General features: G+C 36.1%; 1 long non-coding RNA gene across 5 annotated transcripts; it reads right to left on the bottom strand.

Annotated features, from left to right (window-relative positions):
• Window positions 1–32,182: 32,182 nt before the first annotated feature.
• On the bottom strand, window positions 32,183–71,581 carry LOC123868030. 5 transcript variants are annotated; one of them, XR_006796562.1, is made up of 5 exons: window positions 69,468–69,478; window positions 61,392–61,394; window positions 58,355–58,564; window positions 51,199–51,215; window positions 32,183–32,194 (listed from the first exon to the last, which is right to left on the bottom strand). It is a non-coding gene; the product is annotated as an uncharacterized LOC123868030 (long non-coding RNA). The 5 variants fall into 5 exon arrangements; XR_006796563.1 differs by lacking the exons at window positions 32,183–32,194; window positions 51,199–51,215 and adding exons at window positions 44,344–44,353; window positions 57,502–57,507 and having other exon boundaries at window positions 58,372–58,564; XR_006796564.1 differs by lacking the exons at window positions 32,183–32,194; window positions 51,199–51,215 and adding exons at window positions 49,463–49,474; window positions 50,095–50,099 and having other exon boundaries at window positions 58,372–58,564.
• Window positions 71,582–72,089: the final 508 nt, after the last annotated feature.

Below are 72,089 nucleotides of genomic sequence, written 5' to 3'. Positions count from 1 at the left end.
CACACACACACACACACACACACACACACACACACACACACACACACACACACACACACACATACAAACTTTCGCCTTTATAATATGAGTGCCATAGCAGGCATCCATAGCACGCATCCTTCCATAATATAAAAACTTATATCTTAGTTATCTTATCTTAAATATCTTAGTTGAATCCGTTTCCACCAGTACAAAGCTATGTGCACCAATGAATATGATTGGTGGATATCAAACGCATCCATAGCAACGTAGCATAGCACATCTCTGGTGGAAAAGCAGCCTTACACCTAGCAGCAGCGTCCTCCCGCCCTCACTCAGTGCGGGATGGTGCGGGTGACGTGCGGGTGTACGTGGCGTCCCCCCGCCTCATACCCCGATTGCCATCTTGACCTGTCGCGTACTAGCTATAAGTAAACTCAGCGTACCATTACATAGGTATACATGGTCTTCGCAAACGGAGCAATATAAAGCCAAGACTGCTGGAGTTAACACAAAGGGATAGGCTATATATGAGGTGATGTGTTCGTTAACCCTTAGGATTATAATTTGACGCACGGCCTTAGTTAATTTTAGACACTCTCCCAAGACCCCTTTGATGCGGATGTGTAATACAATTTGCTGCTACGGTAAATTGCTTATCGAGGAAGATTAATTCCTATGGAAACCTGCATTGATTTATTAATCTGGAATATTTGGGAATATACATCCATTATTCCGGCATCAGTTTTCACTTCCACTTTTAATATGGGTACTTCAAGTCAAGAGTCAATAGGCAACTTCTAGGCAAGCGCGCTCCATCTTAGGCTGCATCATCACTTGCTGGCAGGTCTGATTGCAGCCAAGCGCTAGTCTGTAAATTAAAAAAAAGAGATAGCTCATTGAGTTGCGACGCTTTAACTCAAGTACAACCAGTATGACAATTGAAAAGCAACTTCTTTCTTTCTTTCATTCTAGAACTACTAATTTAGGTTTCAAATCCTTGCAAAACTCGTCGAGAAAGTCAGTTACAAAACTCGGTTCATTTCTTGTTTCCTGAAATCGCATCAAAGCATATATGTTAACTTTATATTTTTTTATTAGCTCATCATTGATCAACCCATATCCGACGCACTACTGAACACGGGTCTCTAAGAATGAGAAGAGCTTTATATACTCAAGCTTCCCGAAATAACAATTCAATACCTATTCAGTGTTGCTATGTAACAGTTTTATTTTTCCCTGTTACTTCAATACTCGTTGTTCGCTCACATAATGAGCCTTGGCACACTATGGAGGGCGTTTCCTGAGATTTTACTTGAGAACATAAAGTGAACTGCAATTTCCCCTAAGGGAATACGTGTACGTGCCCCCAATATTCCTGAAGTTGTGTCCACACTAGCGTCTTAGGTAAACCAATCGATATCTTTACACTAATATTATAAAGGCGAAAGTTTGTGTGTATGTATGTGTGTGTGTATGTTTGTTACTCTTTCACGCAAAAACTACTGAACGGATTTAGCTGAAATTTGGAATGGGCATAGATTATACTCTGAATTAACACATAAGCTGCTTTTTATCACGGAAAATCAAATAGTTCCCACGGGATTTTGAAAAACCTAAATCCACGCGGGTGAAGTCGCTGGCATCGGCTAGTAACTCATAAAAACTAAACCAACTGGCTGAGGAATCGTACATCTCGTCTCTCTTTCTCTATCAAAATTCTTCGGAAATAGATTGCAGGTATTTTAGCAAACATTTCATAAAACAAATTCTCTTACCGGTAAGCGCAGCGTTGCAAGACCCTCTTGCTGACTAGATCCAAATGTTGACGAAGAAAAGAATCGAACATACGAATAAATAACTATGTGTGACAGTGTGAGTTCATTTGAGTCCATTTCTTAGTCTTAAGTAGGCTGGCAGATAAAAGCAGTTCGAGACAAAATGCATCGTTATCTTCTATGACATACGTAAAGGGCTTACTTCATATTAGCCAAACGACCTACGTCAATGCCTTGGAAACATGTAAGTATAGGGCTACTTAGCAGAGTTTACAAATCAGCCGACATTCGTCGAATGGATGCATGGGCCCAGTATCAGAGTGAACTCTTTTTGTTTGATCTTGAATCGACGATACGTCAAAATTATGCTAAGGGTTATTTGGAATCAAAGGAAAATAGGCGATTCATAGGCCACCTACCTAGCGTCAAATGTAGGAACATTTGACGACTATCAGTGACGTCGACATTACTGATTTTGTTACGAGTTCCCATGACGTTGACGTTAGTGTGACCCGCACATAAGGAACAACGTTGCGAATCTGTTTTGAAGGCAGTTCGACGTTTCCGTTGAAAATTCACTTTCTAAGTTTAAAGTGAAATTTGAAAACGAGTTGGAGAAATTCAATTGCTCGCTTACTGCCATCACGGTTTGTGTGGTAATGCCATATTTATTATCCAATCTAAGTTTGCCAGTTTGTTTCGTACGTGCACTACGAATTCGTAAGGCCTTCATTGTTTTGATTCCTTCGTACCACTTGGTTTTCGATTTCACAAGAAAGCTCGAAGTCAAAGCGGGCGATGGAGAGAGCCATGCTTGGAGTTTCTCTTAATGATGAAATCAGAAATGAGGAGATCCGTAGGAGAAGTAAAGTAACCGACATGGATGTCTATAGATGGACAGAGGATGTAAAACGAGCAATCGATGATCGTTGCGGTGCAACTTCCGGTCCGGCTTTATCTAATTAGTTAAACAGGTGTAAATTAAAAATTTATAACACTCCCGACAAGTGAAGGTTACAGTAACTAGAAAAGAGCTGATAACTTTCAAACGCCACCAGCCAAAAAACTAAATTAAAATCGGTTCATTAGTTTAGGAGCTACGATGCCATAGACAGATACACACGTCAAACTTATATCACCCCTCTTTTTGGGTCGAGGGTTAATAAATTGATAGACGATCATCAACAGTCAACTAGTTGTCACAAGGTAAACAGTTGATATAACCAGTGGCACGATTGCGGTAGAATGACAGCTACAATGTCACGATCGCAGTCACCCCTGATTGGTTGACGCTTTCTCACTATTGGCTACAATGCACTGTGGCAACAAGAATAATACAAATTCAGCCAATCACAACAATTGCGATTGTAATAATGATTGATGCAGGTTTTTCGGAATCGACCTACAATTCGCTAATTCAACGCTCCTCACTAATTAGGTACAACATATTTTATAAGCCGCATCGGGTAGGCTGCCCTCGCTTGTTTTGTGTGTTTCGGGGTTTAAGCACAATCATCTCTATGTACTTGAAAATATTTTAACAAACAAAAATGAAGTTATTAAATTGATAAAATATTTTGTTTTGAACAAAAATTCAATTATTTCATAAATGTTCGTAAAAGTATTTAATTTATTCAAAATTGGAATTTGACGTAAAAAAAATCATGTTGCCATCAATATAGTGATATTTTGGCTCTGTGTGATGAAACGATGTATTTCACAATGTTAACGCAGACGTCCCATAAAACTTAATCTGACCAAAGTTGGTGGAAATAGAACGTTGGATATTTACTACTTTAACGCATACATCATAATATTACAAATAACTTCAAACGGCTGAGTCAATTTTCTTCGATTATAGCTAAGAACACTCTCGATCAAGCCACCTTACAAACAAAAAAAAACTAAATTGAAATCGGTTCATTCGTTTAGGAGCTACGATGCCACAGTCAGATACACAGTTACACACGTCAAACTTATTGCACCCCTCTTTTTGGGTCGGGGGTTAAAAAAAGGTTCTACAAACATTGTGAAAAATCTGACTGACTCTCGCTTTTCACTTTTGACGAAGGGAAAGACCATGACCCATGATTCAATGTAGATTTGACTAGCGTTTCTCAACGTCTTATGTTACCTTAGGCCTAGGTTAACACGCCGGCGACGTAGCCCAAATCAATGCAGGGCAATGCAGGTTTTATAATGCCTGAACGTACTGAGAGCTGCATACGCTGCGGTGCAGACACGTCCCTGTGCTGCTCTGTGTCACATTGTAGTACCGGCACAGATTTCTGCGCGACGCACGTCAACTCAGAATCATCTGTTCTTTGTTCTAACTACTTAGACAGAGTCTATGTATACGCCACCTGCGTATGAGCATACGCTTAGGTTGAAATCCATAGAGCGCACTTTGACTTTGCTTAGACTTAAGTTTCAGTTAAAACAAGACAGATTTATGCCAGCGGTATAACGCTGTCTCGTTTTAACAGTCTCTTGAATCTGAGCAAAATCAAAGTGCTCTCTATTAGATCTCAGTATGACTTAGCTCTTTGCACAGTCGGCCGTTATCGCATAAAATCGGTCCTAGACAAAATCGATCGGTTTCGGTTGTTTGCGTTAACTCTAAACGTTAAATATTGACCCTCCGATAAACAAGCAATATCCGAGCATAATCGAAAAATTCCGAAACTGATGTAGCCCTTTTGCAATTTATCATTTTTTTTGCGACGCTAGGTGTAAAAAATCCGAGATAAATGGACGAGTCACCTTAATTCATTTGTCAACAAAATTCATAGTTGTTTATCAATAACCGTTCCGATTCAAATACTTTGTATAGTTTAAAACACTTTGTAATAAAGCTGAACATTTTAAAGATACTTACTTTTTGTTTTATGAAATACAAGTGTAAATAAAAAATTTATAACACCCCCGACGATCCAAAGTATTTGAGTTTTCCAAAACATCATTTTCAAATAAATAATTATGTATTTAGGCAACGTCCATCTTGACAGCTTGACATTTGTCTATTGACATAATATTATGAACCTAACGGTTATCTAACCTTCTTTTCTACAAGAAAACTAGAAAAGAGCTGATAACTCTTAAACGGCTGAACCAATTTTTTTAGATTATAGCTAAGAACACTCTCGATCAAGCCACCTTTCAAACAAAAAAAACTAAATTAAAATCGGTTCATTCGTTTAAGCGCTACGATGCCACAGACAGATACACAGATACACAGACACACAGATACACAGATACACACGTCAAACTTATAACACCCCTCTTTTTGGGTCGGGGGTTAAAAATAAGAATGCGCTAACACTACTTACGGCGTAGATACGTTCAGATTTTCAGAGGTTTATGTTTACTAGGACCAGCTCAAATATGCAACAGTTGTGTCTTGCAACTACTCTCATACCCACAAACTACGCCTACAAATTGAAGTATTCTGGTTTAAACTATAACTCGAAATTGAAATAACGCCCGACACAAAAACCTCTATAAGAAAACTAGAAAAGAGCTGATAACTTTCAAACGGCTGAATCGATTTTCTTCGATTATAGCTAAGAACACTCTCGCTTAAGCCACCTTTCAAACAAAAAAAAACTAAATTAAAATCGGTTCATTCGTTTAGGAGCTACAATGCCACAGACAGATACACGTATACACAGATACGCAAGTCAAACTTATAACACCCCTCTTTTTGGGTCGGGGGTTAAAAATAAGTCAGTTGATCAACTCTTAGACATTAATGAATGATTTTAGGTAATAGATAAAATAAAGTTATTTACTAGCGTTATTGGCGGGCTTAACGTAATTTTAGTAGAGAATTGCTATCAAGTAATTAGTAAAGTAGTAGTAATGCAGTAATTTACTTAAAAATAACTAGGTGAGTTCAACGTGTGTATGTGCAATTAAATATGGAGATCAAGCAGCCTAATATCAAACTTGGTACCAATGACATTAGATATCATTCCTTGGTACCTATTTCTTTTGTTTCGTACGTACTCTTTTGTGAAATGCCATACCAATAAACGCTACATTTATAAAGTGTCCCAAAATATTGAGCATCTGATATAATATACCAAGTGTAGTCTTTCAGCAATTTATCATTGCTCTTTGTTGCGAGGGTGGGTGAAAAAAAAAGATAAATGGCCGTATGACCTCTAACCCATTTGTCAGGCAATACCCCGTTATCTTTATCAGTTTCCTTTTTGAATTTCATATTTTCCTGTACAGTAAAAAAATGATTTATTTACTGTATGATGTGTTAATTACTTTTAAATTGAACGAACTCGCATTCCAAGGTTGGGTTCTGAGTTAAGTTATTAGTATCTCGCGTATTTTCACATCATATACACAATATATTGTGAAGGTAAAAGAACTTATTGTGCATTTAAAGAATCTCGTCAGCTGTATATGAGAAAGCGATCAGCCTTTATAATAGTAGGTAAATATAACGTGGACCTAAAAAACAGCGTTTTTTTTAATGTACATTTATAGAACCTTGTCAGCAGTGTGAAACTGTCCAGAAATTTCTATTATTATCTTGTTGAAAATAGCAAGCGTGTTATTTGGTTGGTGGCACAGGCTGTCCTACAAAAAATAAAAAAAAATCAAATTAATTTAATTTCAAATTTGCTTTCGAGGTTCGCACTTTTCGTACCTAAAGTTAGTTTTATATAGGTACCTAGAAATCCTGCTAAAATGCTAAGGAAAACTAATTTCGTTCCATAAATTACATGTCTTTTCCACGACCGTGCTACGGTCGTTTAAAAATTCATCTCGTAAGAGGCAAGTCACCACCACTTCATTTACATACTGTCAAAATGCAAAACCTTTAATCATGCTGTTATTAGTAATTCGTACAAGAATTAACCATACCCCACACCATTATATTACCATAATAATATTACTTTATAAGTTATGGTTTTAACTTTTTAAGTTTTTTTAGAAAAAGATCTAGTTCAGATAGAGAATTCATTATTACTAAATTGGCTTAGGTCTGGTCTGGTTCGACCACAGTTAAGCAAAGTTCTACAATGTTTTTTTAAAAACTTTACCTATGTTTTTAGGGTTCTTTACCTCAAAAGAAAAAAGGAACCATTACAGGATCTCTTCGTTGTCTGTATGTGTGTCTGTATTTGTCTGTCTATCTGTCTGTCTATCCGTCTGTCAAGAAAGTCTATACGGCACTCACCGTTGACCTACAATGAGGATGAAATTCCCCAGGTAGCTAGGTCTTATAGCACAAGTAAAAGAAAAAATCTGAAAACCACAAAAAAAACTTAAAATGTGTTCACGAAAAAAATAATTTACTAAATGACATAAAAATAGCACTGTTGTCATTAACTTGCTGTGTTGCACATAAAAATGTTCAAATGACTTGTACAATGGTACGGAACCCTTCGTGTGCAAGTCCGACTCGCACTTGACCGGTTTTTAGAAATAAAAATATAGTAAATATCAAATGACAGCATAATGTCAGGCATTAAAATATTTAATTTTTTTTTGCAAAAATGATCCTACAATTAGTGGCAATGCAAAGAATTTTGTTTTCACGGATCAATTAAGAGGATACTTGTCAACAAGCCCCCGTCGATTTCCTACGTATGATATTATTGTTCTTATCTCTATTTGCCCTGGTTCGTGCATTCTCGGTTCCTAGATCGGTACATTTGTGATATCCAATTCAAATTGCTGTGATTGGCTGAATTTACCATGTTCTTGCTGCGACAGTGAGTTTGAGCCACTAGCGGAACAATGTTAGCCGGTCAGAAATGATTGCAATTAGTCAACCTGTTTGACGTCCGTGTTCTGTTTTCGATTACAAAAAAGCAAAAATTGTTGTTGCAATCATCAATTTTAGCAAATAGTGAAAGAGAGTCGGCCAATCAGAGGTCACAACTACCGCCACACTTTCTGTCAAACTTTGGCAGTAGGCCTGCCGAGTAATGAAAACAAATTTTTCATTCTGTCTAGGTGTAGGGTAGGTGTAGGGTTGCCACCTGCCTCTTTTAGATTTACAGGCTACCACCATCAAAAATACGGGGTTTAGATTTGTTTACGGGAGACATTGTTTCTTATATATTGTTGTATTATTGTATTGTTTATTATTGTATTTGAAGAAATAGGCGGTGGTTCTCTCTGAAAGCTTATTTAGATATTTCAGTTTATTTGTATGTTTTGTATTTTTTCTCTGTATGTTGCCGGGTCTTGATCGGTGAACTGTGTTTGCAATGTGGTTTTAAATAAAAGATTATTTATTTATTTCAATAGCTTTTAAAAACTCTTCATTTTGTAAAACAAAATGCATGTTAACTTAAAATTACATTTAACTTGTAATTCCACCTTCAAAGTATCAATACCATGGCCGTAGCCAGGAATTGATTTCGGGAGAGGTTTTATCAGGGCCGGAACTGAATCCTGTCATGAGGAAAAATACGTTCGCTCAACTTTATGGGCTAATTACCTGGTTAGTTGAATTTCGCCTTTCAATTTGATAGTGGAATAAAATACAACAATGAAAAAGCGCAGCGCAGTGAGCGTAAGTGTTTTTGGTTCAATACAGAAAAAAATAAGTGAAAGGGAAACGAGTTTAGCCATAGCAAGATACTTCTTTACCAAAATTTTGATACTTACTATTCAGAGGTAACTTGCCCCCCAGAAACGAACATAAGCTTTTTATCCCGGAAAATCCCCCACGGAATTTTTAAAAACCTAAATTCATGCAGACGAAATTGCGGGGCATACACCAAGTAATACAAATTCAAAACGCGAGTGAAGCGAGCGCGAAATGTTTGATATATTTCCAAAAAAAATTGGTAAGCAAATGCAAGAAATAGTGTAAGTATTATTTTAGGTTTAGGTTTTTGACGGTCTCCCAGACGCAGTGGCCATTTCTAAATTTCTGGTCTGGTGGGAGGCTTGGGTCATGGCTAGTTATATGGTTAGTATGGCCCTACCGGCCAAGAAATTAGACTGCACTATTACCACTAGGAGGGATTAAAGTCAAGGGCTAACTTGTATAAAAAAAGGCTTAGATCCTAAAACCAACCTCCGCCTCTTTGGCTACGGCCATGATCAAAATCGAGTGGGTTTCGGCTACGCAGGTATTATTCTACGCATTGTCGCACAAGGAAAATATGTATTCTTTCTACTGGACATAACGTCAGCGTTTGGTTTCGCAAGCCAGCCCGGCTGAATTTGTAAAAAACCGGCCAAGTGCGAGTCAGACTCACGCACCGAGGGTTCCGTATTCGGGTATTTTTTTTCGACATTTTACACAAGAAATCAAAACTGTTATGCATTAAAAAAAATATGCATAAAAATAAATAAAAATCTGTCTTAGAATGTACTGGTAAAGTCCTTTCATATAATAACCCACTTGATTTAATATTTAGTTACTTTGAAAATTGAAAATACTAATATTTGTTCATGAACACATGACAGACGAAGAGACGGACAGACGGACAGATGGACAGACAGACAGACGGACAGACGGAAAGACAGACAGACGGACAGACAGACAGACAGCGAATTGATCCTATTTCCTTTTTGCTTTTGAGGTACGGAACCCTAAAAATATTTAGTTTTATTTGCCTCATATTTTATTTTCATAATTACGGGTTTCTGTATCCTGAAATACCAACCAGTAACCAGTAAAATACGGGGCTTCTGGCAACCCTACTCGGAAATCACTGTCACATTCAAGTTAATGTCAAATATTTTGTTTTCGATTACAGAAAGCTGCATCAATCATTATTAAAATATTTTATTTGTTGTGATTGGCTGAATTTTTGAGTTTCAGCCAATAAACAGACTGTTTGCCAATTAAACGTCATAAAATATAAATGCCAGAAAGTTTAACCAAATAAAACAAACTTAATGAGAACTTAGTGAGAATGCAAACGGCACACAATTTATAATACATATTATGTTAGTCGTATATAATAGATATTATATAGTCGTTCACTTTAGTAATAGTCAGATTGTCATCAGTAAAATTGATATTGGTTGATGTATCGTAAATTAGGTATTGTTTCGGTGACAAATATTTTAATAATCTATTTATCTTTGAACAGAATGGAATAGAATGAAATGGAATGGAATACAATGATTAATTTTTATTCCTGTAAACTTTTAGGTAAACTTCAAAGTGTTTTTGAATGGTCAGAAAAATTTACCACTGGTTCGGAATGCCGTTCCTACGTTTCTAGGGTTTCGTACCTCAAAACGAAAAACAGAACTCTTATAGGATCACTTTGTTGTCTATCTCTCTGTCTGTCAAGTGTGTCAAGAAAACCTCTAGGGTACTTCCCGTTGACTCAAAACCATGAAATTTGGCAGGTAACCTAACTGCGTAATTTTGGCTAGTTTTTTTAATCGATAAAGAAAGTTTGCGACATTGTTCAATAAAAAATTTGGATTCCAACTCCTCAATCCTGATGTTGCAGGGGACCTGACTACTAAAGCTAATGGGATTTAAAAAGTGTTGATTATTAATTGATATTGAAGGTATCTATACCAAGTAAATACTTTGTCGTTGACTTCAACCCTGATGCTGTAAGAAATTGCATTCCTAAATCCTGGTGATCCCTCGGGATTTGAAAAGGATCATCCGTTTAAATGTTCTTACGTGATACAGAAACAAGTTGCATCCCGGGGACGGGCTATTACGGAGAGGCAACTTTTGTTCTGGGAAATGAAAGGATCGGGATTTTCAAAAACCTAAATCCACGCGAGCAAAGCTGTGGGCATTAGCTAGTTGTAAATATATTTAAAAGCTACTATAAGATAATAAATAAGGTACTTATTTCCTTATATTTTTATTGTATGGCAGCGCGCGGTTTTAAATTATAAATTGCACGTCCTGTCCTTTTCTGTAATACATTTTTTTCTCAATATCTATCGCTTTATCTCATAGCAAGAGTCCGTAAGACATAATACAGTGAATATAGGCAAAATATACAATTTTTGCAGTTTCCACGTCAGTACCTGTCGAATTTTTCTAACAGTGTAAGCAGCAGAGTTGAGTTTACCATCAAGTGTTGATATGTGGGTGTTCCATAGAAGCTTTGCATCTAACGTTATACCGAGAAACATGGGGTTCTCCTTTATTTTCAACATATGATTATTAATCAATGAATTTATGTCATTTAAGGTCCTGGTATTGGGCAGTGTGAATTGAACACGCTTAGATTTCTTTGCATTTGGAATTGATTTGGAAGTAAATTGTTAGCAATAAATCAGAGAGTGACCTGTGATATGGCATTACATATAGATACATTGTCAAAAATTATAATATTAAAGCTGTGCGTATTGCGTGAGGAATTGCGTATTGCGTGAGGAATAGGTGCAACTTGCAGGGTTTGATGCATGCGCTATTGCCAGCAAACATGAGACATATTTTTATCTACAGGCAACGTCTGAGTAGGTAACGCATACGTCTAACGCAAGTTGAAATGTATTTAGTTAGACCTATCGACAAGTTTAGAGTCGGGTGTAGTTTAAATGTGGCCCGTGTGTTTAGACCAGTTTAGATTGTCAGTTCCGCCCCCCGTCACCGTCGGGGGTTGGTCGTCCCCCGCACCTCACCACCCCTCTTGCAGAAATCGAGACAGCACGAAATTTTCAAGATTTCTGGGTGTAATTTCTGGTTTTCGTAGTTCCAACATAATTATAACAATATAAAATATATAACGATAATTTTTTTACTGCATGATATTCATTAAATTTTCTAGGTCTGTGGTTTTTCCAAATTTCATTAAATTGCTTCGTTGTCTAGAAAAACGAGCACAAAGTTGGGCCTTTTTTTAAAGAAAAATACAAATCTTTGAACCCCTGTAATTTTAAAACTACATATTTTTAGAAAAATCTAAAACACCACAGACACAGATATTAGTTTCTAGACTATGTCTGCAAAATTTCATGGACTTTGGTTGCTTAATATTCAAATGAAATGGGAACTACGATTGTATGGAGTAAGTGACGGAGAGAGCTCTGTTAAGATCCATTTCCACTTTAAATATCATAATCACTTATTGCCAGAGATAATTTCATTAATAATAGCGGTTAGTCAGTCAGTTAAAATTAAATGATTTGTAATGGAATCGAGTTGATTTTGCTATAAAACTTCAACTTTAGCGAAATTGTTAGTAAAAACGCTGATTGTACTAATCAATTTGCAATCCAATAGAATGCTATCGGGTTGTAAACTAACAAACTGTATCAAACGAGTATTTATTACGATTTCAATAGAAACTTTGATTCATTTAAATAAAAGCCAGTTCGATTGAAATCGCGTTTCCATTGAATATGAAACTGTAAAATCATGAATAAAAGGTAAAATGAAAAGTTAAAATTTTATGGTTCAAAACATTTTGGAGCTCAGATTATGCCAAAAATAGAATCCTGGATAAAATTTTGCAAGACTTGATGACTTAAGTGATATTAGGTGGCTACTCCCTTCCTTTTGGATAACAGTTACTTTTTGTTCTTGGGGAAATCCTCATGGATACCACCGCGCCCCTGGAGGTACGGAGATTATGTGAGATCGACTAAACCCCACAGTGTTCCTATGGAACTCATGGTGGCTAGGCTACGTGACCAAACATATTAGCGCAATGTTCTTATGAGACCAAATATGTCCCTACACACCGGGAATATAAAGGTGCTTCTCCCAAGTCGCAACTAGATGATTATTTTTCTATCGGACGACTCCCTGTCTCCCACATCGCACTTCCTGGTAAGTGGTATTCACTCCAGAACACGTCTGCCCCATCAGCTATCGGTTTTGCGACAGATATAAGCGTCCACTGACAATTCAACTTCCTAATTCGTTGAGCTATGTCGGTTACTTTGGTTCTCATACTGATTTCCTCGACGAATACGAATACGAATTTCCATACGAATTTTGTGCCAAAGAGAGACACCCAACATACGAGTAGCCCGCTCCATAGCACGCTAAATAATTTTGAATACAGTGTTATACCTATTACATTACAAATGTTTGGACCCAACGTCCAGCATTGCTGAAAGGTTTCACACGTGAGGCCTCACCTCCACAAAGAGCTAAACTCATAACTTACCTACTTTGGCTTAAATTCGAAGCTACGATAGGTAATATACTCGTATATCTTATATTAGCAAGTTCACAAGTTAATTTTAGGCAAGTTCCCAAGTCGATTACACGCGCGTAACCTTCTCCTTTTTATGACCAATAAAGAGCATGTTAATATTCAATACGGGGATTTTATAAGGAAAGTTTTCTCGTTAGTTGTCCCGAGTTGAGGACTCACGCTACATGTGTGAGTTAAGGTAGGTTCTCATGGCGTGAGATAGCACGAAGCACAACGATTCCTTATTTTTACGCCCTATGCAAAATTTTCTCCCCCAAAGCGAGCCTACTGCATAACAGATAAAACGGGATAAAACTATTGAACCAGTAACAAATTAACTAATTTGAAAAATTCGTGACGCTAGAACTCATTTTTAAGATACTGTACCTCAAAAGGAAAACCGGAACACTTATAGGATCACTTTGTTTGTTTGTCTGTCTGTCCGTCCGTCCGTCGTGTCTGTCAATAAAACCTATAGGGTTCTTCCTATTGACCTAGCATCATGAAAGGCAGGAAGTTAGTTTTATAGCACAAGAAAAAGAAAAATCCAAAAACCGTGAATTTGTGGTTACATCACAAAATGATTTCGTGTTAATTAATGAACAAATAATAATAAGTAAGTATTTTCAATTTTCAAAGTAAGATAACTATACCAAGTGGAGTATCATATGAAAGAACTTTACCTGTACATTCTAAAACAGATTTCTGTTTATTTTTATTCCCAATAGTTTTTGATTTATCGTGCAAAATGTCGGGAAAAAAATACCCGGGTACGGAACCCTCGGTACGTGAGCCTGACTTGCACTTGGCCGATTTTTTACAATATACCAATAAATATTTTGTCTCTTAGGTATCTAATACCTTTTCTCTTGATACTTTGCACTGTGGGAGGCCACCATTATAAAGCTGTCACACGACACGTGTTGGATCTTTGCAATTAGTTATTTTCGCGACGTGACCAACATTTTCAATAGTTCGAGAAGATTCCAGACGGTTTTAAAATTATTGGATTGTTGTTCTTGTTTGGAAACTGAAAAGTGGCCTTAAGTTGCAAACTTAAGGCCATGTTTCATACTAGCTGTTACCCATGCCTTTATCCGCGACTTTTTTCATACATATTTGATCCCATTTTTGAAGTGGATACTTCAGGCGCGTTGGGCGTTTTTGGGATGGGTAATGGTAACTTCACAGTCGTCACCGACATGCTAATGCATGCTAGTGCTCGGAATGCCAATATATCTGAAAATTAAACTAATGTTAACGGTTTTAATTTACAAATTACGAAGTTTTACTTTTTAATTACTATATTTTTAGTTAACTAATTCGAAAATTTAAAAAAATACCCGGTTGTTTATAGTTCTTTCATATTCCACCGACTTCAAAAAAAAAAGGAGTAGGTTCTCAGTTCGACTGTATGTTTTTTGTATGTTTGTTACGCGATTTCTTCGCCATATATGAAGCGGTTTTGATAATTCTTTTGTGTTTGGTATGTCATACTTCAGAGGTGGTCCCATTTTAGTTTGCTGAAGATCTAATGAATTGGAGGTGGAGAACAGAACTCCTCAATGGATAAGAGTAAATTGTGGCAATGTGGAGTCACACACAATATGAAGAGTACGTGCGGCTAATTGGCACCTGCTTCAAAAAATGTTATTGAAGTGGTACATTAACTCTTGTATACATAATAATTATTTGGTAATAATTTATTTTACTTTTTAATGTTTGTGGTTATTGAAGTCGGTTTTTATTTATTTTTTGAGTTTTTCTTTCTATGATATTTTCGAAGGTGTAAGAAGTCTGCCAATTTCCACTTGGCCAGCGTGGCAGTGACCCGTGTTTAGTAGTGAGCTGGCGCGGGCGATGGGTTAGTGATGATGATGATAATGATGTCATCAAATAACACCAATAAATTTGGATTTCCATTGATAGATCACTCAGTAATCGGGTAGCTTAAATCAGAATCAATAAAATCAAAATGTAACTCAGTAAATAAATTTTGTAGCCAACATGGTTCCGTGTGATCCATTGCAACTGTAACCGTTGCAATTACGAAGATGAATTAGCCCAGGGATCCATAAAATCAAGCTGATTTGCGGCTTGAACAGCTTTAAACCTTTAAACCCAATTTACATTTTTGCAATGAATAAAATGCCTACTCGGAAACATTTCAATATTTTTTTAAAATTATTTATTAAATTGATAACTGGGCATTCTTAAACAAGGCCGCTGAATAGTACCAGCAAACACTTGTTTTGCTTTGTATGTATATAAATAAAAATAAAATTAAAATAAAATAAAAAAATAAAATGTGTTTTTTTTGTGCTAATTTTTTCAAGTACTGTAATTTATTCATTCATTCATGGCTAAGCAGTGTTTCACGCTAAATCTGAATATTTTGTAACAAGCCGAAGTCAAGACTCAGATCGTGCATAGAGTAGGCTATGATAACTTCTCTAAGTACCAACCAGCAAGCAGTTCTAGATGCAGCTCATTCCGAACCAGTGGTAGATGCTTTTGACGATTCAAAAGAACTTGTAAAAGTCTAATTGAATAAAAATATTTTGAATAATTTTTTTTGAGTTGATCGTCGAGCTAGGAGACTCATCAAAAACTTTACTAGGATAAGAGAACCTTTAGCAGCAAAACTTCAAAGTTTTGATCACCACCGTAAGGTTGCTGGCTTACCGGTGTTTCGTTTCGGACAGTGTGCTAAGGAGATTTTCGGTCATGTCCCTCCTTCACCTTATTACCATTATGCCGGGCGAGTTTCCATCTCTATGTCATCGACATTCTACACGCATGAAACGTTTTGCTTTATCATCCCATCTTAAGCTACTTCATCACTTTCCATCGGGTGTGATTGCGCTTAAGCGTGAGCGTATATATAGTGATTAAAAAAATAAAAATAGGAACATTTTTTTAAATCAAATACTTACATTTTGATTCGCCAAGTTAATGAATGAATAAAAAGCTATAAACTGCGTAATGTTCTCTCACAGTTGGCGGCTGACATTACGTAGGTGTGAACACGCCCTGAGGCTCGTAGTGAGCCTGTTCACAATCGGCGCTCACATAACTTTAGGTGATTATGTGAATGTGAAGTCAGACTTCATTTTCGTTCACTCTATATGGACAATATGGTGTAGCTACGTAGCCAATCTTCGTCCACGATGCGTAGTAGCGTAGTAAGTAATCGCCTGGCGAGAGACATTTCCTACGCATAACGTAGCGTGTTGTCGGTTTGGTGTGAACGAAAAGTTGAATATGTATGGAAAAGCAGTAATCTGCGTAACGCACGTTCACAGTCGGCGGTTGACAATACGACAATTATTATGAATCTTTTAACAAAACTGCCATGCGTCATAATGTTACCTAACATTTGACGCTAGGTAGGCTATGAAACGACTTCATATTTGATTCGACTTATCTTTGATTCAGGCAAAGAAATTAGGTAAAAAAAGAAGTGCCTTTAATATTTCCTACATCCATGATTTCACCCGTAGCCTAATATTTAACAGCTCGTCAATTCAGCACTATGGTTCACTTTGTTAATACATTAGGTGTGAACGCGTCCTAGGTAGGTCCCATTGTAGGAGGATTCGACGACAACAAAGTTAAAAAGTAATAAAAACTTTATTGCCCTCGTAATAATATAACTCACTATCTTATCTCCGTGATGCCATTAGCTACTTGGAAAACGTAACTCAGTGTAAGTACCTACTCATTTATTCATTCAGTACACTTTTTTATTTTGTTACAAGTTAGCCTTTGACATCTCACTTGGTGGTAAGTGATGATGCAGTCTAAGATAGTTGTGGGCTTGGAAGACATAGATCCCCACTAAGATACGATTTCCACTCGAGCAAAGCTGGGGTAGAACACTTAAACTAAATATAACTAAGTTAAACAAAAATTAGCAAAATTCAAGTTTCAACCGCCCATATTATTAAAAATATAAATAGGATAGCGTTTACACCAAATATTCATTAAAATATTACCGTATTTGGCTCGTTGTCCGCATGTTTTACGTGCAAAATACAACATTTGGCAAATAATCTAATGAGGGTCATATAGTTTGGTCAACATCAACCTTTCATAATCATCCTGATTTGCTAGCTCTATTTACATAGAGAATTGTTCAACAAGCGTTAGTGAAGGTTGGTACTTGGTAGGCCATGTTTTTCCCATGTTCTCCGAATCTGATTTTTTCCCCTAAATTACGTGTAGTCCCGTTGTCCCCGTAAGCCATGTCCCCGTTAACGGGTACAACTGGAATTGAGTACACATGATCAGAAATTAATTAATTAATGTCACAAATCTTTGACCTTAGTCAGATTAATTATTCAATGGATGGATTAACGAATTGATGAGAAATAGGATTTAGAATTCTATAAAATAATTAGTAAGTTATTAATATTATAGTAATTTCAAATTCCAGTATCAATTTCACAAAAGAGTGAATAGGCACCTTCTAGGTAAACGCGTCCCATCTTAGACCACATCATCACTTTCCATCAAATGTGATTGTGGTCAAGCGCTTACCTATAATGAATAAAAAAAAACTATGAACACATTTCACAATAGTTTGGTAGGTACCTTGTAACAAAACATCATTGGCAGGCGTCAAATTATTCCTACATTTGACGCTAGGTAGCATAAGTTTGACGTGTGTATCTGTGTATCTGTCTGTGGCATCGTAGCTCCTAAACTAATGAACCGATTTAAATTTAGTTTTTTTTTTTTGTTTGAAAGTTGGCTTGATCGAGTGTTCTTAGCTATAATTTAAGAAAATCGGTTCAGCCTTTTGACAGTTATCAGTTTCTAGTTACTGTAAGCTTCACTTGTCGGGGTGTTATAAATTTTTAATTTACACTTGTTTTTAGGTTTTGATTACAAAACAAAAAAAAAATTGGTTAGGTTATTATAATTTTGTACTCAGTTTATTAAGCTACAACTTTAATACCCTTATTTTTTACCGCCGCGAGTTTTATTTCAGCGTTCATAAATTATCCCTTTTCTCCGTAAATGTGTCGCTAGCATTTAAAAATCCATCATAATAAGTGGCAAGTCACCGCCACGCCATTTATATGCTGTCAGAAAGAGCGACAGACCAGCTATGTGGATTCATTATAAAATTGGTTACATGAGCAGAGAAGTGACCTAGTTTTTAGGGTTCCGTACCCGAAGAGCGCCAACGGGACCCTGTCACTAAGCCTCCGCTGTCAATCCGTCTGTCCATCTGTCCGCCCGTCTGTCAGTGGACTATATCTTGGTAACAGTAATAGGTAGAAAGTTGAAATTTTCGCAGAATGTGTATTTCTATTGCCGCTATAACAACAAAATAATAAAGATTTCAAAATGAAGATAAAAATTTTACAAAATCAAAAAAGATTACTTCACGTACGATGAAAATCCTTTAGTGGAAAGAAAACTAACATGCAAAATACTTTCAAGTTACTAAACCCAGCGCAGCAGCTTCTACCATACGTTGATATACCTACATACGAGTATCAGTCAGTCTGTATCTCCTTTCATGTACATTTAGTTATATGTATAGAATAGACCATGAAATTCACGCTTGATTCCACCATTCAAATAGCAAACTCCGATATATTCTCATTGAAATGTACAGCACAAACGTCGCGTTCGTCCCACCATATTCGATTGTAACACTACCGCAAAACCAATTACAAAGATGGATTACGCTAACTATCTACAGATTCGGGCTCCAATTTGTGGGCCGATATATTTTAATCCCTATCCACGTATGGTTCGTGAACGATTGGCTCGAAATTTGAACTCGATCCCGTTAAATGAAAATTAATTTAAGTGCGGTAGTGTAAATTATCAAATCTATATTGATGAGCACCGATACGTTGGGGGTATCTTTACAAATTAGGGAAGCTTATTTGCAATTGTTTTTAGGGTTCCATAGTAAATCAAAGAACCCTTATAGTTTCATCCAGTCCATCTGTCTTCCTATTCATGTACCCGTCTGTCCCTCTTTTTAAATTAAACTACAAGAGCTGTAAGTGTAAATTTGGTAGATATAGTAACTTCTGAACATGAAAAACGTGAGTCAAAAAAATATTTTGGTTTACTTCCTCAAGCGATATCAACAATTTCTAAAACATTGGTGATTTCTTGCCACCTGCGGGGTGTCGTTATTTTTGCAGCAGCAAAGCCAATTAACACCAAAAATACTTTAAGGCTACGTAAGAATGTAGTATAAATTATTGTGCGCGCAATATTTTGCGAGATGAATTCCGTTCTAAAAACTACGGGACAAATCTAAGCAAAGATTCTTCTTCGATTCTGCCACGTTAGTTAGGAGTTACATTTGCCGAAATTTTCTATACAACACATATTAAATGCTGACGCATGCGGTTAACCGCATGTGTTTTTTCGCCAGCGAAAAGCTAACTTGTCCTTCGCCTAAAATTTTATTATTTTGTCCTTCCTTAAATTTTACGCAGTTCAAATAAATCGACTCCAAAAAGGGCTTTAAAAAACCGAAACCAAACGTTCGTTGCAAATACATTTACAATGCTTTTGAAAAATCCGGATTTAGACAGCTTATGCAGATGCAGCGGTTTTTCCGTTTTGTTTGCGATCATTATTTCGTTTCAATGTTGCTGTTTCAATACAAAACCTTTTTTTTTATATTTAACACAGGTCAAGAGGAGTTTCTTCGTAGTGTGCTCAACATAAATCAATTTTTTTTTTAATTTATAGACTAGCTCTTGGCTGCAATCAGATTTGCTGGTAAGTGATGGTTCAGTCTTAAGATGGTGCACGCTTGCCTAGAAGACATTAATCTTAATGAAATTTTGTAGACACGTTCTAGAAACAAATAATTATCTGTGGTTTGCCAGATTTCCGTAAGTAATTTCAAAGTTTTTAAAAATTTTGCCCAAAGCAACACAATATGACACTGAAAGCCGCACGATAAGTAGGTACAATAATTTAGAATGAAGTGAGAATCGGTAGCAAAATCGTACTTATAATATTCCAATTCTACAGCACAATTCATATTAGTAATAAGTATATTCATTCATTTACAATGTTGTCTCGGTATAAAATATAGATCTCAGTCTTATTCATAAAAATCCCTTAATATAGGTTTAAAACGTTCATTAGCTAAAATGCTCATTAGGCCTATTAAACGTTTCATAACTTTCTTTATTCATAAAGGTTCAATAAACCTCTCACAACTAAATTCTCGCTATAGGCTAGTTTCGCTTTGTTATGTTGTCGTTCTGATGAATTCATAGACAAAATTGCAAAAAAACTGGGCTCTACACAGAAAAGTGACGCAGGTGTGACATTTGTTTTCGAATTTCGGTCAATTGTCTGAGTTCTGGAGGATAGTTAGGTATTATCGTTCGGAGTTTTGTTCCGATTTATTTAATTATAAAAATGGAAACAGGAAGGAATTTAGAAATTAGCGTTAGATTTTATTATACTATTTAAAAAAAAGATGTATTAGGTAAAAGTATGTATTAGAATTTAAATACAGTACCTGGACATTCATGGAATAAAATCCTTTTTTTTTTAAATTGAAAATATTACAATAAAACTTAAAGCTAGCCTTATCTAATTACTATGCAAATCATGCCCGTGTGGAATGGTGCCAAGAATACTGGCTGCATTTCCACGCTTGACAGCCAGGCTGATCCGTTGCGCAAAAAATGAGCCAGCCCTTTTTTTACCCAAATCCTTCTCGGTTTATGTAGTTAGGTACTGAGCTGCATCACCGCCATATTTCTTACGTTAGAAGAAATCACATACCTATGTAAAAGAATAATTACATGAAAAGAAGCTTCGAAATTAGGTAGAAACTTTTAGGTACCTACCTACTTCACGACGTCCGTCCCTAGCATCTTATGGCAGTTAAAACTTGCAACTCTAGTTAATTACCACAGCCTCTCGAATCCAGAATAAATAACGTACAAATAATAATTACAATGCAATGACATTAGAATCAACCAAAACAAAATAACCTCACTTCCAAACAAATTATCAGCTGTTAAGACAAGACGGCGGCCATCTTGTTCTTTAATAAGGGTTTATAGTAGGGTTCAGCCTGTTATAAGTTATGGAGCCGTTATTGAACACTTTTAGCACTATTGAACGTTTATGAATCATGTTTTTGAGATCTTTGCTTATAACAAGCTAATAAAGTTTCTACAAATTTTTATGAATAAGACTGCAAGTATATAAAATAAGTTGGAATAAGGTGCAAAGTAAAAATTAGAGTTAGTTGGTAAGTAAGTAAAAATTGGTGTTTCTATTACTCAATTAATTGAAATATCACATCATTATCACATGTTGTTGTTCTGGCGTAAAACAGCCTTAAGAAACATTTCTTATGTATAAGTGGGGTATAAGCAAGATAAATAAAAGGGTAGATATGACCCATTTCAAAAAGTCACATTGTCAAGAGGGCGTAAAATGTCACATGCAATAGTGTTCATGACATTTTCAGAGATGGCCAAATATTTAAAGGTTACCCAAATGTGCTGTGATTTATGTAGACATTATAAAAACATGGTGTCATTTTGGGGTAGGATATTATTTTATGTAAAGGTTAAGACAAGCTTCCTACGGGTGTTATGAATTTACTGATACTTCTCGTCTGGAGAATACGTTTATAATAATAAGCACCCTTAAGCGTCATACAAACATGCGCTAACAAAGCGACTACGAAGCGGGAACTTTAGCCGCGTAGCGGGCGTCTCCCACGTTATTTTAACGGTGTCATGCACACCTGCGCAACTACAAGGCTAGGCGTATGCTGAGACGCAGGCGACGCAGGTCCACGCAGGGCAGAGCAAAGCAGATTTTGTAAAGCATGGAACGTCATTGAACTACGTATGCTGCGGCGCAAGCACGTACGACGAAGACATGTGTCTGTCCTGCTCTGCGACTCGTTGTAGTGCCGGCACAGAATTCTGCGCGACGCCTGCACGTCGAGATGTGTTTATTAACAATATTTTATAATTTTGTTGCAATAACAGAACATTTAATTGAATTAGTTCGTTGTGAACCTTGTTTGTATGATACAAAATCATCCAGACTATTTAAAAAGACAGTGACAGAGTCATTATGGGTGAGAATTCGCTAGAATTGAGCTAGGATGCGAATGTCAGTTGCGTCTTAGCATGTGGAGGGAGCACATGTCTGCCTCAGCTGCCCTGCCTTACAGTGTGCTGTACTGTGCAGCGCTGCGTCGCCTGCTTCTCAGCATTCGCTTAGCCCAACAGTCACGTTTAGATTTTCGTCATGGACGCTACGCATGTTGCAATTCATGACGTGCAGGTGTGGTTCCGTGCGCTGTCATAGTGTCATGGCAAAAATGTAGTAACGATGGGTAGTTTCGACATCAATGGTGGCAACATTATATTAACACGAAATTGGACTGTAAAATTCTCCACGCCCAAATTTCATAACGGGACATAGATACACATTCCTAATGCAGGATATAAGAGTTTTTCAGCCTAATGTCGCTTGCGTTGTACCCTTTGTAAACATAAATATGTTAACATTACGTGAGATCTGAAACATCTTGAAATAATGTCGTATGTACAAGTAAAATGGGTCAAGTGTGAGTCGGACTCGCACATGAAGGGTTCCGTAAAATTGTACAAGATATAACACTATACCTATGTACCTACTTTTTAATTTGTATCGCAGCCATTTTAAAATTCGTCATCTTGGATTTTTATATTTTGTTGTTTAGCGAAAACGGACCAGCATACAATAGACAGATGGACTGACAGATGATCGACAGCGAAGGCTTAGTAATGGGTCCCGATTGACACTTTTTGGATACGGAATCCTAAAAACTGATGATAAGTAATCTCAATACTTGTCCCGTGTGAAATAATTGTCTTGGCGTATGCTAATAAGGCTGCTAGGAGCCTACCGCAATATTATCCCCAGTAAACCCTTATCAAGAGTGAGAGCAATGCATAACACTATTTACATATTAATTCATCGTTAAAAGCTTAGCTTTTGAAATGCAGCTGGTAAACTAGGAACGCGAAGCGTTTCAATGAAGTGGTAATCACCGAACTTTGGCGATAGATTTAAGTTTAAGTTACTTAGGTCAAAATTGTTTCGAAGCTTGTCATCAACCAAGCATTGCTTATCATCTAAGTGGATTTCAATATGGTTTTCCCAACCTTATAGAACATTTTTGAACATAACTATTATGTACTTATTTATGGAGATTTTGTTGTACATTTATACATGACTCATCGTTTAAGTTATAACTTTACAGGAGAGCAAAAAAAATTGCTGTTTTCAAATTTTTCAGAGTTTATTATTTCTTAAAGAGTTTCTGTTCAGCGTTTTCTTTTTTCTGGCTGGCCGAAGCGAGGCGTTTCTCGATTAATTATTTATCAAATGACCTCTAATTTCATTAAAACCGCTACAAAAATGACTTACCTGTGTTTTCCTTGTGTGTTGTGTTGTTGTATCCTTTTGTATGACACAGTTCACTCTGGTTTTTATAGTCTATAGAATAAGTAGGAACCCATAATAAAGAGTTTTCATACTAACCTATCTAAATTTTCAAAGTCGATTAACACGGAAAAGCATTCATCATGCACCCGAATGCTTTAGGAAAATGGTTTTATATTTTTGAAATCATATCAAGTTTTATGCCTTCCCTGAGTTATGCGGGCTGATTAAATTTCAAGGGCTCTTAATGGCGTCGTAAATCAGTACCAACACCCGCTCTATTTCTGATGTGGTTAGATGATTCCTTGAGCGGAAATGATTATCATGTTTTTCGTTTATAAGCTTTCTTTATAGAGATTTTAAAAGGGTTATATTTCAAATGTTTGGCAATATCTAAGCTTAGATTTTCGTCATCACTCTTTAACATAGGTATAAGCAGGAGATAACTGTTAGAATATATGCACACTATTCTATAATTATTAGGTAGGTATATTGATTTTATTAAGAATAGTTTGAATAATACGTCTACAAGGAACCAAAAGCTTAATTTGCTATAATCCGCCAAACCAAAGAAATCTGTATGGTGCAACATGCAGCATGTGACATGCACCGCCCGCCCTCCCACTGATAAACATGCAGGAAAAGCCATCCACCAAGCAAGCCATACGCACCACCACCACATAGCACCACACAAATCCCAAAACCACTCGATGCACGTTTCGCCCCGACACAGGAGCATCCTCAGGAGATGTAGATTGTAGACCTTAAAATACGCCTGCTTCTATACTACATTTTGAATAATACGTAGTTTTTTCAGCGGGAACACCTAGGTACATTAAATTAGAATTTTCTTCATAGCTTTTTAGTCTGAAAAGGCAAATCAAAGATTCAGTCTGAAAAGGCAGATATTTGTAGTCTTGTATTGGAATACCCTTTATTCATGTCCATTGTCCATTCCCATTCATCCTGTTTACGTTCGAATAAACAACTTTTTATAATATTGTTTTGTGAAACAGTGGGTTTAAATAAAAAGAGCAAATCAGTATAATCGCACTAATTTATTTTATCACTTCACTCAACACACTAATGATTACTCTCAAATATTTGTTACTAATACAGTTATTTACTTATTACACATTTATTACACAGTTATTACACTTATTTACACAAACCGGCAGTATTTCAGCTTATAATGCGTACGATACAATAATAATCCTAAAAATGAGCTCGCATGGCCTTATATGGCGTTATCCCCACCGAAGGCATTCGGCAGTTGTTGCTGAGTGGCGTTCGGCTGTCAATGGCGCTGGCGTTGGCGTTCAATGGCCGCTAGGCTATGATTGGCCGGCGTTTGGCTCGGCTTGACTCGGATAGTCTGGTTGGCGTTGGCGCGTTGCGATTGGCTGAGGCGGTGTGGCGTTACATTCGGCCGTCCTGAAACAATGAATTGCTCCCGCAATGGGGAAATGCTTGGTTAGCTTTCTGGTAGACAATAGCTCAATAAGGTCTTCGGTTTCAAGTTATTTATCGGAACAGTTAGCACTGTTGGATATAAGAACCGTAGGCGCTGTGATATGGCTTTAAAGAGTCTGCTCAGGCATGTACAAGCTTTGTAGCCTCGAAATCCCTTAACACTGCGGGTTCTCTTAATGCCTACCAGCTTGGTTACGAAAATGAACCTGAGTAAATGCTATCAGTGTTTACTTTTGTCGCAATGCTTGTGGGAACTTGCCACTAAATAACTAAATTCCTTTGTTATAATTAAATGAAATATTAATTTTGTCAGTTACATTATCTAGTTAGCTTTATCCTATCGCTTGCTATCCTTTACCGAGCATTTGCCTTGTTACGCATAACCTCCCCGAGTTTACTAATTTAAATTAATAGCAACATGGCATCGTGACCTAGGTAAATACCAAATTATGGATAGCACATTCTTTGAGAGTATTGTCAGTAGTCCAAATAATATCAAGTAAGCAGTTTGTCCAATCATTTTATTCGCAGTCTCGCTAGGGCCTGTGGCACAACGCGTTTAACATGGTCTGGTTAGTGCTTGGCTTGGCTTGACTAGGCACTTGGCTCGTGGTAGTATCATGGAGGTCAAAACATACCTAACTATTAATCAGTCGACACTCGAAAACTCTAAAATGTCTACTAGTAAAAGCATTCTTATAGTCACTTTATAAGTTTGCTAGGATGTTCAAATAAGCCAAATTATGTATAATATTCTACGAAACTGATCGTTTTCGGCTAGTAACAAATTTTGCAAAAGCATCTGTAATAATCAAATTGTACCTATACTACTGATGAGCGATATCCTTTCGCTGTCTTACAAAATGGTTTTACAAAATGTGGTCAGTATGAATTCTACAAAATTCTAATCCAATGCTATTGGTCTGTGATCTAAACTGCAATCTTATCTACTTTAAAACCAAGACGAAACAAAAGAACATTATTTAATTTATAAATTATTATCGTTTTTCAGTTGTACTATTTTTCCACGTTTTACTTTAGAGACATTTTTGAAAGAAAAACCGTCAACAGACTGGCTTGTAGAAAGGAAGTGAATAGCTTCTCGTGAAGCTGTGAATGCTATTACTCTGACTTGAAAAGGAATCTCACTTAAATGCTTGCAGGGAGATCTCTCAACGAGCAACGAGATGAAAGTACTCCTATCGAAAGTAAAACTTGGCTTTCGAAAGTAAAAATTGGCTACCGAAAGTAAAACTTGGCTATCGAAAGTAAAACTTGGCTACCGAAAGTAAAACTTGGCTACCGAAAGTAAAACTTGGCTACCGAAAGTAAAACTTGGCTACCGAAAGTAAAACTTGGCTACCGAAAGTAAAACTTGGCTACCGAAAGTAAAACTTGGCTACCGAAAGTAAAACTTGGCTACCGAAAGTAAAACTTGGCTACCGAAAGTAAGACTTGGCTACCGAAAGTAAAACTTGGCTACCGAAAGTAAAACTTGGCTCCGAAAGTAAAACTTGGCTGCCGAAAGTAAAACCTGGCTGCAGAAAGTAAGACCTGGCTGTAGAAAGTAAGACCTCACTACAGAAATTAAGACCTGGCTGCATGAAGTAAGACCTGGCTGCAGAAAGTAAGGCTTGGCGGCAGAAAGTACCTAAGACTTGGCGACAGAAAGTAAGACTTGGCGACAGAAAGTAAGACTTGGCGACAGAAAGTAAGACTTGGCGGCAGAAAGTAAGACTTGGCGGCAGAAAGTAAGACTTGGCGGCAGAAAGTAAGACTTGGCTGCAGAAAGTAAGACTTGGCTGCAGAAAGTAAGACTTGGCTGCAGAAAGTAAGACTTGGCTGCAGAAAGTAAGACTTGGCTGCAGAAAGTAAGACTTGGCTGCAGAAAGTAAGACTTGGCTGCAGAAAGTAAGACTTGGCTGCAGAAAGTAAGACTTGACTGCAGAAAGTAAGACTTGGCTGCAGAAAGTAAGACTTGGCTGCAGAAAGTAAGACCTGGCTGCAGAAAGTAAGACTTGGCTGCAGAAAGTAAGACTTGGCTGCAGAAAGTAAGACTTGGCTGCAGAAAGTAAGACTTGGCTACTGTCTTCACTTCGGCATCTATGTAATTCCGAAAACAGTTCACGATTGAATTTAGGTAATACAGGATCATCAGTTAAATAACAGTTTTCTATTCCATTCCTATTCCCTACTATGTAAGCTACATAACCAGGCAGGCATACTAACACCAACTGAACTCAAGATATTATGTAAAATGTCAGTTTAGTCGGCTTAGTGAAAATTCTTACGGTACGTCCGGTCCACCTGACTAACAATGAACCGCACAAAGCTAAATCATGACTATAATTAAAAGTGCCACTTGAACTTTCTACTTACATTATAGGTAAAGGTAGAATGATAAAATAGACTCGATTGAAAGCTTGTTGGCAAAAGTACGTAACGTACATGCTGTCTACAAGCACTACTTTTTTTCTAAAATGACAAAAGCATTATCAAAATCATAAGGATGTCTAACTGGTAATAATTATTATTACGTTTCCTCCAAGTGCCCGATTCTGCCTACATTACACTACCTATTTGTATTTACTCATACGCTGTGCCACTGGCTTGTATATTATACGAGACAGTCCCAAAGCCGTGAGTAAGATCTACTTACTATGCTCTCAATAATTCAAAGAATGTGATTTAAACTACAAGTTACAACACGTACAGACTTCATAAACACTAACTTTTAGTAAAAATAAAAGAACAGTCATACCATACAGCATAAACGCTTAACAGCGCTTAGTGACCCCAAATAGGCGACAATGCGGCGGCTTATAGATACCCATTGGCTGCAACCCTGCATCGTTAGCGCGCCACGAGGAGGTGCCTTGCAGTGACGCGCTCGGCATCAGGCACACAGCGCACAGCAAAGCATCAGTGGTGACCATCGTAGGCGATGACGTTTGCACTTCACGAACTCACCAAAAATTCCGAGAAAAGAAAGATAAGCACAATATTATTGTTTGACTACAAGTAGCTCCCAGTCGATTCATAAAGTACGTCTGCCCCAATTATGAAGATCTATATTCATATTACATAACAATCATATAACCACATGAAAATCAATTTCACAAGAAACTCAAAAGTGAACATCATAAAATAATTCGATTTTACATTCAAATTGCGATCGCCATGCTATATGCAAAACTGAGTTTGAGCACACTGAAAGTGTTCATCAACCGATTCTGACGTAAATGATATTATTGTACCCTTAAAAATAATTTATAGGTACCCCACACGTACCCCGTGTTGTCTGTATGACTGCAGCGGGAATATCACTGACGACGCGAAAAAAATAACCTTAAAGGTTTATAGAACCTTATACTATGACTGAGCCTTGTGCAAATAAAAACACTAATAGCGTCAAAGCTTGTTTCTTAAAAACTTCTGGTTGAAATTTGCGGGTATCTCGGCGAGATGCAACGTGAAAAGTGGATGGTTGAGCGGGTTTTTACCTAATTCGATAAAAAGTTGACTAAATAAATTGGTTGAAATTTTAGCATTAGTATTTACCGCCTTTATTTCATCAGTTATATACATACAGCACGTGTATTTTTGTTAGGAAAACTGTAAATAAAACAATACACACGAATATCACATTCACAAAAATTAAAACTAAAACTCGTCGAGCTAGCTACCTTGCCTTACCCAAAACTAGAACAATTTATGGCAGAAAAACCCTTACCTATGAAGGAGCTAAACTGTACAACAAAATACCTGCACACATAAAAAAAATGTACACTCATTCAATCCATTTCAAACTGAATAATTAGCTGCTCACATTATGAGTAATGCGAATTACTTCAGCAAATGCGCTGAATGAGTACTTCATTAAATGGCGAATTTTGTAAACTTTATTTTCTCATGTAAATGACCTTTTTTTTTTTGAGAATACGTCTTTAAACCTAAACCTTTATTGGACGGTCAGATATGCCACAAATTATAGTTATATTTTTAGCTTCAGCTATCACTCAAACCATTCACTCTATCCGCGAGCGTATAATGACCACCTATCATAACCCGCGTGCCCTAATACTAATTTCATAACCTCAAACAGGGTGTTAGCAATATTAACCTTTCACGGTTATCTCATCAGTAGAGGTTACAAACACGATCAACCTCATTACACTATGCATCAATATCATTAAAAACGGGATTAAAATTTGAAATGGAATAATGGATGGATCATACCTCAGTTATTACGCGTAGAAGTTGAGGGTAGGTTGCCATCGGGCGTAGAAACCATGCACGCTGCAGATGAATGTACCTCCGGTTCAAAACTCTTCTAAGGACCTTCCGGGCCCCAGAAGTGGACGATCTTCATTGTCGCTTGATTTTTACACGGTGATTCGTTTCCCTCTTGCGGAGGAACAAAGTAGCCGGCATGTATTTGCCGAATCGTTAATTGGCGCGATTATGCATCATAACTTTCTTTATTAATCCCACTTCTGAGATGAAACAGTGGGTTTAAATAAAAAGAGCAAATCAGTATAATCGCACTAATTTATTTTATCACTTCACTCAACACACTAATGATTACTCTCAAATATTTGTTACTAATACAGTTATTTACTTATTACACATTTATTACACAGTTATTACACTTATTTACACAAACCGGCAGTATTTCAGCTTATAATGCGTACGATACAATAATAATCCTAAAAATGAGCTCGCATGGCCTTATATGGCGTTATCCCCACCGAAGGCATTCGGCAGTTGTTGCTGAGTGGCGTTCGGCTGTCAATGGCGCTGGCGTTGGCGTTCAATGGCCGCTAGGCTATGATTGGCCGGCGTTTGGCTCGGCTTGACTCGGATAGTCTGGTTGGCGTTGGCGCGTTGCGATTGGCTGAGGCGGTGTGGCGTTACATTTGTTTTCACTGAATAGGAGTTTTCGTAAACAAAAGATAAACCATACAATAAATTCAAATAAAGCATTGATATGGGTAAATATGCATCTGAATATCTGAATCAAAATATAAAATTACTGAAGGATTTTTTTCAATAAGTATGAAATTCTGAGTGAAACGTAAAATGAAAAATTAATTTTACCTATTTTTAACCCCCGACCCCAAAGTGTTATAAGTTTGACGTGTGTATCTGTGTATCTGCCTGTGGCATCGTAGTTCCTAAACTAATGAACCGATGTTAATTTAGTTTTTTTTGTTTGAAAGGTGGTTTGATCGAGACTGTTCTTGGCTATAATCCAAGAAAATCGGTTCAGCCGTTTGAAAGTTATCAGCTCTTTTCTAGTTACTGTACCCTTCACTATTATAAATTTTTAATTTACACTTGCAGTCTTATTGAATAAGACTGTTAAGAGCTTTGTTGGACGACAGACAGTGGAAAAAAGGGATGTGTTTTATTTTTTCTCAAGATGATGCCCGCGAATTCGTCCACGTGGATTTAAGTTTTCAAAAATCCGGTGGGAACTCTTCGATTTTCCTGGGTAAAAAGTAGATAAACAATTTTACTATATTTCAGTGTTTATGACCAGGTACTACTAGCGCCATCTATTAGCAGTTTTCCCCACCCGTGTTTATAACAGAGTTTAGTAGTCAAGTTTTTGTGGTCTCTAACTTTCTTATTTTGCTTTTATTGACGGTCAAAGACCAAAGTTCAATGGTAACCGTAACGTAACTTCAATCGATTATCATGTAAGTGGACCTTAAAAGATTTCTTTCCCAATTTCGTCAAATTCTGTATCTGATAATTCTGTCTTGTGGCTTATGCCTACATCGTAAACAGACCCTCATTTCTAACATGCTAATGTGAAGAAAAAGAATAGATAGCTAAACGTGGAACCATTAAAACATCTTAGCTAATTTATCGCCCACAATTTCTCAGAGATAAATCGCAATCACGCACCATGCGTTGAAATTAATCGCGTTAATCGATACCGAATTCAAATACCAAGCCAATCATTCATGGTGGTATACGTGAACGGAGATTAAAATATAACGGCTAACAAATTGGAGCTCCAATCTCTGCGCAGTTAGAATAATCCATCTCTGTGATTAGTTTTTGCGGCTACGTTACAATCAGCTGGTATATTTTTTGTGAGGGCTTTAGTACGTATTGCGTTCTTTATGTGTAGCTTAACTTTTTAGCATATCTACAATAATGGTGCAGAATTTTTATTCAACATACTTACCTATCCCTAAGGGAGGGTCCGCAGGAGAACCACCAGGGAATTAGGTTTTTAAAAATCCCGTGGAAACTCTTGATTTTCCGAGATTAAAAGTAGTCTATGTCACTTTCCAAGTCTTTATCTATGAGTACCAGTACGAAAAATCACATCGATCCGTTGCTCCATTGCGACTTGATTGAAGGATAAACAAACCTATTTTCGCATTTATAATAATGCTAGTGAAAGTGATTCTAGATCAATGGGAAGTACTCTATAGGTTTCTTGACAGACACGACGGACAGACAGACAACAATGTGATCCTAAAAAAAAACCTAACTTTATCTCTTATTACAGGCTTTATCCCTGGGCGACGATTCAAAACGCTAGAGTTAGAAGTGGTGACGTCACGGTTTATAAATCATGTTTAATAGTCGTGGATAATGTTGCTCGGTAGCTGTGTAATTCTGTGGTAGGTACTAGTCGTTATAACACGCTTGAGATTCATGTAACGCACAAAATATTCAAGCAAACGCTCTAAAAGGAATAAGTATCTTGCGTAAATGTAAAATGCCACTTACCTTTTTAACCCCCGGCCCAAAAAGAGGGGTGTTATAAGTTTGACGTGTGTATCTGTGTATCTGTCTGTGTAGCTCCTAAACTAATAAACCGATTTTTATTTAGTTTTTTTTTGTTTGAAAGACGGCTTGATCGAGAATGTTCTTAGCTATAATCCAAAAAAATCCTCCCTGTGTTGGGGACAATACGCAGAGATGCTTTTAGCTTTTATAAAATAACGAAGGTCTGACAAGCGCTGGGTCTTAGTCCATAAGTCACAGGTCCTGTTCTCTTCGACACGTGTTTCTTCCTACATGATTCCACAAGAATAACTATCAGTAATTTCTTGCGGAGATTTCTCTCTCGGAGCGTGGATGAATCAAATTGACTCTCAAGACCCGTGACGTCACGGCTTATAAATCATATTTAATCGTCGGAAATAAACCTACGGGGGCGCTACGTAATTCCGTAGCATTCATTATTATACACTTGAGAATCTCATATCCCGTTACGCTCAGAATATTCGGTTCAAAGTCTTTACACGGAATTCTGGGCTCCTGTGTTTCGGATCAGCGGTTCCGTATTACATAATTGCTGCACGAATATCTTCTTCATATTTTCATAATGAAATAAAATATTTATATCTATACTAGAGGATGCCCGCGGCTTCGCCCGCGTGGATTTCGGTTTTTTAAAATCCCGTGGGAACTCTTTGATTTTCCAGGATAAAAAGTAGCCTATGTCCTTCCCCGGGATGTATCCCATGTCTGTACCAAACATTCAAATCGGTTCAGCGGTTGGGCCGTGAAAACGTAGCAGACAGACAGACAGACAGACAAACAGACAGACACACTTTCGCATTTATAATATTAGTATGGATTATTCGTACATTATACGTACCTAATTCACTGGAATAAAACTCTATCTCTCTCTCTTTTTCTCTCGAATTAGTGTAACGTAGTGGAAAAATCTAGTGGAAAATAGCTATCCGCCGAGTTTCTTGCTGGTTCTTCTCGGTAGGAAAGGCATTCCGAACCAGTGGTAGATGCGATTCAAAAGAACTTGTAAATGTCTAATTGAATAAAAATATTTTGAATTTGAATTTTTATTTGAATCTGCGTTACAAATTTCAGCCCGACCCGTTCAGTGGTTTGAGCTGTGCGTGGATAGATCAGCCAGTCAGTCAGTCATCTTTTCGTTTAATATATTTTAAAAGATAAATGAGAGAATTATGATTGAAGAATTTGTTCCGATAAAATAAAAAAACCGGCCAAGTGTGAGTCGGAGTCGCGCACTGAGGGTTCCGTCCGTTCCGGGTATTTTTCCAACATTTTGTACGATAAATCAAAAACTATTTTACATTTAAATAAATAAAAATCGGTTTAAGGATGTACAGATAAAGTCCTTTCATATGATACCCCACTTGGTATAGTTATCTTATTTTGAAAATTGAAACACATTTTAATTTTTTTAATGATGTAACTAGAAATCCGCGGTTTTCAGATTTATTCCTGTACTTGTGCTATAAAATCTACCTACCTACCAAATTTCATAAACGTCAACGGGAAGTACCCAATAGGTTTCTTAACAGACACGACAGACACGACGGACGGACGGACGGACAGACAGACAACAAAGTGATCTGTCTGTTAAGGGTTCCGTTTTTCCTTTTGAGATACGGAACCCTAAAAATCAGAAGCTAACGAAGGGGCGGGTATCGAATAATGGTATAAAAATAACCACAAAACAGAATGTAATCCGTCGGTCGGTCAGCAATCTATAAATAACGACGTTATTATTGCACGAGACTTAATCAAAAGATAACGCCATCTTAAACCGAAGCCTATTCCTAGGACTCCAGTAGACTTGTTTACAAGTACTTAGTTGATATGATCGTCCTCATACAATTCGGTTACTAAAACATATAAATGGATGAAAATAATTATTATGATTAACTTTCCGACGAAATCGACTACCTACTAAAAATAAATTTTCAAAGCTTTTTGACTTTAGCAGACCTTGTGTGGTTTGGATGACATAGATGGCACACAGTTGATTGAACACCCCTCTTTTTGGGTCGGGGGTTAAAAATGAAATAATTTCTTAGAAAGGCTTTAGCCCCAGGCTTAGAATTTTCCACCCTTTAGGTACATAAATCAGGGTTAAGTAGGCAAACCTAATTTTTTCAACTCGCAAACTGAATAATAACGATATAAAAACAGGATACCTACCCAACAATAAAATTTTGCGGCTACTCTTAAAACGGTCCTCTTTTAAATATTCATCCGATACTTCCAAAGTTCCGTACCCATAATCTTTGTTAACTTTTGTAAGTTGTTTGGAACTTTGCGGACAGAATAAACAAATACGGAAAACTGTAAATCTTCTCTTGTTTTCTAAGAAGATTTTATATATTACTAGCTGATGCCCGCGACTTCGTTCGCGTGGATGTAGGTTTTTTAAAATTCCCGTGGGAACTCTTTGATTTTCCGGGATAAAAAGTAGCCTATGTGCTAATCCAGGGTATAATGTATCTCCATTCTAAATTTCAGCCCAAATCCGTCCAGTAGTTTTTGCGTGAAGGAGTAACAAACATACACACACACACACATACAAACTTTCTCCTTTATAATATTAGTGACTAGCTGATACCCGCGACTTCGTTCGCGTGGATGTAGGTTTTTTAAAATTCCCGTGAGAACTCTTTGATTTTCCGGGATAAAAAGTAGCCTATGTGCTAATCCAGGGTATAATCTATCTTCATTCTAAATTTCAGCCCAATCCGTCCAGTAGTTTTTGCGTGAAGGAGTAACAAACATACACACACACACACACACACACATACAAACTTTCTCCTTTATAATATTAGTGTGATGTGACTACCCGCCCCGGCTTCGCATGGGTAGCTTATTACGATTTTCGTAAGGATATCTAATTTATTTCAAAATATAATACAGCCTATGTTACTCAGGAATAATGTAGCTTTCTACTGGTGAAATAATTTTCAAAATCAAGATTTGCATAAATTAGTTCCAGGGTTTACTGCAATATGGCGAGGTTTTTATTTTCTAGTCAGGCTTTACCAATAAATCAGTTTATGGAGCTTTACCAATTTTTGAGGCTTTACCAATAAATTAGTATAAGAAGTCATTTTCAGCATGTTTCATTTTCAGTTTTCAACCTTATGATTAAGTGCATAGTACCAACCATTTTCAAAGGTTTCTACAAAACTCATTTCTGCAAAGTTTTAATGATGAAGCTCAAGGTACAGACAATTAATCATTGTTTCGTAGCATATCAATTAACAACCTTAATATAGGTACCTACTACTCGCCTCGGTGAAGTTTAATTGATATTTGATACATCTAGGCCTAGTGAAACGTGAACATAATAAGATTAAGTTTCTAGAACATGCCTAGAATTTCTGAGATATACGTTATCACAGATTTCTGACTATGGTCGGTCGGCGTACAGCTATCAAGCACATAACAGCATAGAGCATTATACTACTGTCACTAATTTCTGTCAAATACTTAGGGCTATAGCATACACGATACTTTCAGCATCAGTGATTGGCGATTTAGATGTTTTCGGAAGCTCGATACAACGTCCGAACTCTAAAGGCCAATTCACACCAAGCACGTACACGTGACACGTGCGTAGTGACGCGTGTAAACCCCTAACACACCGGGTTACGCGTAAGCGAACTACGATTGTATGGAGTAAGTGACGGAGAGAGCCCTGTTAAAGTATCACAGCGGAATCAAAAGTAAACTGTAAACATTTACACTATCCAATTCGAGGAGAGCGTTTAATCATTCGGTAACTGCATCGATCGTAATCACGAAATACTCGCATGATCCCAAAATAAACGCAAACACACTGATATAAGACCTCCAAAGATATACAGCTAAGAGACAGATTATTAATTTTTATTGTAACTTTAAAAATTTAACCAATCGTACATCCATACTTCGTATTACTATAAATGCGAAAGTGTGTCTGCTTGTCTGTCTGCTAGCTTTTCACAGCCCACCTATTTAACCGTTCTTGACGAAATTTGGTACGAAGATAGCTTGTATATTAATAGGCTACTTTTTATCCCGTAAGTTCAAAAGTTCCAAAGAAACTAAATCCACACGGACGAACATCGTGAAGAAACTTGCATACCTATACGGTATGTGAAGTGCCAACACTTAGCTAGCGTGTTAGACTATGGCCATTAAGGTGCCCACGCACTCGAACTGAACTGCAGCGGAACTGCGCGTCGCGACAGCGCCGCGACGCACGTACGTCACTGCCGCGCGTCGCGGCTGGAGAGAATATCGTACGGGGCGCTGCCGCGACGCGCAGTTCAGTTTAATTGCGTGGGCTCTTACTACCCTTTTCATTCTGAGAGGAGACCTGTAGTGAGCTGACGATTGATTGATCATAATGATAGAATAACGGTGTCTTTGTCTAGAATAGGTTATATCAATGGGCCATACGCATCAATCAACACGGGGGTAATGTGGGTGTAATGAACCGCGGGTTTAATATCGCTTTTGTAATGAACATAAGACTGGTGTAAAACAAATAATAAATAAAACAGATCAAGTGCGAGTCAAGCCTCGCCTTTAAAGGTTCCGTACATAATTATGATCATCATTGGGTGTATATTTGATTTGGGTGTATAAAACATTTTATTTTGAATTTTGTTTTTGAGATAGCCCCCGTCACAAAAATGGTCTAAAACAGACAATTTTGATGGCTTTACTTTTTAAGATAAAAATAAAATAAAATATATATTTGTATTCTACTCAATGAGCTCTAAACAATGATACCCCACATCACATGCTAGGATTAGGAAAAAAATCGACTCCTTTTTCATGTACTTGTATTGGAGCCCCCCTGAAAAATAATAAATTTAATTGAATTTCTAGTTCAATATTTGGATTCGGGTCAACCAACGTTTTACATCAAAAACCAAAATTTCAGGTTTGTAACTCATTCCGTCTAAGAGCAAGAGATCTGTGACATGATTCGTACAAACGGACAGATGGACAGACAGACAGACAGCAGAGTGACATTAATAGGGCTCCGTTTTTACCCTTTGGGTACGGAACCCTAAAAATCTAAGGTCCAATCTGAAAGCTTGCGTGGAGGCGTACCTACATTAATACATTAAAACAACGTATAGGTACCTAATAGTTTTTTGCCCGTGCAAAACCGAGGTGGGTCGCTAATGTTATAATAATGAAAGCATTATCAAAGACAAACTATATAGGTATACCTACCAATGCCAGCTTATATTTCTACAAATCTGTGATTAATTTGTTTCCATCATATTGGGATTCAATTCATTTTAAATTATTGAGCTTGTCGAACTTTTTATAGCCCCCGACCCATAAAGAGATAAGTTTGACGTGTTTATCTGTGTACACAAAGCAAAACAAATCGGTAAGCAGGCAACACAACGAAGCATTATGTGTGTGCATAACTCGTTTACTTATTATTTTACACCTATCTCTCTTTAATGAATTGTCGGTCTCTTTTCACCATACCTACTTGCAATAATTACAAATTACATATTTCGCTGATTTCCCCACAGCAGGCACTAGGTAGTATTGCCGCTTACCCACGCTGATAGAATCCGATCGTCGAAGCACAATAATGTCAGAGTAAAATGGCCTTAAACCACCTTGAGATAACGTCTAAAATTCACGACTTTAATTAGCAGTTTTCACTTGCAGTGCTAGCTGTAGATATGTGGACGAATTTAAGCTTTAAAACAAGACAGTTAAGGTCTATTCATCACTGAAATGTTTCGAACCCACAAAACGATAAATTATGCGGTGTAGGTATACCTATAGATTACAGAATGGCAATATCAAGTTGATGTCCCATTTTTTAAATCTACCCTACCTATTTTATAAATTATTGTCAAATAGAACTTGAGCACGCGGATTAATAAATCCTAGTAGTGAATTCATTTATGGTGTATTGTGTTATTTTTCACACTGAATAACTACTGAACTTCTCACCACCATGGAACATTTATTTATCTTTGTTTAAAAAGCAGAGATTGTTATTTGAGCGGAACATTTCGATAACCGAAATCGATGATATCGGTAAGTAAACAAATATAACCTACTCGTATTGAAATTATGTTTATGGTTTTACTTATGTGCATTTAGTATTTTCTAAATGTTAGCGTAATGTTTTTAGTCCATTTAATACTTTTAATCAGACGCATTATAATATAACAATGTAACCAATATACTAAATACTAGTTGATGCCCGCGACTTCATTCCCGTGTATATAGGTTATTAAAAATCCCGTGGAACTCATTAATTTTCCGGGATAAAAAGTAACCTATGTATTAATCCAGGATATAATCATTTACAGATGAATACCGTGCGCTTGTGGGTCTGTCACTACGGAGAAACGGGGCATGTAGACAATTGTTGACCTGGGCCCAAACCATCAGCTTATAAGATGGAGTCACATCACCACCAAGAAATCGTTGCAATGCATAGCGTGGATTCCTTTTTAAAAATTTGGTTGACAGCGACCAAGCACAATGTAGTTCTACAAACTGTGCGGAAGCATTTGCGTGCGGCCGGAATACATTACGAAGAAAATATTACGAATGGTTTGCACCAGGACCATAGACTTTCATTTTGCAATGAAATATGTAAACTTTGACTGATGTAATTACGTTGTTATTTTTAATAATGAAAAATCTTTTGAGTCGGACAAGGATGGACGTAAAATACTATAGTAATAGAACAACAGGTAAACGATATATTATACTTTGAATAAAGTGGTAACTTCAACCTGGGAGTCTCTGTGGGGCAGCATAGACTTGCTGGAATATGGTTACTAACATGACGAGTCGATTACAAAAAGTAATAGCTTACGAGGGTGGCCTACCTTTATACATTATTAAATAAAGTATAGGTAATTAATTTAATTCTATTTGTGAGTGATGTTATTGTTATTGCAGTTAGAAGTTATAATTGATTTTGATTTCTAACTAAGTAATTAACATGTTGATTCATCTCACAAACCTAAAAGTAACCCAAAACGTAAATAAAACATTACGTTCATACTTGACCGACTTTTAGCATACTTCACATCGATATTGGTTTTAAATTACTATAGGAGTAATAGGAGTAGATAAAGTATGTCAATTTTTTTTCCTCTTTTGTATACCTTCTGTTAACTTGATGTGTTAATTTTTTGACAAGCGTCTTATTTATTTCTTGCTTATTATAATAATTTATGAACTGCACAAAAGACAAATAAATAACTTCTAAAATAGAAAAGTGTTATTATTTTTGTTTTTTCTTGCTTATAATTATATTGTTTGAAAGTATGATAATTTTGACTGTATAAAGAAGACAAAATAAATAATTGCAAAAATAAAAAAGCAATCCCCCACTAGGATTAGAACTCACGCCATATTTAAGAACTTCAACACTATTACCACTCGGCCATCAGAACTATGTTGACGAATGTGAAATTTGCAACCCTATACGACTGGTAAGGTTATCTAGAAGTGTGAGTGAGTGTAGTAAGTGTGAGTGTATCTATTATCGGATAGCATCGGGTCGTATCTTTGTGTGTTATACATACGCGCGCATTAGTATGCTCTGCCAAGCGAATTATTTTTCCGAGTGTACCTATCTGTGTATCTATCTGTGGCATCGTAGCTCCTAAACGAATGAACCGATTTTAATTTAGTTTTTTTTTTGTTTGAAAGGAGGCTTGATCGAGAGTGTTCTTAGCTCATAGAAAATCGGTTCAGCCGTTTGAAAACTATCAGCTCTTTTCTAGTTTTCTTACAGAGGTTTTTCTGTTGGGAGTTTTTTAAATTTTGAGTTATATACAGTGTCAACTAATTAGCAAACTAACTAACTTAACTAAGAAACGGAAATTATACATTGACGAAAGCTTTTAAATGTTAACAGGGCTCTATCCGTCACTCGTTTCCACTCGTTTCATACAATCGTAGTTCCAATTTCATTTGAATATTAAGCAACCAAAGTCCATGAAATTTTGCAGACATATTCTAGAAACTAATATCTGTGTCTGTGGTGTTTTAGATTTTTCTAAAAATATGTAGTTTTAAAATTACAGGGGCTCAAAGATTTGTATGAAAATTTTAAGACCGCGTAACTTTGAAACCGAATATTTTAACAGAAATCTGGAAAACCACAGACATAGATATTAGTTTCTAGAATATATCTGCAAAATTTCATGGACTTTGGTTGCTTAATATTCAAATGAAATTGGAACTACGATTGTATGAAACGAGTGGAAACGAGTGACGGAGAGAGCCCTCTTAATACCAAACACGTAACTTTCAACGATCTTGTACCTATTAGGCCGATAATAATTTTCATTTGAAATGAGGCAATTATTGGAATTTGTAGTAGGTATAATTACGTAATTCACACAGTATGAAGGGTTAATAATTAAGCGAGTAAGTATTATGTATAATTGGTACAAAATTGTAATTTGTACCATGATTGAGGCAATGATTGCGTCGCGTCGAGAAAATTAACCAACAGGTATTAATTTACACGGAATTGGGACAAAATAATCTGTACAAATGAACACTTGTTAAGTATTAGGTATGTCTTATAATGTGCCGCTATTCGTGTAAATTGGTATACCGATTGAGAAATTAATGTGGGTGTTAGAGCTTTAATGTAGTATTAAGAGCGATTTATATACTTAAATTATGGCTTAAAAAACAAGAAAAAGCTTGTAGCCTTTTGTTAATGATACTATTTATCGTTATTAACTAAATAATTTCCAAGATTGTAGTTTACATTCTAATCACTAGTTCTATTACTAACCCTCGACCCAAAAAGAGGGGTGTTATAAGTTTGACGTGTGTATCTGTGTATCTGTCTGTGGCATCGTAGCTCCTAAATGAATGGACCGATTTAGTTCTTTTTTTTGTTTGAAAAGTGGCTTGATCGAGAGTGTTCTTAGCTATAATCGAAGAAAATCGGTTCAGTCGATTGAAAGTTATCAGCTTTTTTCTAGTTTTCTTATAGAGGTTTTTGTATCGGGGTTTTTTTTAATTTTAAGTTATTTCTATAAAAATAAGATATCGAAAACTTACAATATGTAGTTAGTATTTATTGTTAATTTATTTACATTATAATTATTAATTTCTATAAATTATATCTTTGAATTGGAGAACTACTCTTAAGATCTTACAATCACTAAAAAGCTCATTGATCTACTCACCCTGTATCTCATTCTCATTGTTGAGAACTTTGCCTTTCTATTAACCATATTATATAATAGTAGGAGATGTATCATGGTAATAATGCCGAGGGGTTTCTCGTTCTTTCCGCACATGACTCGACTAAGGATAGGTTTTTTTTAACCCCCGACCCAAAAAGAGGGGTGTTATAAGTTTGACGTGTGTATCTGTGTGTCTGTGTATCTGTGTATCTGTGTATCTGTGTATCTGTGTATCTGTGTATCTGTCTGTGGCATCGTAGCGCCTAAACGAATGAACCGATTTTAATTTAGTTTTTTTTGTTTGAAAGGTGGCTTGATCGAGAGTATTCTTAGCTATAATCTAAAAAAATTGGTTCAGCCGTTTAAGAGTTATCAGCTCTTTTCTAGTTTTCTTGTAGAAAAGAAGGTTAGATAACCGTTAGGTTCATAATATTATGTCAATAGATAAATGTCAAGCTGTCAAGATGGACGTTGCCTAAATACATAATTATTTATTTGAAAATGATGTTTTGGAAAACTCAAATACTTTGGATCGTCGGGGGTGTTATAAATTTTTAATTTACACTTGTTTAATTACAACTTTTTCTTACCTGTTGCTATTTAAATTGCAATATCCTTAACGACAATTACTTATCATACTATTCACACTGATATTATAAAGGCGAAAGTTTGTGTGTATGTGTGCGTGTGTGTGTGTATGTTTGTTACTCCTTCAAGTAAAAACTGCTGGACGGATTTGGCTAAAATTTGGAATGGAGATAGATTATACCCTGGATTAACATATAGGCGACTTTTTATCCCGGAAAATCAAAGAGTTCCCACGGGATTTCGAAAAACGTAAATCCACGCGAACGTAGTCGCGGGCGTCAGCTAGTAGGTAGGTAGGGGAGAGTGTGGATGAAAGAGCCAATTTTTAATAGTATGAAAAAAAACTCACTTTTATTATATTATTTCCAAATAAAACTAGGTTTTCTTATAATCACTTTAATTGGCAATGTAATAAAATGAAAATAAAGAGGATAAGAACGCTGATAATCTCTTATATAAATAGTTACAAAAAAAAACGAAATCGGCTCTTTCATAGCAGCAGGTCAATGAAAGAGCCACCATGTGTTATGAAAGAGCCGATACCTACTTTTGAGGTACTAAACGGTTTTTTATCAATTAAAATTATGTTAAGTATTTAAAATCAGATTAATACTAAGCTTACTTTGGTAATTCTATTAAAATCACAATTTTTAAACAGTCTCAGTAATAATTAAACATTGTCTTAATCAACAATTAAAACTTTTGAACTTTGTCTTAGTCAAAAATTAAATGATTAATAAAAATTTGTCTAAAAACATAAAATCGAGCCCTTTTTCGTATTCTTACTCTATAACTTAAAAAATAAAAACAATATAAAAACAATTTAAAATTAAAAACATTTTTGGCAGAAGAAATTAATCACCCCTTTGTGGCCACACGATAACGCTGTTCTATTTATGGACTGATTTCCAGCAAGCACTTCTTTTACAGCCTCTTCTATTGCAGCAGTTGCGGGCCTTACCCGTTTTTTAGCTGTTGACGCTTGTGAAGACATATCTTTTTATTCTGAAACATATATCATATAATGAAATAACTAAAATTAAAAATTTTGGACACCCCCGACCTCCATAAATATGACTGGTAGAGAATGCCATTAGGCATTAAGTCCACCTTTTGTTTTTTTTTTTTTGTATTTTGTGCAATAAAGATTAAATAAATAAATTATAGCTAAGAACAATCTCTATCACATCAGTTATCAAACAAAAAAAAAGGACCATCAGAATTAGTCCATTGGTTTAGGAGCTACGTGGCCATAGACACACACACACACACAGAGACAGACACACAGACACACACGTCAAACTTATAACACCCCTCTTTTTTCGTCGGGGGTTAATTAAAACTAAACGATGTATTGAATGAGCCAGTTTTCGTGTCATGAAAGAGGCGGCTCTTTCAAAGCATAGATAACTGGCTCTTTCAAAACACGACGCTTTTAAAAATATAACTTCAAAAAAAAAGGCACTATACCAAAACGCTGATCTGATATTATTTATGCAAAACAAGGGCAAATATATAGACGCCAATACTGTATATCAGTTTTGTCAACTTATGCAATACCCTTTTTGAAAAAAAAGATGAAAGAAACAAAAAGAAACTTACTTTTTGGCTTCCGAATTTTCGTAACAGTCCTGTGAGGCCATTTGTTGTCGTAGAACTGTCAAATGTTTGTGGGTAACAGCTATCCAGTGTTGCCATTTAAGGAGTAACATTAAACTTTAGTAGAATATCGATAAGTAATGGAAAATCACATCGGCTCTTTCAAAGCCTGGCTCTTTCATGCACACTCTCCCCTACTATTTCCACTTTCTTAGGTTTTTAAAATGATTGATTCATTAGAAAGTTTATCGAAAAACTCATCCAACGGACCACATCGGTTACCTGGTTATTAATAAACCAAAAAAGGTATTTGTAAATAAAAGTTACAATATTATGATGATAAATAGGTACAGGTTACAGTATCAATGGGTACTCAATTGGTATAATACCTGAGTATAAATCACTTGGAATTAAGCTGTCATTACTCAATGCATCGAGATAAACCTTCGGTAGGCGTCTGTGGTCACGACATACCTACAATTACTGTCCCATGTTGTATTGGTAAAGGAAGGTAATGTTTTTATTAATCGCAATCGCCTTGAGTGGTGATAGCTTAGTGGTTAAGACCTTCGTCTCATAGCCGAAGGGTCCAGGATTCAATTCCGGGCACGCGTTTAACTTCTGTGTATTTTAAGTAAATAAATAGCTGGCTCACTACTGAGAATGGATCATTGATGCCCGCGAGTTTAGTCTGCGTGAATTTATGTTTGCGAGAACTGTTTAAATAGTCGGGATAAAAAGTCTCCAGGTCCTTAACTATATCCACACTAGCTGATGCCCGCGACTTCGTCCGCGTGGATTTAGGTTTTTCGATACCCCGTGGGAATTCTTTGATTTTCCGGGATAAAAAGTAGCCTGCGTGCTTATGCAAGATATTATCTATCTCCATTCCAAATTTCAGTCAAATCCGTCCAGTAGTTTTTGCGTGAAGGAGTAACAAACATACACACATACATACACACAAACTTTCGCCTTTATAATTTTAGTGTGATAGTGTGATAAAAAATCACATCAATCGTAGTGATTGAAGGTCGAACCAACAAACAAACACAGTTTTGCGTTTAACAGGTTGTGAATCAGTGATTTACTAATCGGAATTTTAATGCAGAAATTGTACTGCATTGCGTTTTCTTTGGGCTTAAAGTTTCCTGTTTCAGTTCTATCCAAAACTAAATATAATATTTATATATTTTACTTTTTCTTTATCTTTACAATTCTGTAACTTGGCATGCGAGTCGTATGTCAAGGATCCTTGTGTTTCGTCCAGAGAGTTACTTATCCTACATTTTTTTAAAACGTCTAATTATTCTGTGCATTTTTGTAGCTCTGAATATGAGGTCAGTGTTGCGTTACCAGAAATTACTACCTATGTTTTTAATTATACTATCTTACTTTATTTATTTAGTATCAACATATAGAATTAGATATAATATACATAACATAATATAATATTACGTATATGTTATACACATACATAATCCTACTAATAAATAATATGAACGCGAAAGTTTATGTATGGATGTTTGTTACTCTTTCACGCAAAAACTACTGGACGGATTTGGATGAAATCTGGGATGGAAATAGATTATATGCTGGATTAATACAAAGGCTACTTTTATCCCGAAAAATCAATGAGTTCCCACGGGATTTTTAAAAAACCTATATCCACGGGAACGCAGTCGCGGGCATCGGCTAATATAATATAGGTACATCATATTGAATTGAAATCAAATTAACAAACGGTATTTTCTTTTACTTATTATTTATTGATTGTACCTATCAATAATTAAAAGTACCTACCTACATTTTTATTGGTTAAAAATTATTAAAAATTCTTTCATCTGTGGTATTTTTATTAAAACAACCTTTTATTGCTGTAACGATGAAATATTGTGCATCGTTATTAACAATGCCCTTAATAAATTAATTGTGTCCGTATCGCCTGGGGCGTACATTTGAAGAACTGCCGGCAAAATTGATATAAATTTAAAATTATCGTTTCCGGAGAAGGTTCTAGCGGTTACTTAATAGGACTGTTATTTATTAGGAAAGTATATCCAAGCCAGCTTATTCCATCCAAATTATTTTGTAATCGAACAGTATAAAGATGTATAATCGTTTTGACAATAACTATAGTCTTTTTATACCATTGCTGGTTGCCTAGAAGAGAGATTGTTAGGTAGTAGGTATTTATAATTTATAAGTCCACCAAATAAGAGATTAGAAATTTTTTAAGAGTGAAACTCAGTAAGTACAGCACAATATCTAGAGCACTATCCATAATAATATTATAAATGCGAAAGTGTGTCTGTCTGTCTGCTACCTTTTCACGGCCCAACAGTTTAACCGATTCTGACGAAATTCGTTACAGAGTTAGCTTATCCCGGGGATGGACATAGGCTACTTTTTATCCCGCAAAATCAAAGAGTTCCCACAGGATTCCTAAAGACCCATCCGCTCAACCGATTTGTATGAAAGGTACCGAGGTAGCTTGCGTCCATGTTATTGACATAGACAATTTTTTATCCCGGAAAACCAAACAGTTCCCACGGGATCTTCGATAACCTACATCCACGTGGACGAGATCGCGGGCATCCTCTAGTAACTAATAAAATTAATTCAGTAATTTGTTGAGCATTCCAATAAATACTTTACATTATTTACGTTCAATTTTTAACCCCCGACCCAAAAAGAGGGGTGTTATAAGTTTGACGTGTGTATCTGTGTATCTGTGTATCTGTGTATCTGTCTGTGGCATCGTAGCGCCTAAACGAATGAACCGATTTTAATTTACTTTTTTTTGTTTGAAAGGTGGCTCGATCGAGAGTGTTCTTAGCTATAATCCAAAAAAATTGGTTCAGCCGTTTAAGAGTTATCAGCTGTTTTCTAGTTTTCTTGTAGAAAAGAAGGTTAGATAACCGTTAGGTTCTTAATATTATGTCAATTGACAAATTTATGTCAAGCTGTCAAGATGCCTTCACTTGTCGGGGGTGTTATAAATTTTTAATTTACACTTGTTCTTTTTATGTTTTATTCTCTCTATTAGATTTTGTAATGTATGTAAGTAGGTACAGTAAAATAATATTCATTCATCCATTCATTTAAGTTTGTTTAACTAATACATCCAAATTCGTTAAATACTTCTAAAGCTTGCGTATACGAGCAAATAATTAGATTTACCGTTTTTAAATTGTCAAAAAACTAATCCGTTTTGAAAAAGTATGGTTATCATAATGGTAAGTGGTCATACATCAGAAAGTGGCCGTACCGCGATGGGATCATACGGGAAATGGGCATACCGGGAAATGGTCATATCAGGAAGCGGTCATATTGGGAAGTGGTCATTACGGACTGAAATGATTGTGGTCCGATTGTTTTCTATAAAATAGGTTTCTAATATGTAAGTCATAAAATGTATCACATAACCAATGTTAGCCAATTTTAGTATAATTTAAATTATATATTCATTTTGATAATAATAATTTTCTAATAACGATAGATACTGAAAAGAGCCTCAAGATTGTACCTAAACGTAATTTGAAAGACGCATTGAGACAGATTCGATAGGGAGTGGAGTGGCACTCCGCCAGGACAATGCTACAGCGTTATTGCTTCTACTAAAGTATGCTGGTACTATTCTATAAACTCGCAGCCTTAACATCAACGCTAAAACAGCGAAGAAATGAAATGAAATACTTTATTTGTTTGAATATGGGATGATAAGGTGTTTACAATACAGAGTTGAGCCAACAAATTCAGTCAGGAAAACCTGACATACAAATTTTTTGACAAATTATATAGTAGTAGGTGTAGAAAAAGACATAGTATCTTAAACGTTTGTTGAAACCTGTTTCTAATAATACAGTCAACAAGGAACTTAATCTTTGTCCATGTCATGTGGCTAATTGTATAAAACATATACAAGTGACTCAATGTTTCAAAACTAGAACTAAAGCGAAATGAAAATACTGTGTTCAAAGTCTCAATACATTATAGCTACTGTTTCTCTATTCAGGTATGTGTAAGGATATGAGATGTGTTTAAAACCTACCATTATGGTGGATTAAATATCAAAATTCTTTTATTGAACTATAGATACTAGACCTAGCGTCCAATTGGTAAATTGCACACACATAACTATAGCTGTGCCTTAATACTGGAAAGGCAGCTTTTTGGCTCAAGTGTCACATGTTTCTGCTTCAACAGCGAACTCAATGACGAGCTCATTGTCTTAGAGAATGAATCGACTGGAAGATGTTTCGTCTTGTGCTATTACAGTGTTAAATTGAATACTAATTTCAATGCCTTCCTTCTGCCAATATGCAAATGGAGTGGTGAGAAGACTTGTCTTCTGAGAATTGTCTTACATTATCCAACTACGGGGGAGTTTGTAGTGTACATACTTGTATTGTTCAAATACCCTTAGGCCTACTTTGTGTCTGTAAGCTGTTACTTACGAGAAAATGGAAAATAAGTGTTTTATGATAATTTTGAAATACATTTAGAAAATCAGAGCTTCGGGTGCGAACCCAGAAGACGCAGGTTCGAATCCTGCCGGTTTAACAATTTTTAATATGTATTTAAAAATTATTATCAATTTCCTTGAAGTATAGGTAAAACACTATCATAAAAATTATAAAAATAAGTGGTTCATGTTATTAATTTAAAAAAAAAAAACTAACCCAATCAGGCTCCTTACTACTTTTCTCTATGAGTAACTTATAACGAACTGCTATTTGCGAGAATGTGCGTTATTTTACCATGCGTGCTTCTGGCATGCCGCATGCTGCATGTTGCTCTGACGTAAGTGAAGTTTTAAATAAGCCTAACATACCTTCATAATTTCAACTACTTAATAATTTTAATAAAACAAGCTTGACTCTGCCCTATATTTCTTGTATTCTATAGAAATAAATTAACTATTCCAAGTTTTAGTAACACAAACGCGTTCTAGCTCAGAACTGTTGCGGAATAAATTTGAATTTCTAAAAATCGTTCTTCAACTAATTGAACGTTTAAGGCAGTTCTCGTTGCATAAAACAACGCATGGTTAATTGAGATCCTTTTGATTTCAATTACGCAAATAAGTAGCGACCGGAAGAAATTAATTGGAGGAATTACAAATCGTTTCACCATGATCAAGCCATGACCATCCAACTATTGATGAACTCAACGGGGGTCTCCCCTCAGAATGCTCTTCTGGCTTAGTCCAATGTCGCCACGCTGGCCAAGTGTGGATCGGCAGACTTCACACACCTTTCAGAACATTATGAAGAACTCTCATTCATGCATGTTTCCACAAGATGTTTTTCTTCACCGTGAATGTAAGTTATATTTAATTGCTTAAAACGCACATACTTAATTCCGAAAAGTTGCTGCGTACCTGCTTAGGATCGAAAAAAGTTGTTTTGGCTTATTTTAAATTACACAATTTTTAGGTCGCTCCTTTCATTCGAACTTTGCATCATTCGTATTTAAAATATTTAAAAAAATACAAAAGATTAAAGAAAGCTGTTATATTTTTTGATAAATCGAAGTAAAAGAAACATAAATCATTTTGCATAATTTTGAAGGCGTCAAAATATAATTACTGTGTAAGTCTGGCACATCTCGCAAAAAATAAAATAAACAGAAGGAAGGACAGCTTATTCGTAATTATGATTACATACATTTATCATTTTGACAACTAAAACAAGTAATCATCAGGATGTTGATGCATCCAATTTGGTGTTATAATGAAAAAAGTCTGTCTGTCGGTCGGTTACATTTTTAAGGCCAAATCACTAAACCCATCTTTATTTTTAGAGGGACTGTGATGGCATCTGACAAAAGCGAAACTGTTACTCACATGCGCTGCCCAGCCAATGAGATGTTGCATTAGTTTGTTCATTTTAATTTTTGCTAATTAGATCTCCACCCCAAACGTCCGAAACGTTCACTTAAAAAATAATACAGTCTACATTTAACACGAAAAAAATACTATTTTGTATTAGGCACAAAAAATATTACCACGAAAAAAAAAATTATCAGTCAAAAACTCATTAAAATTATGAAAAAACATGGGGTTTTTTGGATTTTTAAATTTATTGTTCAATAAAACAAAACAAAATCTTTGTTTTCATACTTTGTTTTAATTTTATAATTTGAAACTTAAAACCATTAACCAAATTTATTTTTTACTTGCTTTTACATCTATCGGCACTCCGAGCACTATTAAGAGGGCTCTCTCCGTTACTCGTTTCCACTCGTTTCATACAATCGTAGTTCCAATTTCATTTGAATATTAAGCAACCTAAGTCCATGAAATTTTGCAGACATATTCTAGAAACTAATATCTATGTCTGTGGTTTTCCAGATTTCTGTTAAAATATTCGGTTTCAAAGTTATGCGGTCTTTAAAATTTTCATACAAATCTTGGAGCCCCTGTAATTTTAAAACTACATATTTTTAGAAAAATCTAAAACACCACAGAAACAGATATTATTTTCTAGAATATGTCTGCAAAATTTCATGGACTTTGGTTGCTTAATATTCAAATGAAATTGGAACTACGATTGTATGAAACGAGTGGAAACGAGTGACGGAGAGAGCCCTGTTAACATTAGCATGTCGGTGACGAATCTTGAAGTTTTCACCTTCCAAAATCGTCCAACACGCCTTCAGAAGTTTTCACTTCAAAAAAATAACTGAAAAAGTTTTTTGAGGCAATGCGAAAGTTCCTCTTTTACGAGTATGTAAGACAAATTTTACGTAACCTATTCGAAATTAAGTCACTCCTAAATTATTCAGAACCGTATTAATAGAATATTAGCATTCATGAATTCCTAATACAACAAGCCCAACAAATTCTAAACTATAAATACTTCAGCTTGAACAATGGACTCGATATTCCGAAAGGCAGATCAGAATGACGGATAATATAATTAGAAGTGCTTCCACTAGAATAATAGAAGGTGCGTCAAAGGAAATGCATTAGTCCTTTCATAGATAGGCAGGAGTAGCAATCGGTTTACGATGCATTCGGAATATTAGAGGTATTTGAAATTGAGAGACTCGCTGCAAATGTAAAATTAAAAATTTATAGCACCCCTAACAAGTGAAGGTTACAGTAACTAGAAAAGAGCTGATAACTTTCAAACGGCTGAACCGATTTTCTTGGAGTTAGCTAAGAACACTCTCGATCAAGCCACCTTTCAAACAAAAGAACTAAATTGAAATCGGTTCATTAGTTTAGGAGCTACGATGCCACAGACAGATACACAGATACAGACGTCACTTATAATACCCCTCTTCTTGGGACCGGGGTTAAAAAAGTATTTTACATTTTAGTTAGGTAACTACTTGTGACAAGTTCCTCCAACTAGACTTACCTATTGATTTCAAATACTTTTTCATGCCATTTCATACTATGAATACGGCTGGTAACTTTATAATAATATTATTATTTTACATTTCCACTACATACATTAAAATTAATGAACTAAATGAACTGATTTAATTATACAGTAGATTTATCTGTTACTATAATAATAATTACTACGAACGTTTTTATCAGTTAAACAACGCTTAAAATTAATCGCACACTGAAATTAGTCGCTATTACGCTGTAATAAAAGCTAAATTCCCAGTTATATTACAACGTTATCCCGTAATTCGCTTACCCGCATTATGCTCATGTAAGCCTAATGCCTCGATAATGCGATGATTAACCTCGCCTTATTCGTGTCCCGTAACTCGTAGTAAGCAGTGCTATGTACGCCGTGTAAGCACTGCTATGTAGGCATGCTCTCCTGGTACGTGAATGCAGTGTTTTGAGCCATTTTAGGCGCACAAGGTAAAACAGACTCGCTTTATTTTCATTCATAGCCTTAATCCCTTAAATCCTTCAAAGCTTTGGTGATGAAGCTAATCCACAATTAATTCTTTACAATGATTGGCACACTAGTCTAGAGAAGGGCGAAGTTTTGCGTCAGGGTAGGAGAATAATTCAAAAATTCTCTCTTAGAGTGATTGCATTGAAAAAGTCAGATGCTACCTGAATATTCCCGTAGGCAATGGGTTGTAAGCTATAAAAAATCTACCTTGTAAAAAAAATGCTGCGTATCCACTACTAGGTACTACTATTAGCAGTGGCGGACTAAGAGCTCGTTCACACAGGCTGCGTAAGCGTAGACCATTGCGTACCATTGCGTTGTAGTATTGTAAGGTTACTTTAAAAAAAAATTGATCTGAATTGTCAAAAAAGGCAGTTTGATAACTGTATGAAACATGGCATATTGCTTGCGTGGCGTGAACGTTCACGTAGACGTAATGCGTGCAGTTACGTCTACGGGTTCACGCGCGTCACTACGCACGTGTCACGTGTACGTGCTGCATATACAATTGGTGTGAATCGGCCAGAGTGGAGCAGAGGGCTCTAGACAGCTTCCAAATCTTGAAGCCCTTTAGTAAAATCCTAAATAATATGTTCAATAAATAAGAGAAAGTTTTGAGTTGGATATTTTCACTTACTTTTTCAATCACCTACTAAAACATTCTACTGGTTCTCGAATCGTTAACAGGGCTCTCTCCGTCACTTACTCCATGCAATCGTAGTCCCAATTTCATTTGAATATTAAGCAACCAAAGTCCATGAAATTTTGCAGACATATTCTAGAAACTAATATCTGTACCTGTGGTGTTTTAGATTTTTCTAAAAATATGTAGTTTTAAAATTACAGGGGCTCAAAGATTTGTATGTGAATTTTAAAGACCGAGTAACTTTGAAACCGAATATTTTAACGGAAAGGAAAACCACAGGCATTGATATTAGTTCCCGGAACGTTTGTGCAAAATTCCATTGAGTATGGTTGGTTAGTATTCCAATGAGAGACGACCTACGTTTGTATGGAGCGAGTGACGGAGAGACCCCTCTGAAGGACGCGTATAGTTTGGATCGACTTACGTATAATACTCGTATAATTACGTCTATCTCAAGACTGTAACACTCCAAGCTAATATCTTAGTGTGTCGTCAAAGGTACACAGGATAGGTTTGAGTTTGAATGAAGTGGCACTTTGCCAGCTCAGCGTCAGTTGTCTACGGTACAGGGTGGCCATATTGTTTGTATTGTACGGGAATATGTTCCCGATTCGCAGTGGCTTGGTAATCTCTGAGTTTATTTTTTTGTCTGTAGGATAAAATTATTTCATTTTGTTTTACACGACGCGACTGCCCAAAAAATGAGTGCAATGTTTTCAGGGTTCTTGTATGTATGTATGTATGTGAGTTTCTTTATTCTATTATAACTTCTAAATAGATTTGGATGTATGGGAATTAGTTAGAATCACATCATGTGATTATTACTGAACTGATACAGGTGTTTATTATTGAATGTTAGATTAGGTTATTTAATGTTAGGATAATAATTAATAATATTGAAGTAAGGTTCTCAAAGATATGTAATTTGTATGCTATATTAGATTATTTTTTAAGATGTAAGTACCTACCTATGTTCTACACTAGCGAATTGGGTAAACTGTAAAGCTAGGTGTAAGTTTTGAAAAAATAAATAAATAAAATGTCAAGTGAGACTGGCTATAACTTTTTTTTTTTTAAATTAAGTCAATATGGTTTTTATTTTATTTATAAATTAAGACGTGATTATCGTTTCGTATTTTATGTCATCTTCATTTCAATATAATAAATATCAAGTGAACCTGGTAGACTAACAATCTCACCCATTTTATAAACGCAAAATTAGTGTGTTTGTTTGTTGGTTTGTTCTTCAATCACGTCGCAATGGAACAACGGATTGACGTGATATTTGCATGGATATAATTAAAGATCTGGAGAGTGACATAGCCTAATTTTTATCCCGGAAAATTGAAGAGTTCCCATGGGATTATTAGACCTAAATCCACGCGGACGAAGTCGCGAGCGTCAGCTAATAAGCTCATAATATTCGGTAGCCAGATTAACAGGGCTCTCTCTGTCACTCGTTTCATACAATCGTAGTTCCAATTTCATTTGAATATTAAGCAACCAAAGTCCATGAAATTTTGCAGACATATTCTAGAAACTAATATCTCTTAAAAGACTTACTTATACGATACGTTTACGATTTTTATACTTATTACGCACTCTACATTTAAATTTTTTTTTAGTCACCAATCACGATCACTTAAAATTATGTTACACCTAAGCAATATTATAACGGGAAGCACCAAATAAATTATCATCACAAAATTAACTTGTAAAATAAGTAGCACATTGGTTTATGATAGGTTTATGATCCAATATCTGTGAGATAGGAGCTCTCTTCGCCTAATCCCCGATTGCGTTGCGCGGAAGCCATAATATATTAGCGGGAAATACGTTCGGTAAGTCAATTTGAGGATTATGGTTCTAGAAATCAGAACTTTAGAACCAAACGTGCAATTGCCGTTTTATAGTTCATACCAATCAGGATCGATCCTTTGCAACAATAGGATATTGTTAGCGACCCAAATGACTATCGGGTATCGACATTTTTACTTGTATAGTTACAAAATTTATTTTTCCCAAATAAAACTTAACGCCTAAGCAATCAAGCTCATTTCAGACTATGGAATATGTATAATTATTCCGTAGTATGAAATGAGCTTTAGTCTAAAAATTTCACTAATTTTAAATAAGAACATTGCTTTTATTTTTATTAACCCCCGACCCAAAAAGAGGGGTGTTATACGTTTGACGTGTGTATCTGTGTATCTGTGTGTCTGTGTATTTGTGTATCTGTGTATCTGTCTGTGGCATCGTAGCGCCTAAACGAATGAACCGATTTTAATTTAGTTTTTATTGTTTGAAAGGTGGCTTGATCGAGAGTGTTCTTAGCTATAATCCAAGAAAATCGGTTCAACCGTTTGAAAGTTATCAGCTCTTTTCTAGTTACTGTAACCTTCACTTGTCGGAGGTGTTATAAATTTTTAATTTACACTTGTTGTTGAATCACTTGTAGATAGATACTCGAATCGCTGCCAACACAGTATGATGTCCAGTGTAATACTAACTTTGACAGCAACATAAAACACTATTTTTGTGTAAAATAGCCCTTCCTATAATTTAACACTTGTGTGCCAAAATAGATCAGTAGTATATATCTATTAAGTTTTCAGGCTTTTATAGAATAAAGGTCCCGGTCAATGATACTATCAACTAAATAATTTTCTTTTACTTCAATGCAAATTGTAAGAACTTATAAGTAAGTATAAAGTAAGGACTTATTGTAAAATGCTCATCACTCTCAAAGTTTTGATTTAAGTTAGTACTTTTGCAATGCGTTGTTCTGATTAATGATGTTATATTTCAGCCCTAAGTAGCTATTAAATTATAAGTATGAGCCATTTGCCACCATTTTTAACGTTTCCAAGCTTAACTAGAATCCAGACTACACAAACAAGTAATCACAATTTAAGCTCATGTAACGCATGAGTAATGTGGTCATTTGTCCAGTCTGTATTATTGTCTCGGGCCATAAACTCGGCTATCATTTGTTGCTACTACATGGACATACGGATTATATTGCTTCATATTATTACTGTACCCACAAAATTCAAAATTCAAAATATTTTTATTCAATTAGACTTTTACAAGTTCTTTTGAATCGTCAAAAGCATCTACCACTGGTTCGGAATGCCTTTCTTACCGAGAAGAACCAGCAAGAAACTCGGCGGTTGCTCTTTTCAAAGATTTGATATACAATATTATGCCATGTATAAAAGCAATTGAAGTCTTGCGCATTGCTGGAAATATAATACACTATTATACAGGGTGTAACCAGAATGCTACCAAAAATTTTGCGTTATTATTATAATAACCATTTGCCTTATCTTGTAGTTTTAGAGATTTAGTATTTTCCAAACCCGCATTGTATAGCGTACAAAACTCGGGTCAATGCCCCACCTACGACGTAGCATTGACTTCGAGTGACCTATTTACGGAACGTTCATTGACCTCTAGTATCTAATCTATCGTATGAGATTTAGAATCTATAAGTGAGTATGTATGTATTTAAGTGTTAATCTTGATTATCCAGCGCAACATGACGGCACCAATCTATTTTGCATAGAAATTAAAACTCCACGACTGGCTGATAGATCACCAATCTGACGAATATTGCTTTCAGTTACGGCTTCAAAGTCCATTAATGTATAATGATAACGCATTTGATGCGGTACAATGATGCTGGAAACACACTCGTAATATGCCACTCCAATAGGGACCGAACTACCGGTATTTTTATAGTATTACCAAGCACTGTTATGTTAACGCAGGGGTTACTTTGTGGAAGTCCATGATATACAAGTCCGTGATTGTGGTGGGTATTGCTTGCTTGGTGACTGGCTTTTCCTGCATGTTTAGCAGTGGGGGGGCAGGTGGTGCGTCGTATGCTTCATGTTGCACCATTCAGATTTGTCTGTTTCAGCGGATTATAGCAGCAAATTATGCTTTTGATTCCTTAAGTAAAAATTACGATCTCCATAAGTAGGTATATAAATTAACGGTATCTAGATACCTACCATTATTAATACCAGAAAAAGTAAATAGGCTTTTTTTTTATTCACTATAGGCAAGCGCTTGACCACAATCACACCTGATGGAAAGTGATGATGTGGTCTAAGATGGGACGCGTTTACCTAGAAGGTGACTATTCACTCTTGTTTTAAAGATACCCGGATAGGCTATCACACAAAAGTACGTGATAATGCAGCCTAAAGTGGAATGCGCTTGCCTAGAAGATGCCTATCATTCTACTTTTGAAGGTCCCAATATTATAGTTGGTGGAGAAAACAGAAGCCGGAAGAGCAGAAATTTTATTGACAAACTACTTTGTGGGGTTAGCAGTTTGGGTGGCGTGTTATAAGTGTGCTTTGTCTACAGTTGGTCACTCTGGGATTCATTAATATTGCAGTAGGTATAATTATAGATGGCAGAGTATTAAAATAAATTAAACGGCGTTCTGTCGGTCTCGGTTATTATCAATTACTTTTGTATTATCAGTTTTCAACTTTTAGATTGAGTACCAGTCCATGAGAATCAATGTAGTAGGTTCACCACGGGTTTTAAGCCTTGACTACCGTGATCGCGACCGAAGCAATTATGGCACACAACGGACGCGCCGCGGCTGACACGAAGGACGCGCGGCTGACGTGACTTTATATACAACCACTTTGCAACCACTCTTTAGGCTTCCGTACCCAAAGGGTAAAAATGGAGCCCTATTAATGTCACTCTGCTGTCTGTCTATCTGTCCATCTGTCTGTCCGCGTGTCACAGGTCTCTAGCTCGTAGACGAAATGAGTTACAAACCTGAAATTTTAGTATTTGACGTTTGATATATGTTGACCCAAAACCAAATATTGAATTAAAAATTCAATAAAATTATTTTTCAAACTGACATACATGAAAAAGAAGCCGAAAAAAATTTTTTTTTTTCTAATCTAAGCATGTGGGGTATTATTGTTTAAATACCGTATATGGTACATAATGGTTTTTTTTCACGTTTTACTGCGATGTTCTAGCTCAGAAAAGAAATACACCCAAAATATAATGTTCATAATTATGTACGGGGCCCTAAAAGAGCGAGGCCCGACTCGCACTTGGCCGGTTTATACAGTTGACCGGTAGCGGGGCCTGTCTACAACTCTAAGTAGGTACATACTGTCTCACATTTTGTGATAGTGCAAATAGTCACCCTATACTGTTAAATTGAATAATAATTTCAGTGACTTGGCGCATATACTATTAATAGTCACACTATAATAAAAAGAATGGTCCAACTCTTGTCCAACCTGTCTTATTAATGTGCAGAACTGGACATAGCCTATTATTTTATTGCATCTCGCAGTCTTGCTAGACGTGTGTTCGCCTTGTAGACATAAGTTTGTTCTAAGCTAATATGAGTTTTGGTACGCAAAGTTAAGATAGTAAGTGACACTGGTGTATTTGCTTATCAAAGTAATTATTTGAAGGAAAACAGTGAGTTGATTTTGTAATAAAATAGACAAACGCAAATATTTGTTTTGATCGAATCGCGGGTTTTTTTTATTGATACCAGTTTTTTGTGTAAGGTTTTGTCTGGTGGGAGGCTACGGCTGTGACTAGTTACTACCCTACCGGCAAACCGTGCCACCAAGCGATTTAAGATAGATAGATAGATAGAAAACTTTATTGCACACAAAAACACATGTAAAGGATCACAACACAGAAAGAAGAAAACAGAAAAAAAACAATTGTGTGCAAAGGCGGCCTTATTGCTTGGAGCAATCTCTACCAGGCAACCTTTGCTGAGAGTAGTGCTAGTGTTGGATAGTACCAAGTCGCAAGGAATTTTTAAAAAGACTTATTATATTAAGGTTCCGGTACGATGCCATAACACTAAACCAAAGAGGTATGGGTTTAATAATAACTGCCATACCCCTTCCAGATTAGCCGGCATCCATCTTGGATTGCACCATTACTTACCACCAGGTGAGATTGCAGTCAAGGGCTAACTTGTATCTGAAAAAAAAAAACTTCAAAAACAGAAGTACGATTGGCGGCCTTATCGCTTTGAAGCGATCTCTACCAGGCAACCACGTGGGTATCGTTACCATCGTGGGTAGGTAATAAGTGCTAACAAGAGTGATAATAATAATTACCATACGAGAATATATTAAACCATTGAATATTCAAACGTCAGATCTGCGCAGTAGATAATGATTATAATTAGAATTTGAATAATAGAGGGTGTGGCAAAGGAAATGCTTGCACCATAGAGCGCGGGCCACACTGGAGGCAAAGCGACACGAAACTAAGTTCGTTTCGCTTCGCTAATGTCGTTCAACTAACGGCCAAAATTAATACTCAATCTCTCTTTAACTTGTCGATAAGTTACTTAGCAACGCTGTTATTTCTCAAAAAGACTTTTGACGAATAACAACATTGCTAAGTAACTTATCGACAGATTACAGATAGATATTCATTTTAATTTTGGTCGTAAGATAGCTAAGCAAAGTGCGTTCACTCTTAAAACGAAAGACGTAGTGATGTGACGGATTGCCGTATACCAGTCTACGGTCGTCTTTCAAATAAAGCAGTGTAGTATTTCACTGTTTAGGTATGTAACGGCTTACGAATATTGACGAAGAAAACTCAGACTATGATTGCACTTACTGTTTTAAAAAAAATGCTTAATTATCTAGTATACGAGTAGGTAGGTTACGACAGCAAATTCAGTTCGGAAGCTACCTAACTGGACATCAGCTGGACATTATTATAGGTACATTGTTTTGACAGCTGTCTGGCGAAGATTTTGTACAATTATTATAGAGTTACGTTCGTGTGACAATACCAAGAACGCAACAACACCAGATAGATAGTTACTGTTCTTGCAATTCATGAAGGCGAGTGAACTTTACTTGTGGTTACATCGTATACATGGGCATTGCGTAAGTGTGCGTGCATGTTGGACCAAACAGTCGCGAGCAAGCGCTCGCAAACGCACACATTTAGTGTACCTTACTTATACCGATATGACTTAAACACAAGCATAAGCCACTCGCCTTCGTGAATTGCACTCTCCACTCCCGTGCGAGAGGCGGCACTTCACTTTGTTGGGATCTTCGAATTCGTGAGCTCACAAATTCGCATCGCTGGCATAGTTTGGCTCTGAAGTTCGCAGTATGATCCAAAGTTTGAAAAGATAGGAACGAAGCGAATCGAACTTAGTTTTGTTTCTCTGCGCTCCCAATGTGACCTGCGCTTAGCTTTTCATGAAGCATTTAGGACAACTTAACGTTACTTAACCCGTGGGCGATGGGACAATGCATTGTGACGCTTAATTGGTTAGGTTACCACCTATATTGCGTTACTGTTAATAACGTAAAATTAGTGTTCGTGTTCATACACGAATTCGCATAAATTCTGGAATCAGGATTCAGTATTGTATACGAATTTGCCGTAATTTATGCGAACTTTGGTAAACCGTAGACATAAGTTGATAAAGACAATAACATTCATCACTATTACCATGTACTGTTATAGATGCGGAAGTCTGTCTGTTGGTTTGTCCTTCAATTACACCACAACGAAGCTACAAATGGACGTGACTTTTTTTATGGATATATTGGAAGACCTGGAGAGTGACATAAACTACAACTTTTTATATCAGAAAATCATATTTTTCAAGTTGCCACGGGATTGTCTAAAACATAAATCCACATGAACATGGATTATTGTGGTATTGTTAATACATGTGATCGTTACATCGCGTATCACGTGTTAATATTATTGATAGTGTAACAGGCCCCTATGATGACGATTAACCAATACAACCAATCCAAAGTATGGGTTGGGCCTATTTTACCATGGTTTGACTGCTGTATTCTGACTATTATGACATTATATTCCTAGCTTCCCTTCCCACAAAACAAGTTTCAACACCTGAAAAAACCTTTGTTTTATTTACTTGTTGTCACACTAATATTATAAAGGCGAAAGTTTGTGTGTGTGTGTGTGTGTGTGTGTGTGTGTGTGTGTGTGTGTGTGTGTATCACGCAAAATCCACTGGACGGATTTGTCTGAAATTCAGAATGGAGATAGATAATATCCTGGATTAGCACATAGGCTACTTTTTATCCCGGAACATCAAAAAGTTCCCACGGGATTTCGAAAAACCTGAATCCACGCGGACGAAGTCGCGGACGTCAGCTAGTAATAAATAAAACATTGTTATGGTGAAAGAAAATGGCGAACATCTGTATAAATCAGCATTAACTTGTCAATATTCTGTTATGAGGCTTAGCGGGTTAAGCTTTAAATCCTTTCGTAATGCGGGATTTTTCGCAGTGCAGCTTTTTTTATAGCGTCATATGAAAACCGGGTTAATTCTCTTCGATGAATGGTTATCATTTTCAATATGGTTTTTCGTTATGAAATAATTCTGTAAAAATGTTTTGACTTTTTATGGTTTACGAGGGAAGATAGACTAGGCATATGAGTTGGATTTTGCCTCACCGTAAGGTCAGTGGGTTTGGGCCTCAACACTTTGTCTCAATTTCATTCTTTGTTCACAAATTGTTATTTTTTAGGGTTCCGTACCTCAAAAGGAAAAATCGGAACCCTTATAGGATCACTTTGTTGTCTGTCTGTCTGTGTCTGTCTGTCCGTCCGTCCGTCGTGTCTGTCAAGAAATCTATAGAGTACTTCCCGTTGACGAGAATCATGAAATTTGGCGGGTCTTATAGCACAAGTACAGGAATAAATCTGAAAACCGCGAATTGTGGTTACATCATTTAAAAAAAATTAAAATGTGTTTCTTTTTTCAAAGTAAGATAACTATTCCAAGTAGGGTATCATAATATAAAAGGGCTTTACTTGCACATTCTAAAACAGATTTTTATTTATTTTTATATATAATAGTTTTTGATTTATCGTGCAAAATGTTAAAAATAATACCCGAGTACGGAACCCCCAGTGCGCGAGTCTGATTCGCACATGACCGGTTTTATTTTGCAATAGCATAGCAAAAGCACCACATAAAACAAAATAAAAGTCAACAAGAACCTTTTTACATTTAAAAAAATAAAGCCGTTGATATAAACCGCATATCTTTGCGACTCTCTCATGAATAGTGTATAAAGCCGCATAGCAATTTTTATTACACGCAGACGGGTTATTTTTTTTCCGGTACAGCTTTGTAAATCTAGAGTTAATATTACGTGACTGTGCAGACATAGGGGTTGTAAAGACAGTGATAATAATCAGGCTTTTATAGGGGTGACATGCGTGTTTTCGAAAATTTACCTACAATTATGCGAATTAATCTAACTACTAAAATTTCAAAAATTAAGGACTTCGGAAGAAAATATTGTAATACTTGATGATGTCCGCGACACAGATATTAGTTTCTAGAATATGTCTGCAAAATTTCATGGACTTTGGTTGCTTAATATTCAAATGAAATTGGAACTACGTTTGTATGAAGCGAGTGACGGAGAGACCCCTCTTAAGACCGTTTTACTCCAGAGAAGCATAGTGCGATATTGACGCATGCCACGGGGCTGCATGCTACAATAATTTCAAATGTACAAGAATCGTCGGCAGACTGACATATATTGTGTACTAGCTGTGCCCGCGACTTCGTTCGCGTGGAATGGCTCTCAGCGCGCTTTATATAGCCACGGACGCTCAGGCGCGAGGCGTGTAGTACGTACTCTGTACGTTAAAAATGTTCGCCGTGATTCTTTAAATTGACATAATTTTTTATTTATGAACCGATTGACATGAAATAAGCACTAAATGTTAAGTGAAGCTTACTACAATATATTAGTGAAAACCGTATCTAAATCGAATAAGCCGTTTCTAATATTAGCGTGCACAAACACACAGACAAACAGACAAACAGACTAACAGACATACAGACAAACAGACAAAAAAATAATAATTACAATTTCGGGTTCGGCATCGATATAATAACAACCCCTGCTACTTTTTTTTATATATTTCCATTGTACAGACACCACTTTTCTACAATTTTATTATATGTATAGATGTACATGCAAATTCTACAGTATGATGTTATCGTGGCATAAAATTGACTGCCATATAATGCATTTAAAGGTCGATGGTTTCCATTAATAGTTTTACCTGCATCATTCAAAGGAGTACCCGTCTTATTAATTAGAAGTCCATTAATAACAGATACTCATCGTCAAAGCAAAACGCATAAACTACGAACTAGAAGCGAAACTTTATCTCATTTGCAGGAAGCTGAATATTAAAATAGAATAACGCGCAAACCGTAACTACTGACCGTAGTATTAAAATAATTAACGTAAAACTTGTTAACGATGTTAAAATCTATACATATAATAAAACTAGCCGATGCCCGCGACTTCGCCCGCGTGGATTTAAGTTTTTCGAAATCCCGTGGGAACTCTTTGATTTTCCGGGATAAAAAGTAGCCTATGTGCTAATCCAGGATATTATCGATCTTCATTCCAAATTTCAGCCAAATCCGTCCAGTAGTTTTTGCGTGAAGGAGTAACAAACATACAGATAATAAACATACATATAATAACACACACACACACACACACACACACACATACAAACTTTCGCCTTTATAATATTAGTGTGATTGTAGAAAAGTGGTGTCTGTACAATGGAAATATATAAAAAAAGTAGCAGGGGTTGTTATTATATCGATGCCGAACCCGAAATTGTAATTAATTTTTTTTTTGTCTGTTTGTCTGTTTGTCTGTGTGTTTGTGCACGCTAATATCAGAAACGGCTTATTCAATTTAGATACGGTTTTCATTAATATATTGTAGTAAGCTTCACTTAACATTTAGTGTTTATTTCATGTCAATCGGTTCATAAATAAAAAAGTTATGTCAATTTAAAGAATCACGGCGAACATTTTTAAAGTACATGCTGCCCGAAAAGTCACTATTCCACGCGAACGAAGTCGCGGGCACAGCTAGTTATTCCAATATGCGGCGGAAAGTCGTAACCTATTTCACGATGTTAAATTGTTAACCATCACTATTCAAAAATATTTATTCAACGGAGTATTGCACTAATTTATCCAATTGTACGAAGCTATTAGCACGTAACTAAATTATAGCCACCAAAATATTAGAACTAGAGCAAACATGCGACAGTAAAGCCTTACGATTATGATAAAATCGTTTCCTACCTATAGGTATAATGAAATTGCCTACTTAGTGGCAAAAAAATCAAGAAGGTTAATAATAGTAAACAGAAATTGATATCAATATGAGTTATTATAAAAAAATATGAGTAGGGCCTTTACAAGTAGTATATCATAATCAAAATGTTTTATATTTTAACTAGACTTTACCCGGAGAGATGGAGATTTTTCGAATCCCGTGGAAACTCTTTGTTTTTTTCGGGATAAAAAGTAGCTTATGTCCATTCCCGGAAAACAAACTATATGTGTAGCAAATAGAAAACGATAGCCACAACTTCATTCCACGTGGATGGGATAAGGCTATTTAATAATCCCGTGGGAATTCTATTATTTGCCTGCACAGAAAGTACCTATGTTCTTTTCCGGGATGCAAGCTATCTCTGTGCATTTTGCCAAATGTACAGAGATAACTTGCAATGGTCGATTAAATGGACACACTTGCACATTAATAATATTAGTAGTGATAGGATGATGGTTTTTAAATTATAAATAAAGGATATTCCCAGTATGATATTTCATAGCGCTAAATCTAACTTACAAAACAATATTTATCATATTTTCACAGGTCATATCAAGTTAGTGACCAGAAATCATTGTGATTTAACAAAGTTTTGGCAAACTTCGAACTTGGATTTAGTACAAACAAAAAGTCGACTGTCTGAGTTAGGCCTAATCATACATCATTCATTTACGTGATGTTAATTCAGCTATGTCGGGCAGACATTATTTAATAATTAAATTCATTGCATGTTACACAATAGAATTAAAGTTTAGTGGTGTAGAGCAAAATGACCAATTTTGTGAATTCATGTAAACACTACTGTTTGTACTAATGAAAATAATTAATTAATATGTCCCAGTTTTGAAATAACATGAAATAGTACTATTGCATGTAAAATACTATTCTAAGAATAAGTAGTAAGACTAGAAAAGTACCTACGATGAGGCATGTCCTTGAGTACAAAAAGGCCCAACAAAACTAATAGAATTGTAAATTAGACGATTTTCATGTATTATTGATGTTAAATAGCTGTAAACAATCAATATTGAATGGTATTACGTGAATTTTATCGGAAGGCATTACAATTTCATGAACGGCCCTTAAATAATCGGAAAGTCAATTTTATTTCGAGCTTTATTATTTTAAACGGAACATTCGGTATTTTGGTGACGGAGGATGTAATTGAAATCAATTCATCTGTGTATTTAAGCCTATTGACATACGATTAATTAATGATAACCTTTGGGAAATACGTCTCGTGTTAAATCAAAAGGGACCTTTTGCTGTGACCTAGAGTGAGGCGTTTGGCCTGGTTCCTACAGAGCACATCAATTGATTGTGCTGGGTAAGCAACGTTGACCTAATTCAGTGACTGGATGAATGACTGATTAAGTATGGACGTCCTTTGGCTTTGTAGTTTCGTCGAAGTTATGTTATCCGGCCCAGTTATTATCATTAAATTTTTTAATAATCGTTAAACTTAAAGGCTATTTTACGCTGAGGCAAAGCAACAATATGCGACAATGAGGCATGCTAAAAATGGAAACATCAATTTTGCGGTGCAGCATGCGGCATTCTATTTTATGCCAAGACAACATCGTGCTTTAAATATTACGACACGACAGTCTGATGTTAAATCTTGCTTTTTAAATCATTTTACCATGTGACCCTGTGGTATACCGTTGTTGCATTATGTTGCTCTGGTATAAATGAAAATTGAAAGTCAAACCTCAGACTCTTGTTCAAGGCAGAAGCAGAAAAAGAATTCAATCGTAGATACGAAGTTGCTCTCTGTTATAGGAATAATAATTTCATTTAAGTAGCATTACATATCTTTGTATGTGTTTCTGTCAATAATTACGTAGTATTCTGTGCTTCTACCGGTTCTGAATGCAAAATAATTATACCGAGAAGACGTCGGCAACATAATAGAAAAGAAAATTTACTAAAGACAAAGAGCTCTCAGTAAAAACTGAACAACTGACTTGCTGGAATGGTGAAGGCATTCAAAAAAGATGACTAATAGCAGTATCACATTATAGCCGGTTCACATTATTCCAATAGCATTCCAGACCAATTTAATTCGTACCAGAATAAAAATATTAGCAACATTTTGATTTTCGTGATTTTGACCAATCAACCGTTTAGGTCATACTAATATTTTAAATTCAATAAATGAAGTCTCTTTAATTACTTTCATTTTCATAGCTCAATCTATGAAACGAGCTTAACAAAATTGCACAGAGACAGCTTTTAGCCTGGAGATATAATCCAAAACAAACTGAAGAGCACGCATGCATACATTTTTTTAACAAACCTAAATATGCCTATAAAGTTGTTTTATTAATATAATACAAAGCAATGGACATGAACTTGCTAGACTGGAATAAAATAAACCTAGTAGAGACCAAGCTATCTTATTAACCCCTGACCCAAAAAGAGGGGTGTAATAAGTTTGACGTGTGTATCTGTTTATCTGTGTATCTGTGTGTCTGTGGTATCGTAGCTCCTAAACTAATGAACCGATTTCAATTTTTTTTTTTTGAAAGGTGGCTTGATCGAGAGTGGTCTTAGCTATAATCCAAGAAAATCGGTTAAGCCGTTTGAAAGTTATCAGGTATTTTCTAGTTACTGTAACCTTCACTTGTCGGGGGTTTACACTTGCATAGTGTTTATTAGATATCAGAATAATGTACCTAAACAGTATTTACAGTGATAACCGATTTTGGTGACGCCGGAATATACCTAAGGGATTTGGTGCTTGAAATCACTGGAACAATGTATACCGGCAATATCGTTTGTCAGCCCTTACGCCCTGATTCTCATAATTAAGTATATAGTTTCTTTCATGTAGGCAATCAATCAAATTTAAATGATATCAACGCTGTGACTGTTCGAATGATAAATTAACTTTAATAGATTCAGTCGCCCCCTTCATTTGACTAAACCAATTTTATGTGAACGATAGCTTGAATTAATTCCATTTAATGTTCATTCGATCGGAAAGGTTGTAAAAGATGTAGTAATAGGAGCATAAAATTAATATTTTAAATTAATGTCAAGTAATGTTCATTTTAATGTTACTTAATCTGAATATTGTTTGGTTAGATGATCATAAAATTCTCTTTTTATGGTGACTGTATACTTACTACTAATTCGGTTATAGTAGGGACCGGCGTGTTCTGTCATAGAATACTTTATCATTTATTGATGACATGAGGGCGTATACGGTACTTTTTAACCCCCGACCCAAAAAGAGGGGTGTTATAAGTTTGACGTGTGTATCTGCGTGTCTGTCTGTGGCATTGTAGCTCCTAAACTAATGAACCGATTTTAATTTAGTTTTTTTTGTTTGAAAGGTGGCTTGATCGAGAGTGTTCTTAGCTATAATAAATGAAAATCGGTTGAGCCGTTTGAAAGTTATCAGCTCTTTTCTAGTTTTAACATGCACCATACGAATTGATTGAAATAATATTTTGACGTCTGTGCTGCGTAACGCCCTTGTAATGCGGTGTAGCATTTATGGCGCAAGCCAATGTAAAAATAAAATTAATGCATTAACATCAAGTGCCCCAGTAATCCTAAATGTTTGTTCTGCATTTGATCGTCAATCATGTCAGTAAGAACGACGATAACGAATATGGTTTGATGGAAGTGCATTGTTTCATTTGCTTATCTTTCAATTCGAAGAAAACCAAGACCTTAAGTTATTTTAGAATACTATTTTGGATCGACATTTGAAGTGGTGATAGCCTAGTAGTTAAGACGTCCTCTGTCCTTTGTCCTGTTTGGTGCAGTGGTAAGCGATGTGGTATTATTAGTGGAAGGTTCCGAGTTCGATTCCCGGCAGGGGTTCGGAGTTATATAATTTCTACAAAATTCTGATCTGGTCTGGTGGGCGGCTTCGGCCGTGGCTAGTTACCATCCTACCGGCAAAGCCGTGCCGCCAAGCGATTTAGCGTTCCGGTAAGATGCCGTGTAGAAATCAAAGGCTTCAATGAAAACTGCCATACCCATTCCAGGTTAGCCTATTTCTATCTTACCACGCACCGGTGAGATTGCAGTGAAGGGCTAACTTGTATCTGAATAAAAAATTAAAAAAACATCGGCCTCCTATTCATATGTCTGGATTGGTCCCATGCACGCATTGTTAACCTTTTGGAGTATGTTCGTTTTAGGGCCGTTTTTCAATCGTTAAATAACTTTTAACTGAGGAATAAATTTGACGTACCTATTGACAGATTTCCTATGCAAAAACTGTCAAACGCTCAAATTTATCCCGCGGATAAAAGTTACTTGTCGATTGAAAAATTGGTTTTTAGACAATTAAATATTACTTGTTTTAACGGTAAAGGAAAACATCGTGAGAAAACCTGCATGCTTGAGAGTTCTTAATAATGTTCTGATCAAACTAATCTTTAATTTAACAAATAATTTATATAACGTAAACGCTTCGTATTACTTTGAACATTCGTTTAGCCCACAGCCCAGAGTATTTAATTGTAGCTAGAGCAGTACGACTTGCTATGCATACGACGTGTCGTACCTAGTTCACAGGCTATGTTTAATAAGTAACGGAACTCTTGAAGTAATTCATAAACTTATCGCATTAACACGTAAGGCAAAACAGTAATTTATTTTTATATCATTCGAATATCAATTCGGTCACTATGTTGCAGTGTAAAGGTAGTAACATACGTACAAAAGGTAAACGGTTTTATAACGGTTATATCATGTGCTAAGTTTCAACTTTACAGCTTTTGTATTAATTATTTTTTAAATGGTCGTGACACACAGATAGACGGTCCGACGGATAGACTAGCAAACGCACAGATGGACATGGACATGTATACTTACTGAACGAAACTATAAGGCTATGGCTAACAAACCCTAACAAAGCGCTGGGACCATTTTTCGAACGTCTAAGGAATGAAAAGTAGTTACTACATAGCTTCCGGTTACGATTTCAGTTGCAGCTTCGAGCTTCCGAAAAGCGATCAAATCCCTGATCTCCGATTTAATAGAATCATCATCATCATCATCCCATTGCCAGTTCACTACTGAGAGCGGATCTCCGCTCAGAATGAGAAAGTTTTACACAGTCCATCACGCTGGCCAAGCGTGGATTGGCAGCCTTCACACCTAGATACACCTTTGAGAACATTTATAGAGAACTCTCAGGTATTCAGGTTTCCTCACGATGGTTTCCTTTACCGTTAAAGCAAGTGATATTTAATTGTTTAATACGCAAACGACTCCGAAAAGTTAAAGGTGCATGACCGGGATCGAAACTTCGACCCTCCGAATAAGAGGCGGACGTCGCGGTTATTACGGCTCTTTTTAACCTCCGACCCAAAAAGAGGGGTGTTATAAGTTTGACGTGTGTATCTATCTGTGGCATCGTAGCTCCTAAACTAATGAACCGATTTTAATGTAGTTTTTTTTTTGAAAGGTGGCTTGATCGAGAGTGTTCTTAGCTATAATCCAAGAAAATCGGTTCAGCCGTTTGAAAGTTATCAGCTTTATTCTAGTTCTAGTTACTGTAACCTTCACTTGTCGGGGGTGTTATAAATTTTTAATTTACACTTGTAAAAGCATCATTGTGTGAATTGGCCTTTAACTCATAGGTCACTGTCACCTATAAAAATAATGACACGCATTACCGGAAATCGTAAAACGGTAGCGTTCTGTGGTTCTATCAATAGATAGTAGCATTAACGGTTACAGCTGTGGGTCCATTTGTATGTATGAGCCATATTTTATCTTATTAGTTTTATCGGAATATGAATCGTCTTATTATTGAATGGTCGCAACTTGCAGCGTGGTATGAATATCAATCAATCAGAACTACAAAAGCAGCGATAAAAGAAAGGAAAACCGGTTTGAGAATCTTCAACAAAAATTCGTAAGTAGGATATACGTTAAAAGTTGACACAAGAAATGAAAAATGATAGATAAATGCAAAATAAACGATTGATAAATAATAATTGGCCAGTCCGATAAAAATCAACTAAAATAGATCATTTTTTATAACTTTAACGAAGACGTCCCACATAAAATAGTTAAACAGAGCCCTACTCTCTCTAACTTTTATATTTTCCTTATTTTTCCGTAGTAAGTTCTATCGATTGTAATCCTATATATTCAACTTTAAATAGCCTAGACTACAGGATTAAGAATAAGCCTAGTACTTATAATATAATGGAAGAAAAAAATACCGACAATCAAGCCTTTGAAGAAACTATGAAAGAATTTTAAATTTCTTTTCATAGAAAGAAAATGTTAAGTGGAGTTAAAATATTATCTATGCTTTAAAGAAAGGTTTTAACATCACACTAATATTATAAAGGCGAAAGTTTGTATGTGTGTGTGTGTGTGTGTATGTTTGTTACTCCTTCACGCAAAAATTACTGGACGGATTTGGCTGAAATTTGGAATGGAGATAGATAATATCCAGGATTAGCACATAGGCTACTTTTTATCCCGGAAAATCAAAGAGTTCCCACGGGATTTCAAAAACCTAAATCCACGCGGACGAAGTCGCGGGCATCACCTAGTTTTAAATAATTAATCCATTCATTCAAAGAACGTAGTTGTCTAGACACACCTAGTTTCTAGACAAGACACAAATAAGACCAAAATCACGAACATAGCAAGTTTATTTTAATCCGCAACAAATACTAGCCGCGTTCCTAATACTCCTAGACATAAAATGAACGATTAGAATTGATCTGACACGACGTAGTCAGTAATTGTGTCAACACTATGCCTTTCATTATAATTATACGTTGTTCGATAGATGTATAAAGGTTTGCGCTCACTTTATAGTATAATTTTACCAACAAACGTGACACCGAAGTTATTTAAATCTACCAAATTATCATCATCACCTTCATTATCAACCGGTGGACCAAGTCCATTGTTGGATAACGGTCTATTGTAAAGACTTTCACACACCACATTCATGCGCCATCTGAAGTCAACGATCCCTGCCAAAGTTTGGATTCGTCAATACACGATGCCTTAGGTTTGTTAACTTGAAATTCTACAATTAACTACTAGATACAGGTAGAATTTGAGCAAAAACTCAAATAAAATCATATGGTTCGAAAAGTATAACCTAATGTTAAACAAAATAAAGGCGCCAAGATTTCAAAATTTTTTTCTTTGTACGGATTTGATCCCTAGCAAAATCTGCTTAGACATTGCTTATTAGTAAAACGTTGAACCTATTAAAAGCAGAATTCCTACTAGCTCGCTGCCTTGTTAGGCATTTCTATGCGCGGCAGCATTGGTATAGACGTGTTTTGATTGAGGTAAAAATGCCACCTCCCAGTCAAGGCAGCGTGGCGGTTAAGATGCAAGACAATCCTGTTCCTGATTTTTCCTGCTAGGGTGAAAAAATAGATAAAATTCAACGTACAAGTACGTCAAAATTTGATGAAGGCATTAGTGCAAGCCGTTCAGACACGTTCAGTATCGTATCACTTATAAATCATTAAACGACGTGTACCTACCTAGTGGGCGGTGACCCTAAATCGATTAGTATTAACACCTCGTGATATTAACAAGAATCGTGCCCATATAATGGACTTACGCCAACAGTCTCGATGATACACTAATATTACTTAATACCACAAGTATTTCGAAATGTATGGAAAATTCATGAGTTTTTAATAAATTCATGAGTTTTTAATACCGTTGATAGAGATACTATTAATTTAAGGGATCACCTTAATACTACATTGATTTGCAAAAAGATTATTAGATTACTGTCAAAGAATAATCTAGGAATCTTTTTCTCTTGCAGGTATATTATGAAACTGGACAAACAAAGTGCGACAGCAGCAAGGCAACACCTTTATTACCTACTAGCGACCCGCCCCGGCTTCGCACGGGTGGACATTTATTTTTTAAGTTTCGCCGCGCGAGTCGTGCGACACCATCATTCATTTTAATGCCAATTACAATTTTAAATTCGCAATATCTTTTGAATGGATTGTCCGATTGGAATAAAATAAAAAGTAATTTATAGCTATTGAAACAATCTTGCTCAATAAATAGTTTATTTGGATAAGGATTTGTATTTGACGATAATGTGATCAATAAACATAGGCTAATAATTTTAATTACTTTTATTCTATGGAAAAGTGGTTATAATGGCTAAAATATAAATGTTTGGTTTGAACTTTTTTGTAGGCATTATTGAGTTCTACAACTTTTCTATAGAAGTCAACCATACATCTCTAACCATTTAGGCAGCGTTCGCGAGAATCGTTAACGTACGGCAGTTTTTTCGACGCCTTACTCCGCAATTTTCACTACCACGAAAAATCCTATCTATCTATTTTCCGGGATAAAATATAGCCTATACGGATTCGGAAGAATCCCTTTAAGTAATGGTAAAAGAAATTTTGAAATCGGTCCAGTAGTTTTTGAGCCTATTCAATACAAACATACAAAAATACAAAAATACAAAGGTTTCCTCTTTATAATATTAGTATAGAAAGGTTATAACCACCGGGTGGTACCGAACTGCCTATGCGCGGAGCCTGCAACGCTAACAAAATCCATTGGTCATGAGATCGTCTCTGTGTATCCAAGCTACATTACAAATTGCCTTTGGTTCCCCTAACTGTGGAATCAACTCCCTTCCTCAACAAATTCCTGGAAAGCCGGCAACGATTGACGGTTCCTCAGGTACTGCAAGTGTTCATGGGAGGCGGTAATCACTTGGCATCGGGTGACCCGCTTGCTCATTTGCTCGCTATTTTTATTTAAAAAAAAAATCGGAAAGCCCGGATGCTTCACAGTTTAAGCTACTCAATATGAAGACAATTATAATTATAAAACTATATTTATCACTATACAGTAAAGATGTGTTATTTAAAGATTGCTACTTATTAGTGTACTTACCAACTCTCCCCAATAATGTATTTCACTGAAAAATTAACTTTTTACCCCCCCGACCCAAAAAGAGGGTTGTTATAAGTTTGACATGTGTATCTGTGTATCTGTCTGTGGCATCGTAGCTCCCAAACTAATGAACCGATTTTAATTTAGTTTATTTTGTATTGTAAAGGTGGATATATCGAGAGTGTTCTTAGTTATAATCCAAAAAAATCGGTTCAGCCGTTTGAAAGTTATCAGCTCTTTTCTAGTTACTGTAACCTTCACTTGTCGGGGGTGCTATAAATTTTTAATTTACACTTGTAAGTAAATAGGGAGGTGCGGCCAGAGTCTACAGTTTTCTAAAATTTTATCCAATATCCCAATAACAAAATAACCAATACAAAAAATGTCTTATTCACGCTCGTAGGTGATACCCATTCTCTACTTTGCACCTTTTTTATAACCCCTGTAAACGTTTTCTGTGTACTTTCC

This window comes from Maniola jurtina, chromosome 9 (assembly GCF_905333055.1).
Source record: "Maniola jurtina chromosome 9, ilManJurt1.1, whole genome shotgun sequence".
Taxonomy (NCBI): Eukaryota; Metazoa; Arthropoda; class Insecta; order Lepidoptera; family Nymphalidae; genus Maniola; species Maniola jurtina.
The sequence above is the reverse complement of the archived record's forward strand: the minus strand, read 5'-3'. Positions and strand labels throughout refer to the sequence as shown.